We start from the raw sequence: 72,089 nt of genomic DNA, 5'->3' as shown, positions 1-72,089 counted from the left end.
CTGATCTCAGAACTGTTTGATCGTATACGTGGTGCCAAGATTTTTTCTAAACTAGACCTGGGTGGGGTTGATAACCTAATACGGATTCGCCGGGGTGACGAATGGAAGACTGCATTTAACACCCGTGCTGGACACTATGAGTACCTAGTAATGCCCTTCGGCCTGTGTAATGCTCCCGCAGTCTTCCAGGAATTTATTAATGACATCTTCCGTGACCTCCTCTATGTTTGTGTTGTGGCCTATCTTGATGACATCTTGATTTTTTCTCCAGATCCTATGACTCATCAGAGACATGTCCGTCAAGTTTTGCTGCGGTTAAGGGAGAATCGTCTGTACGCCAAGTTGGAGAAGTGCGTGTTTGAGAAAGATGCTCTACCCTTTCTGTGCTACATTGTGTCGAATCGAGGCCTCGAGATGGATCCTGAAAAGTTAAAGTCCGTCCTGGAATGGCCACGCCCTCAAGGCTTGAGGGCTATACAGCGCTTTCTGGGATTCGCAAATTTTTACAGACAGTTTATCCCAAACTTCTCCTCACTGACTTCTCCCATCTCTAACCTCACCAGGAAGGGCATGAACGCCAAGGTGTGGACACCTGAGGCAGAGTCCGCATTCAATAGCCTGAAGAATGCCTTCACGGCAGCCTCTATCCTCCATCATCCAGATGTTTCCCTACAGTTCTCGTTGGAGGTGGACGCATCCTCTGTCGGTCCTGTTCCAGAGAGGTTCCAAGGGCAAGTCAATGGTATGTGGATATTTCTCTAAGCTCTTCTCTTCCGCAGAACGCAACTACTCGATTGGGGATCGGGAGTTACTGGCCATCAAATTGGTTCTGAAGGAATGAAGAGATCTACTAGAGGGCGCAGCTCTTCCTATCCTAATTTTTACGGACCACAAGAACCTCACTTATCTCCAGACGGCCCAACGACTGAATCCTCGTCAGGCCAGGTGGTCGCTGTTTTTTACCAGGTTCCAGTTTGAGCTCCTTTATCGCCCGGCCGACAAGAATGTGAGGTGCCTTGTCCAGGTCTTTCGAGACAGAAGATACTATGGAAATTCCACAGAACATTATTGATCCGTCTTGCATTGTCTCTGTCAACCCCCTGCAAGTTGGGGACATTCCTCCAGGGAAGACTTTTGTGCGCCTGGCTGATAGAGGGAGAATCCTCCGCTGAGGACACTCCTCTAGACTGGCAGGTCACGCGGGTACCCGTAAGACCCAAGACCTGATCGCCCGTCATTTCTGGTGGCCCACGCTGCCCAAGGACATTATGGACTTTGTATCTTCCTGTTCAGTGAGTGCAGCTAACAAGGTCGCTCACTCCAGTCCTGCTGGCCTGCTCCAGCCATTGCATGTGCCCGATGCTCCCTGGCAGCATATAGCTATGGACTTCATCACTGACCTGCCTCTCTCTGCGGGATGCAGTACTGTCTGGGTGGTGGTGGTGGACCGATTTTTTGAAGATGGCCCACTTCGTTCCTCTGACCGCTCTTCCTTCTGCTCCTCAACTGGCCAAGCTTTCATCCAACACATCTTCCGCCTGCACGGCTTGCCGCAGCATATTGTGTCTGATCGGGGGGTTCAGTTCACCTTGAAGTTCTGGAGAGGCCTCTGCGGACTCCTAGGTGTAAAGTTGGACTTTTCTTCAGCTTACCATCCTCAGTCCAATGGTCAGGTCGAGAGGATCAATCAGATCTTGGAGAACTACCTACACCATTTCATCTCCAAGCAGCATGATGACTGGGTGCAGTTGCTCCCGTGGGCTGAATTTTCTTACAATAATCATGCCAGCGAGTCCACAAGGAAGACACCGTTCTTTATTGTCTATGGCCAACACCCACAAATTCCTCTCCTGGTGCCTGATACGTCCGAGGTACCAGCTGCTGACACTTCTTTTAAGGACTTTTTGCAGATCTGGCAGCAGACTCGATCCTCCATCCTGCTGGTGGTCGACCGCATGAAACGAAAGTCGGACACAAGGAGAAGCGAACTGCCTCAGTTTCTCCCTGGCATGAAGTTCTGGCTGTCCTCCAGGAATATCCGACTGAGGGTGCCATCTTACAAGTTTGCTCCCAGGTTCCTCGGACCCTTTGAGATCCTGCAGCAGATCAACCCTGTCCCCTACAAGCTTTGGCCGCCTCCTATTCTCAAGATTCCCAACTCCTTCCATGTCTCCCTCCTGAAACTGGTGGTTCTGAAATGCTTTACCAAGACTCCTAGCCCTGCGGTTGCCTCCAGCGGCCTTTCAGACACCTTCGAAGTTAAGGAGATCTTGGACACCAAGAAAGTAAGAGGAAAGACTTTTTATTTGGTGGATTGGAGGGGGTTTGGTCCTGAAGAGAGGTCCCAGGAGCCAGAGGAGAACCTCAATCCTCCTACCCTTCTGAAGAAGTTTCTCTCTCGCTCTGGTCGCACGAAGAGGGGGCGTAAGATGGGGGATACCGTCATGCCCATGGCAGCGGGCCGTCAGGCTCACTTACCTCCTAATGGCCGCAGCCATGGATCTGCGAGCGCTGGCCCCAGTCTCCTCCTCAGGAGACGCCAGCGCTCACTTCCGCTCAGTTCGGCCAGGTTCCGTAGGACTTTCATGATTAATTAGCCCATAGCACACTGGACTATAAGAAGGGTTCAGCCCCTTCCTCCCACGCCTGAGCGTTGTTGTCGTACCCTAAGTTTGTCTATGCAAATGGTCTCCTAGTGTTTCCCAGTGTTCCCTGCTCCTGTATCCTGTATCCCGTGCTATCCTGGTCTAGTGCCGTGCTGAGCTGAAGTCGTGCTGTGCTGTATATCACGCCTGTCCTGCTTCACCACGCCTGACGTCTACCTGCTGCCTAGTCCCAGCCGAACCTGCCTTGCTACTGTCCGAGCTGCCACAGGTACAATATACGAACTAAAGACTGTAACCTGCGCCCTGTAGGCCAGCTGCCATACCGCCAAGGCGGTACGGCCCAGTGGGTCCACAAACCCAATGTGACACTGAGCTTGGTTCTAGAGCTATATATATGTACTGAGCTTGGTTCTGGTGCTGTATATATATATGAGCTTGGTTCTGGTACTGTATACATGTACTTGGTTTGGTTCTGGTGTTGTATATATGTGCTGAGCTTTGTTCTAGTGCTGTATATATGTATGAGCTTTGTTCTGGTGTTGTATTTATGTACTTGGTTTTGTTCTGGTGATGTATATATGTACTGAGCTTGCTCCTGGCACCGTATCTGTGCATTAGCCGGGAGAGTTGTCGCGGCTTACTGCGCACGTCGCACTGTCCTCCTCCCTTCTCACAGTCCACAGCCTAACTAAATGGGCTGAGCATGCTTAGGATATTAAATGTGTGCATATAGGTCTATACGTAATGGGTGAGTTTAATATAATAAGCGTCGGTAGGTAGGTACATATGTATGCCTATGTAATTATATACATGCGTATGTCTTTGTCCGCAAAACAGGGAACCTGTTGTTAAAAATTGTCTACAGGGGGTGCAAGGCACCATCTATAGGGAGCTGTGTGTGTCACTATGTACAGAGGGTGTGTGGCACTATCTACAGGGGGAACTGTGACATTATCTATAGGAAGCAGTGTGTGGCACTATCTACAGAAAGCAGTGTGTGGCACTATCTACTGGAGGCAGTGTAGCGCACCATTTACAATGAGCACTTAGTATGGCACTATCTACGCTGGTTTTTTATGCTATTAGAAGTGGTCAGCGCATATCGCCTAGCCATTTTTTTTAAATTAAAGCTTGTAATATAAAGGGCTCAGCTGGTGGATACGTGCAGACCAATACTCGTAGCGTAAAAGCCAAAGGGTAGCCGGAGCGTGGCAAAAATAACTTGGTTTGAAAAGTATACGTTAGAAAACCCCCTTTAAATATCCTGCGTTTGCCCCTGGTTGGGGTACAGTTGCTAGGGCAGACTAGAGTGTTGAGTCTTTTGGCATAACAGTAGCTCGGGGGCGGGGCAAAACCTATGTAAAATAAACCACTGCGTTCCCCGTGTACAGTTTGCCGCCTGAAAGGAGACAGCAGTGGACGATATGGAGGTGAGGAAGACCCCCGCGATATACCGACTAGTAAATACAATGATATTAATTTATTTACCGCCCCCATGAGGTGTACTTCTTAGTGTGTGGTAATTGTAAGAAATGCCATGAATTATGTGTCTCCTCACAGATGGGACCTGACGTTCTTAGCATATGTGTCAAAACTAGTAATTCATATTTCTTCCTATTTATTACTCTTTTTATTCTTGGCCACAGTTTCTCAAACCTGTATCTTCATCAAAACGTCTGTTATTCATTATTTAGACGATTTCCTATTTGTCGGCCCGAAGGATTCGCGGGTATGCTCATTTTTGTTAAAAACATTTAAGAAATTGATGGCGGCTTTTGATGTTCCCGTGTCGGCAGAAAAGACTGAAGGTCCAGTCACCAGGTTGTCTGTCCTGGGTATCGAGATTGATACAAGGGAAATGGTCTTCAGATTGCCGGAGGATAAGCTGGTAAAGCTGGTATCTCAAGTTGAGCAAGTTGCTAGATCTAAAAAAGTGACTTTGAAGCAATTGCAGTCGTTGATAGGATCATTGGTTTTTGCGTGTCGCATTATCCCCATGGGAAGAGTGTTTTTACGTCGCCTTTCGTTAGCCACGAGAGGTATCCAACGGCCTGGTTATTTCATCAGAGTTACTAAAAGTATGCGCGAGGATCTCATAGTTTGGCAGTCCTTTTTGTATTCTTTTAACGCCAGGGCGGTCTGTCAGGATAAGGAAATTTCCAGTGTTGATTTTGAGTTGTTCACTGATGCAGCCGGGTGCATCAGTTTTGGAGCAATTCTGGGCAGGCGCTGGTGCCAGGCGTCTTGGCCGGACGCATGGTTTTTCGTTAGGTTTGACTAGAAATGTTATGTGATGTCACAAAGTTTTCCCAGACCCTAGTGCTAAAGTGAGACATAACCTGCCTGTATACATCCAGATAAGCCAGAGAGGACTGTAGGGATAGACCGAAACATTGCCCTTTTACCCATACGCTTATTTATAAGTAAATAACTCCATGACACTTGTTTGTGGTAAAATTGGGGAATGGCCACAGCTTTATTTAAAAACAAAAACATTGGCCAGAAGGCTTCAACTTAAATTTCTCATTTCTCATTTTTTAATTGACCTGATATGCCAACCACCGCTGCCTGCGGCAGGCACATAGGAGTCTTAACCCGCTTTCATAACCATATCTCTGCTAGCCGTGACATCTGCAAGAAAAACCGAAGAAACCATTCTCTGAAACAGCCATAACATCACAAACCACTTAACCATAGGGGCGGGTGTGCTAACCTCTCGCTGCAGCAGAAGGTAAGATAGAGACTCAGCACTTGCACTCAGCCTTACACCCTTTCTAGCCCATCCTCTTTTTCAAAACCACCGATCCTGCTCCTGGGCATTCTTAACCCTTTCTGTGCTCCATAGCATCACCTCCCTACAGTCCCTGCCGCCCTCTCTATATGGTTCAGCGCCATCAAGACTGTAGGGATAGACCGAAACCTTGCCCTTTTACCCTTACGCTTATTTATAAGTAAATAACTCCATGACACTTGTTTGTGGTAAAATTGTGGAATGGCCACAGCTTTATTTAAAACAAAAACATTGGCCAGAAGGCTTCAACTTAAATTTCTCATTTTTTAATTGACCTGATATGCCAACCACGGCTGCCTGCGGCGGGCACGTAAGGGTCTTAACCCGCCTTCATAGCCATATCTCCGCCACGGAGGAGAAATGAGACAGTCTCCTCATTTCAACAACCACCCCCACCCAGCAGCAACAGACCGGAATCGGCCCCATCCTGGAGGTCCAACAAGAAGATGTCCAGCCCGATGTTGTTTTTTTTGTTTTTTTCAAATATATTTTTATTCAAAGCCAGAACAGTTACAAGTATGCAGTGTGTGTCACACATACAATAATACGTACATCAAATAACAATGTGTTCTAGCTTCAAAATTATTTACCATTTTACTTGTCATCATTAAGTTACAAAGCAATTAATAAGGCAAAACAAAGCCAACAATTCCCTTCCCTCCCCCCAACTCTCCTCCATCTCGGTGAACATTTTCTTAACTAGCCATCAGCATGCCTAGCGTGCCCTGGATACTCTGTGAACTATACCATGATGTGTGTCGAAATGTGCGCATGAACACCCCTATCTCTGCTGTGGGATAATGTTGTTCAATGAATGTACGCCAAGTTTTAAAAAATTGTTCTGTAGACCTTTCTTTGTGTCTTTCTAGGTCAGTTTTATCATATCCCAATAAAGTCTTGAGAGTAGTCACGACCTCCGCAATTTCCGGGACCGATGCCTGTAACCAGTGGCGCAAGATGCACTTCTTGATAGCCAATAATGCCATATGTATTCCTTTCCGGGCCACTATAGGTGGTCCCTCCCCACCTGGATCCAAGGGGATATAGTGAAACAAAACTGCCTGTGGGTTTGCGTGCACCTCTTCCCTCCAGGTGTCTTTAATAAATTGTAAAGCCAGATCCCAAAACGTCCGAATTTGTGGGCACAACCACATCCCGTGAAGTAAATTAGCTTTGTGTAAGTCGCATTTAGGACAACTACGCAGATAGTGTGCTGGAGCGTCCCTATAGGATAAATTAAAGGCGTATGTCGCTCTGTGCATAAGCCGGAAGTGCATCTCACGCCACTGTTCATTTACCATGACCTTCCTCACCCTCTCCCATCCATTTCGAATTTTGCTGGAGATTTCTGGATCGTCCAGCTCCACCTCCCACGTTCTAAACCAGGAGGTACTAAAGGAATCAAGATGAGCATTCCGAAGTTTACCATATAAACTTGCAAGACTTCTTCCCGTACCACCCTGCGGCACCATCCCATCAAATGCTCCCCGCATCTCCACTACATCAATACTGCAGACTTTGGTTTTACATAGCTCTGTTACTTGAGCATATTGCAGATACTGATTTCCCCTCAAATTATATCTGCTAGAGACCTCCTGCCACGTAAGCCATCTTCCCTCCTCAACATTCATGAGTTGGCCCAGGACATTGATCCCTTCATCTCTCCACTGCGAAAACAATTTATTCTGACTCCCCTGTGGGAACATGGGGTTATCCCACAACGGCCAGAATTTAGAAAGACCATACGGAAGACCAAAAAGCTTCCGCACCGCCTTCCAGGCACCGATTGTATCTTTCAGCAACAGACTTGACTTAACATTATTAGGCAGTTGAGCATATGGCAGATGTAACAGAGCCTGCAGCGGAACCGATCCCGCCAAATCCTGCACCAGCTGAACATTAGAGTACAAATTAGTGTTATGTATCCAATCCCCTATATGCCTGCAGATGGCCGCTAAATTGTAATAACGTATAAGTGGTAGCTGAATGCCTCCATCCACTTTGGGCAGTGCCAATTTTTTATATGCAATCCTAGGTCTCTTCTTTTGCCACAAGAATTGTAGAAATGCTGTCTGTAATTTCTGGTTATCTAGATGCTTGATCAATATGGGTATGGTTTGCATTGGATATAGCAGACGAGCAAAGCTTATCATTTTTAAAAGAGCAGCTCTCCCAAACAATGACAACGGCAGTGACGCCCATCGATTTAGATCCTTATGAATTATTTCAAACAAGGGTGAATAATTTAGCTTATAGAGGGAAGAGGGAAATTTGCCTATTTTAATCCCCAGGTATGTAATATAAGATCTGGCTATTTCCACCGTACCCTGCAAGGGTGGTCTTGCCCCTGCTTCCTTCAAGTAAAGTAATTGACTCTTTTGCGCATTGACTTTATAGCCTGAGAATGACCCAAAGTATCTTAGCTTCTCCAGCACCCCCCCCCCACCCTAGCTAGAGGTTCTGAATATAACGCTTCCAGGTAATTCCTAAACAATCCTTGTATCCCAAATCTATCTAGAACTAACCTCAGCCAATCCCAGTGGACATTATCGAAGGCCTTCTCGGTATCTAGCGTTAAAAGTGCTGGCGAATCATGTCCCTCCATATTAGAAGTCCTCATTGCGTCTTGTACCGCCAAAACCGTGCGTATGTTTTTGACCGCCGACCTCCCCTTAACAAAACCCACCTGGTGTGGCCCAATCAAAGTCGGGAGAAACATGGCCAACCTGTCGGCCAGTATCTTCGACAATATTTTAACATCCTGATTTATCAAAGAGATTGGGCGATAAGACCCCGGGTTAGCTGGGTCTTTCCCTTCCTTGTACAATACTTTGATATAAGCTACATTGCCCGATTTCAAGAATTCCTTGTTTAACAGCATATGATTATACACCGGCAATAAAATGGGCATGACTTCCTCCCTCATAAGTTTGTAAAAATCGCTAGAAAATACATCTGGCCCTGGCGCTTTGTTATTCGTCAATGATTTAATGGTCGATATGATCTCTTGTTCCGTGATCAATGCATTTAGTGCTTCTCTATCAGAGTCCGAAAGAGATGGTAACGTTAAGGAGTCCAGAAACTCCCTCCCCTCAGTCCTCTCCGAAGTGTCCTGTGCATATAGCGCAGTGTAATAATCTCCCAGTATATCATTGACGATCTTTGGATCTTTCTGTACTTCCCCGTTCCCATCTCTCAACCCCCCTATGTGAGTCGGGCGAAATTGTCCTTTCGCCATTTTGGCCAGCAGAGAGCCTGATTTGTTCCCATATCTAAAAAAATGCGCAGTTGTTTGCTCTCTCTGGAACCTTTCTTTTTTATCCATCCACATTTCAAACTCTGCCTTAGCCGTGAGCCAGTCCCCCCTAAGCGCTAGTGTAGAGTTTGCCAAGTACGCTGTGTATTTCATGCGAAGATTTCTACTAGACTCGTTATAATGCTTGTTGGTTTTTCGTTTAAGCGACGCCACATAAGAAATGATCCTCCCCCTCAGCACTGTCTTGGCTGTGTCCCAAAACAAGTGGCTGTCCTCTCTATGAGCTTGATTTTCCTGACTATATTCCCATAACCACCCCTTCAAGCATGATTGAAAGGATTCATCAGTTGCCAAAAACTACGGAAATTTCCATAATATATCCGACCCCCTTTTAAATGTATCTGCCAAGATCAGAGAAACCGGTGAATGGTCTGAAATCACCAAGTCCTCTATTCGAGCACTAAGGATCCTAGGGAGGAGCACCGGAGAACCCATAAAGTAGTCAATACGCGACCATGTGGTATGCGCATGAGAAAAATGAGTGAATTCTCTACCTAATGGAAATTGTGTTCTCCATACATCTACCATGCCCGTGGAAGATAGTAATGGGGCCAAGATTTTATCGTGTGTTCTTTCAACCAATGCCCTACCATCTCCCCTTCGCCTGTCCTCTGTTGTGCATAAGACTGAGTTAAGGTCCCCTCCCAGCAGAATCTGAGGTTCTTTATCCGCTAAAAGTTTTCCTTCCAGAAATTAAAAAAAGACCCGATTGTTGTCATTCGGTGCATATATACAGTACAAACTCACTCTCCCCATGGCGCCCTCTAAGATCACATGCAAATATCTGCCCCCCTCATCCCGCTCAGAAGTAATCACAGAACATTCAATTCTTTTGTGTATGAGGAGTAAGACGCCCGCCTTGCCATTAACTGCTGGAGAACCCATTACTGTGCCCACCCATAATTTGCGCATTCTCTGGAAATCACGTTCCAATAGATGGGTTTCCTGCAAAATAGCTATATCCGCTTTCAGCTTTTTCAGGTGGCGAAGAACCATCATGCGTTTATGTGGGGACTACAATCCCTTCACATTCCATGTTATTACTTTAGGAATCTCACAGTAATGGCAAAGCAAACCTCATCCACCGAGACCGTTTCCCCCCTCCTTCCCCCTCCCTACACATAAAACAGAATTGAAACCCCAACAACAGATCGTTACTAGTTTCAGACTTCTCTTTTTTCGCACATTTTAGCGTGAAATCTCTGTACATTCCACCACTAAAAACACCTTGGTATACCATGAACTCCCTGTATACCTGGAAAGTATCAACAGCACCTTACACTCCCACCCGACTCCTTGCAAAAATTTCCTCAAGCCTCACTTCAGCTGCGCCCCCCCCCCCTACCATTAACATCAGTAAATCTCAACCTCCGATGCACCGATAGGTATAACAATTATGTCTCAGACAATGTGAAACTTAAAATAACATGAGTCTCCTTCCATCACCGCCTGGGCATCTCCCTTCAATCCGGAGAAGAAGAGGTGATGCCCCTCCTGATACTCCTGTTTCTGGAACGTCCCCTGCGAGGCAGTCCGTCCCTGTGTGTCTGGCTATCACCATTGTTGTCTTTGGACAAGCTTTCCACAAATTTAGCCGCCTCCCCTGGAGAAGAAAACGATTCCACCCCACCACCGGGCTCGAAGATCCTGAGAATGGCGGGAAACATCAAAGAGAACCGAATGCGTTTCTGGACTAGTAGAGAGCACACCGTGCTAAAAGCCCGCCGCTTACGTGTAACCTCAGCTGAGTAATCTCCAAACATTAAGATTCTGTTGCCTCGCACTCTCACTTGTGCCGATGACCTTCGGTAGGCCTGTAACACATTCGTTTTATCCACATAGTCCAGGTACTTCACGACTGGTCGCGGCCGTGCTGGGGCGCCATCTTGGGTCACACTTCGCATCGGTCCCACTCTATGAGCTCTCTCCGCTCTCAGCGGGCCTGGCAATCCCAGCACCTGAGGCAACTCCACCGCACACAACTTTAGCAGCTGGCCTTCTGGTATAGACTCTGGTAGCCCAATAATACGTAAATTGCTCCTCCTCGAGCGATTCTCCAGGTCATCCACTTTATCAACCAGCTGTAGATTGCAAGCTATCACCTTCTTCACCTCCTCCTGTGTTCCCGCTAGCTCATCCTCCAATAAACTGAACCGTTGTTCCAAATCGTTAATTCGTTCCGCCTGAGCTGAAACATCCGACTGAATTTGGTGCAATAATTTCGACACAATCGCCTCCAGAGAAGCTGTGATATCTGGAGCTATAAGTTTCGCTACTTCCCTGGCCAAGACTCGACATGAAATGTCCATATTGTGAAACATAGTCTCAGGCTCACCTTCTTCCACTTCTGGCTGTACCAGAGGAGGTTGTGATGCCGAGCGCGAGCTCTTACTCCTCGTGTTCCTGGCCGGCTCAGGCGCCATTTTCCCCAGCGGCAGCATCTCGTCAGTCTGCAGGGCCTGTGATTTTAATCCTGGGGTCCCGGTTTTCACCAGGTATCTCTCCATACGCCGGAGAGAAGCCTGTACGTAGGGTTGTCGACCAGCAGCCTCAGGTCAGATATCAAAGCATCGGGACCCCGGTTTTTGAGTCGTGTTAACGGAGCTCTCCTTACTCGCGTCTACTCATGTGCGCGCCGGAACCGGAAGTCTGCCCGATGTTGTTTAAATGCACACCGTAAGGGGCCAACAAGTCCGCATTATCGCCCTCCAAAATCCGATGCCTGAGGGCACACCACCTAGCGACCGGACAAAGCGAGAAATCCGGACATTAAGCAGTTTACGAGACCGCTTTACAGCTGCTACATTCCTGGCGTTCCTCCAAGTTGAACGTGCCACAACTTCCGACCATACTACCACGCAATGCTGGAATACTCCACGAAACCGCTCTAAGTCGGATTTTATCAACGCCATCAATTCTGCCAGCCGTATCTCACCTAAATCGTTTCTGCCTGCGTGGATAACAAGGACTACAGGGGAAGTAACCCCACGACCAATGGCAATTATTTCCATAAATAATTGAACCCACGGTAGTCCCCTGATTCCTTTCCAATGAACATCACAATTGGCCCCATTGTATAAACAATGCCCGACTATCCAGATCTGAGGCCTGGAAACACCTAACAAGAACAAAAAAGAGGGGGGGGGTTAGAATGTAATCAGCAGACTAAATCTGGTCTAACGTAAGATTTAAAACAATCAGATTTCCACCTGCCCAAACGCCTAACCTCGTTTTCTCCTAAAACGAGTGCGTCCCAAATTCCCCAACTGGTAGGCCCAACCGTCTCAAGCAGGATTTAAAAACAGCCATAAACTGAAACGAGTTAGGGGGAGACCATTGGCATGAAGCAAAAATTGCATCCCAGCAGGACGGCGCAACTCAAAATCCCGAACTCCCTGCACAGGACAATGGTTACCTCCCAAACGCCCAATAGACAGCCAGGATCCTCTCCCCACTTTATCAGTCTTTGACCTACGTACACATATCTTCACCTATTCACCCGATAAAACCACATCAGACGTAAACAGGCCTCCGACCTTGGACGCACGGGGAGAAACCAATTCACCAATACGTAACGCACCAAAGAAAGCTAATAAAAAGGCTGCGTGAAATAAACATGACTCAAATTCGTCCACACAAACGGCCGACAACTCGCCCAAAATCTTACCAATAAGCTCAAACGACACTGGTCGACGCATGTCACGTCTGACACATTCTCTTTTCCACCCCTCAAGCACCTGTCTTACAACAAACGCTTTTGTCACATCCTGAACGCCCCACAATTTCAACATGAAAGCCACCCCTGCTAAATTCTTGTTAATGACAGCGGCACTGCTGCCCGCTTCGCGTAAGTGCATCAAGAATTCTAGGGTTATTTTAAAATGCTTATCTGTGCCACTCGGAAATTCCCTACCTGCTATACCTAACCACTTAGACCAAGCACTCATGTGGCCTTTCCAGGTAGATGGTAACAACAAACCTTTCAGAAGACTCATAAGTTGTCCTCGACCAAGGCCCACAAATAAGGGGGGGAAGATATCACCTCGCGACAAGCTTCCGGATGTAGATCCCAGAAGACTGACATCTGCGAACGAGACAAAGCGTCCGCTATCTTATTATCCACCCCAGGTACATGCTGAGCACGGAACCACACATTCAAACATAAACATCGTAACACCAAATGTCGCAATAATGCCAACAGAGGTAAGGAGGAAGAAGACAGACTATTAATTGCCTGAACAACGGCCATGTTGTCAGACCAAAAACAAATCTTCTTGTTTGCCATAAGATCACCCCACAACTCCAACGCTTCAACTATAGGGAAGAATTCCTAAAGAGTAACATTTCTAGTCATACCCAACGACAACCATGCGTCCGGCCAAGACGCCTGGCACTAGCGCCTGCCCAGAATTGCTCCAAAACCGATGCTCCCGGCTACATCAGTGAACAACTGAAAATCAACACTGGAAATTTCCTTATCCTGACAGACCGCCCTGCCGTTAAAAGAATACAAAAAGGACTGCCAAACTATGAGATCCTCGGGCATACTTTTACTAACTCTGATGAAATGACCAGGCCGTTGGATACCTCTTGTGGCTAACGAAAGGCGACGTAAAAACACTCTTCCCATGGGGATAATGCGACACGCAAAAACTAATGATCCTATCAACGACTGCAATTGCTTCAAAGTCACTTTTTTAGTTCTAGCAACTAGCTCAACTTGAGATACCAGCTTTACCAGCTTATCCTCCGGCAATCTGCAGACCATTTTCCTTGTATCAATCTCGATACCCAGGACAGACAACCTGGTGACTGGACCTTCAGCCTTTTCTGCCGACACGGGAACGCCAAAAGCCGCCATCAATTTCTTAAAAATTTTTTTTTTTAAATCAAACAAGTTTTTATTGAGAATACAGCATACGTTATACATCTCATGTAAACCAGAAAAAAACAAAAACAAATAAATTTTCGGTTTTGTACAGAATATTCAGTTACATTTAAAGTAACTCACCATCCCTTCCCCTCCAACCGAACTTCCCCCCCCCTCTCCCCGCAGTACCTCCTCCTTTCCCTGGCTCGTCCAACCAGTCTACCTCTCCCATCATATTGATATAGCAAAAAGAAAACCAGCTAACAAAAAAGACATATGTAATATCCCCTGGCCAAATCACCTCAAGATGCCTCCTACCGCCCTGCAGTGCCATAGTTGTGTATCCATTTTCCCCATTGTTTATCATGTTTGTGTATTGCCCCGCGTTTCAAATATATCCGATGTTCCAACGATACTGTGTGATTAACATATCCTACCAGTTCAGACACCTCCGGGGGATCCGCTTGCAGCCAATATTTTGCTATCATTTTCCTTGCGTGGTATAAAACCTTTTTAATAGACAGTAATTCAGCCCCATCTCCTCCCTCCTCCCCCATACAACCCAATAAAAAGATCTTAGGGTCTAACGGGAAATCCCTCCCATATACTCCCGTTACCATGCCTCTAACCTCCTTCCAATATTAATTTAGCATCGGACAGCTCCAGAACATATGCTTTAAGTCTGCCCCATCAAACGAACACCTGGGACACTCCTTTGCCATAACACCTTAGGCGTCCTATACACCCTATGTAAGAGAAAAAGTTGTGACCTCCTGTGCGCTACACTAATGGAGAGCATTTTGGACAATTCAAGTATCTCCTCCCACTCGTCATCTGTTATAGTCCCCACATCCTCTTCCCATTTGCGTCTGATCTCCGCCAGCGGATCTCCAAGGAATTTGGAAAGTAACGTACCATATAGCACAGAGATAATCCCTTTTGTGTCCTTTGCCCCCAATACCTGTTCCTCCACTCTCATAGTGGAGCAGCTCAAGTCCACCGACCTACCCTGGGCCTGTGCTGCATGACGTAATTGGAGGTATTGGTAGAACATCCGATGTGGGAGTCCAAACTCCTCCTGCAATTCTGAGAACAGTTTGAGATTTCCTCCCTCATATAACTGGTATACGTATCTGACCCCTGCTTGTTCCCATTCCTGAAAACCGTCTAAGATATTGAATTCCCATAGGTATGGATTGTCCCATAGAGGCATATAGTTGGAGCACCCTGTAATGCCCAATATTTTCTTACATTCCCACCAGACCCTATGTATCAATAGCAAAGTCGGTTTCCCTCTCGCCTCGCTCCGCAATTTATGAGACTCCACGGCCTCCAGTATATCTGTTCGCTGACTCAAATAAAACAGCAATTTCCCACTAGAGTCCCACTCTTCCCTATTCTTCCAACCTTTAAAGTGTTGCAATTGGGCTGCTAGATAATATATCCACGCATTTGGGATAGCTAAACCTCCCTGGTCCGTTGGTAATTGTAATTTTTCCAATTTGATCCTGGGGATCCCCCTTTTCCACACTAAGTCCCTAAACAAATTATGTATTCTCCTGAACCAGTACTTAGGCAACCACACTGGGGCATTATGCACAACATAAAGAACCTGAGGCATCAGAATCATTTTAATTAGGTTTGCTCGACCTAGCGCTGAAAGTGATAGCACAAGCCATATTTTGGTCTTATCTTTTAGTTTGTCCAATAATGGTTTCACATTCAGCGCGATAAAATCCTGCACCCTCGCTGAGACCGTAATCCCCAGATATTTAAACTCCTTGACACAAGGTACATCAATTCCCCCCACCACCAATGGCGTATCTAATGGCGTAAGTGGCAACAGTGCCGACTTGTTCCAATTAATTTGCAGCCCCGAAAATCTACCAAACCGTTCCAATACAGTCATTATCACCGGCAGTGATCGGTCTATCTCTCCCAGGAACAGTAAAATATCATCTGCATATAGTGCTATGCGCTCCTCCAAATCCCCACAGCGAAGCCCTTCTATACCCGGATGCTGCCTTACTACATTTGCCAGGGGTTCGATCGCCAGAGCGAATAGTAGCGGGGAAAGTGGACATCCCTGACGCGTCCCCCTCCCCAGCCCAAAAAGAGTCCGACATCCTTTCATTGGCTCTGAATCTAGCTACCGGTTCCTTATACAGCAATTTAACCCATGTTATCAAATTCCTCCCAAAACCGAACCGCTCCAAAACAGCCCACAAGTACCCCCACTCCACACTGTCAAACGCCTTAGCGGCGTCTAAAGACAGCACTGCTCTACACCGTGCATCTTCAGCATCTGTCTGCAAATTCAAGAATAATCTTCGTAGATTAACCGCTGTAGATCTTGATGGCATGAATCCCGACTGATCCGGGCCCACTACTTTAGTCACCACTCTTGTCAACCTGTTAGCCAGGACCTTTGCCAAAATGTTAACGTCCGAGGGCAGCAGGGATATTGGTCTGTAAGAATCAAGTTGTGTCCGGTCTTTCCCGTCTTTGGGAATAACTACTATTGCGGCTTCATACATAGTCTGCGGCAGACGCCCCCTGGTAAAACTATCTTGGAACACCTCTAGTAACTCTGGCAGAAGCTCCCCCCCATATGTTTTGTACAATTCGGTAGGTATACCATCCATCCCTGGAGCCTTTTCATTTGCCATAGAACTCACCGCTTCCTGCAGTTCCTCCAAAGTAATTGACTCCTCCAGCCACTCCCTCTCCTCCTCCCCCAGAGTAACCCACGTCATTTCTGCTAGATAATCTGTCAGAAGATACTCCGGATAATCTACCCTAGTGTGATACAGCTCAGTGTAATATGATTTCAACACACCCAGTATATCCCCCGTTTCTCCAACCAGTGTCCCTTCTTTATCCTGCAATTGGTGGATGAACGCCCTTCCCGCGGAGGCCTAGCAAAATTTGCCAACAATCTGCCCGTCATTTCTCCCTCCTCATAGTATTTTTGTTGTAAAAACAATCTTTTATTAGCTGCTTGTTCCAGCTGATGTTCCCTTAGTAGTTTTTGGGCTACCTTCCACTGGGGCAACGTTTCTGCTGTATTATTGGTGATATGGCTCTCTTCTTAAATGTTTTTAACAAAAATGCGCATACCCGCGAATCCTTCGGGCCGACAAATAGGAAATCGTCTAAATAATGAATAACAGACGGCACTCCTGTCTCAAAGCGCACCGTCCACTCCAAAAAAGAAGCAAAAATCTAGAAATAATAGCAGGATATCGAACAACCCATTGGGAGACACATATCAACATAAAAACTACCATCCAAACCACATCCTAACAAATGAACACACTCCGGGTGAACCGGCAATAAACGGAAAGCCGATTCAATATCGGATATTGCTAGCAATGCCCCCAGTCCTAAACTACGAACTAACTGCACAGCCACATCAAATGACGTATAATAAACTGTCGCATCATCCTTTGATATCCCATCATTAACTGAGCTCCCTTTAGAGAAAGATAGATGGTTATTCATCCTAAACTTCCCCACTTCCTTTTTGGGAACTAGGCCAAGCGGGGATAGCCTCAAATTTGAGTAGGGTGGCTCCGCAAAGTGGCCAGCCATCCTACCCAAAGCAACCTCTTTTGTCAATTTTTCCCTGACTATGTCTAAATTTTCCCTAGCCGATGTAACATTTTCTGCATGCGTTGCAATAGCAGACCATTCAAAAGGGATAAAAAGCCGGTACTAAAACCGTCACGGATGACCCCGGCTTCCTGCTTCCTGTGGTACCTGTCTAGCCATGGCCCCATCTTGGAAATGCTCACCGATGTTCTCAGGCGCGCCAGAGGCCGCCAACTTCTGAAGCTGCTTTCCCTTGCGGAAACAGCAAAGTGCCGCATGAGCGCCCCCACAGATGGAGCTGTCACGTTGGGTTCGTGGACCCACTGGTCCGTACCGCCTTGGCAGTATGGCAGCTGGCCAACAGGGTGTAGGTCACAGTTCACAGTTTGTATAAGGTACCTGTGGCAGCTCGGACAGTAGCAAGGCAGGTTCAGCTGGGACTAGGCAGCAGGTAGATGTCAGGCGTGGAGCAGCAGGACAGGCGTAGATACAGCACAGCATGGCTACAGCACAACACGGCACTGGATAGCACGGGATACGGGATACAAGAACAGGGAACACTGGAACTGGAAAACACTAGGAGACCATTTGCAAGACAAACTAGGATACGGCAAACAACGCTCAGGCATGGGAGTATGGGGCTGGGACCTTCTTATAGCCCAGGGTGCTCTGGGAGCAATCAGCTCAATTTCCCACATGCGTGCGCTTTCGCTTCTCAAGTCTGGACTGAGCTCGCGAGCACACCCTGGTGGTCACTGCGGAACAGGACGGCCGCATGTGCAGACATCTCTGGAGTGAAGGGCGTCAACTGGATAGAAGGAGTTCGTGGTCAGCGACCACGGACATTACAGGAGCACTCATGACGGAACTTACAGGTTGCAAAGAACCTGCAATGTCCCTCAACAAGCTCCGGTGGGCCAAACAGCCGCATGTCCAGAAGTTGTTCCCGGACCTGCGGCCGCGGCAGGAAAGGGCCTAGCTGATTTACCGCTCTGTGCTAAGATCAACTGCAACCATACATCGGTTGCCTTTGATGCCCAACTGATCTCAGGTGACAAAGCCAAACGACGATGGAATCCCTCATCGTAGCGCCACCAGGCCGCCCCCTCCCCCTGTGCAGCCTGTGAGCGCTGAAAATGGTGGCAAAGTATACAATCAACTCAGCACCCTTTTCCGGTTGTCGCTGACAAACCACATGCGCTAGGGTAGCAATACCCTGAAGCCAGTTGCCAAAAGTCTTGGCAACTTTCACCTTCTTGTCAGAACCCTTTTAAAAAAGAAACGCTCCTTGTCAACAGTCACCTGCTCCACTGAAATCAAGGACCAGATATCCACAAACTCATTCCTCCAAATCTTCTCCTTGACCTCAGTAGACAGGTGAGTGCCGAGAGGCGAAACACCGCAAAACAAAGAATCTCTAAATGTTAAACATGATAAATTATTTTCCGTCACAGACGAAGGCTTGGCCCACCCTGGCGGAACAGAAGGCGTAACAGCACCTTAATTTTTGTCAAAACTGGCCATCACGGGCTTTAAAACCGAAATCAAGTAATTCCTGAGACATTAGTTTTATCCGACCATGCAGTAACGCATAACAACTTACCAGGTGCAGACGTCCCCGCGACTCCTGAGGGTACCCCTTCAGCGATGAATGACACAGGAACCAAAGACTGTCCATCACCAGGGTGACTGCCCGATACAACAACTTGGGACGACCCGCCCTTCGCTCGTTGGTTGTCCGGATGTCTGCTATGGGATCTCCGAGCACGAACCCGACCAGAAGTCCTCTGTGGTGACGATGAAACCGTGGCGGAGGAGGATCCACTCCCAGAGGAAGACGAAGGAGATCGCTGCACCCGTGAATGCCTCTTTTGGAGTGCAGATTTTGCAGGAATGGTTTTCTGACGCCATGTCAAATTTGCTGAGCCTCTGCGGCCCCAGTGCAGTGAAAACCCCAAAAAATTAACCCCATTTGGGAAACGACACTCATCAAGTAATTCATCAAGGGTTGTAGTGAGCATTTTGATTCCACCGGTGTTTCAGCAAATTTATAAAAATTAGGCTGTAGGTATAAAAAATTTATTTATTATCCAATAATATTGTTAACACTGTAGGTTCTTTTGATTTCCCCTTTTATCCAATTAGATAAAAGACTGAAGTGAGAACATTTCCTGGTTTCTACAATAAAAAAATGTTTAATAAGGCATTACAAACTACACATGAAATGACATAAAAACAGTATTACATAAAATGCATTATTTAACTAAATTGCACATTAGAAAAAACCTTGTAGCTAATTATTCCTTCGTAACCATCCCCCAAAAGCATGCTAAAAACAGCAAAGAAAAAATGTGTTTATATCCAGGTCTCATCCCGCCAAGAGAGACCCTCCAGTTGAGGTTTGACCGTTATAAAGGAACTGGTCACTTTTACTTCACATCCGTTTAATTTCAAGACCCTCTACACGTCATGGAAGAAAATGTAACAGGAAACTCACTGGACACATATAGCTACCTTTGTATTAGAGATTACCAGCTAAACCTTTTTGTGGCAGTAAGTGAAACTATTCAACTCTTCCAGTGCCAGGGATCCATGCGCCCACTAGGGGAGATTTATAAAAACTGGTGCAAAGGACAAGTGGAATAGTTACTCATAGCAACGAATCATATTCCACCTTGCAGAGTGAAAATTGCAATTTTTTCACAGATATGCCATTTCAGTGCCCATTATGTTGTGCCTAGCTTCTGCCACAGATACATACCCTATAAATTTTTATTCTGCTGGGTATGGAAGAACCCCACATGTGGCTGTTATCTGCTGCCTTGACACTCTGCGGGACTCAGAAGGAAGGGACTGGCATGCGACATTTAAGGCCTACTTTGGTGATATTTACTGCATTATGCCATGATTACAGAGGCTCAGAGGTGTCAAAATATTAGAAATTCCTAAGAATTTAACCCATTTTGTAAACTACACCACTTAAGTCATTCATCTAGGGGTGTAGTGAGCAGTTTGACCCCAACGTGTTGCCCCAAAGTTAATGAACAGCAGATGGTGTTGAGTGACAGTTGAAGGTTTTTTTACAGGTATGCCATTTCAGTACCCAATATGTTTGCTTGTGCCACTGGAAATACATACCTCATAAATTATGTGGGTTTTCTTTGGTATGGCAATACCCCACATGTGGCTGTTATCTGCTGCCTAGACACATGGCAGGACTCAATAGGGAAGGACCGTCATGCGAAAATTTGTGGCCTACTTTGGTGATATAAGCTGTGCGTACATCAAGGTAAATAAAAAGCAGGTTCAAGTAAATTAATATCCGATAAATAATGTCCTTTCTTATCCCCCTCTTGGAACACACTCTGCATCATTTTTTTTTGCTCTTTCTCCTCTTTCCAGTTAGCAGACATCACTGAGAAAATGTTGCCCTGGTACAATGCATGTGGCCTCACATCCAGAAGTACTGCCCACCCTCCTTCTTGGTCCCCAAGTATTAGTGTCTTAAAACACCTTTTGATATTCCAGGAAGGTTGACCTCTGATCTGCACGTCAATGTAGCCTGTAATCAGACACTTCACTGCAACTGGCCAGATCGTAGATATCTACGCTCCCGCTTGTTTAAACCCGTTTAGATGCCACGGCCACTAGCGACTGTGGCATCTAAACCATTTCAAAGTGGAGGCAGCTCCCTCTAACAGCCGGGGAACCTTAATAGGAGCCTGTAAGAAACAATATAATACAATATATAAGTATTGCAGCATGGTTCAAGTCCACCAGGGGTACGAATAAAAAAAAAAGTAAAAAACAGTGAAAGAGTATATATATATAAAAATATTAAAAGTGAAAGGAAAAACCCTTTCTCATTTTCTCCCAAAATCTATGTAAAAAAATAAAAACACATGATTGGTATTACCTCATCCATAAAAGTCTGAACTATTAGGCCCTGTTCACACAGAGTTTTATTGCCGCGGTTTTTGCCACGGAAACCGCGGCAAAAAACTGCCAAAATTGACTGCCATTGATTTCAATGGGAGGTGGAGGTGTTTTTTTTACCGTGTTTTTTCTACTCGCAGTAAAAAGCGACATGCCACATCTTGAGGCGTTTTCCGCCTCAAAAACCCCATTTAAATAAATGGGAGACGGAAATAAACGTGTTTTTTGCTTGCGGTTATTCCATCTTTCTGTTGAAGTGATAGCTAAAAAAAAAAGCCTAAAAAACGCGGCAAAAGACGCGTCTGGCGCAAAACCACAAAAAAAACTGAACTGATTTTTCTGCCTGCAAAAAAACTCAGTGTGAACAGGGCCTTACAATATATTATTAATTAACCTGCACGGTGAACACCATAAAAAAGAATTATAATAATGCCAGAACTGCTGTTTTTTGCTCACCTCGTCCCCCACAAAAAATGGAATGAAAAGTGATTAAAAAGTCCCAAAATGGAACAAATAAAAACTACAAACTATAAATTTCTCACGAAATCCAAAAAAAACAATGACGGAGTCGCTGTTTTTTTCCCCACAAATATTTTTATTTAGTTTCCCAGCACATTATATGGTACTTTAAATGGTGTTGTGAAAAACTAGCCCTCATACCGTTCAAATGGAGGAAAAAGAAAAAAAACTATCACATTATGGTGACACAAAACAAATTTTTTTAAACAATTAGTTTTTTCTTTTTAAAAGCAGTAAAACATAAAAAAAAACTATATAAATGTAAAATTGCCATAATCGGACTGACCCACAGAAAAAACGTAACATGTCATCTTTATGGCACGATGGACGCCATAAAAACATAACCTAAAAAACATTGGCGGAATCGTTGTTTTTTCCCATTTCACCCCACTAAGAATTTATTTTCAGTTTCCCTGTATATTATATGGTACAATAAATGCTGTGAAAAACTACAACTTGTCCCGCAAAAAAAAGCCCTCATACGGCTGGTTGGCGGGACAAGTCCCGGGACAGTAATTTGCCGAGATTGTCTCTCTAAGGCCTCATGCACACTACCGTAGCCATGTGCACGGCATGTGATTTTATGGGCCGGCCGGGGGCGGAGTGTCACCTGTGAGCCGCCCGCAAATCGCGGGCTGTGCACATGGCTGCGTCCATTATGTCCTATGAGCCTGCCGGTTCTTTCTGCGGTCCGGGCTCCCGGGACATGCATGGACCGTGAAAACCACGGTCGTGTGCATGGCCCCATAGGAATGAATGGGGCCGTAATTGTCCCGTGGATTTTCGGGGGAATTGCGGCCGCAAAAGCACATTTATGTGCATGGGGCCTAAATTCGGGACAGTTCCAGCAAATCCGGGACAGTTGGCAAATATGCTATATTAATGGAAAAATAAAATAGTTATGGCTTTTAGAAAGTGGGGAGGAAAAAACAAAAATGGAAAAACAAATATAGGCTGCAGAGGGAAAAGGTTCAAGGGGTATTTCCAATCTCCAGCGTCACATTCTTCATACAATTCATCAAAGTTTTTAGGAGTTACGGAAAGAGCCGAAGCAGCGCCTGGAATGTTGAAAAACGGCCGATATTAGGCCGTGTGAACATACCCTAAAAGGTGAAGTAGGAACCGCACCTCCTTTTGCAAATGCTATAAATTTTAAACCGGGAATACCTAGTTCCACATAACCATTAAAAACACAACTACAAGAGGTTATGAGCAAACCAGTCACATTTTCAGAAACGTGACTGGAGATTATGAGCACCACGGTGATCCATAGTTTGTTTATATTACTAACAAAAACAAAACAGTGAAGAATGCGCTGTTCTGTATATGCGTTGTTAATAAAGTTTTTGTACAAAGCGGAAGTAGTCATCTCCAGCGGCACTACTCTGATTGGCTAGAGACGCGCGTTAATTCCCTGATGATTCGCGGGGCTCCGCCTACGTTATTGATTGCCAGGAATTGAGTGAGAGGTTTCCGGGATCAATAATAATCTCGCGAGAAGATAATCGGTGTTAGTAATTTGTGGGCCGGTAATCCCGGGTATGGAGCTGTATGATGAGCTTCCCGAACCGCCGCGGGTTCCTGGTGAGCACATAGCAGCCGCAATACTGTGTCCTGTAGACGGCTCTGCCCCCACACATGCTGCAGCCAGCACAGGACCAGACCTTGTTTTCTACACCCTGTAGTTCATGCTTGAGTTATGTCGTTGCTGTATAATCTGCTGTTCCAAATTACCCATGAAATAATGTAACGGTGGAAATAGAAAGTGATAATCTGGATGATGCAGCGGATAGTGAGGGGCACATTTACTAATACTTGTCTATTGTGCACCATATGCCCCAACATGCCTGGAAAACGTCAATAAAATGCATGTAGGAAGACTTAAAGGGGGTGTCCAGAGAAATAAAACTGATGCCTATCCCGAACGGGTGATGGGTGGGGGGTCAGCATTTCAGCACCCCGCTGATCAGCTGATTGTGGTGGGCACTGCTTTCCCTTCATTTCTACACCGCTCCGCGCTATACAACGCCATCACGTTCTTACCGGTGGAGCGCAGTATAGAGCAGGAAAGGCCCCATGCACACGACCATAGACTATCCGTAAACACGGACACATTCATTTCTATGGCCGACGGACATCTTTCTGTATATTTACGGGAAGGTGTCCTGGCCGTACAAAGCTTCCGTAAAATTAGAACATGTCCTATTTTTATATATTTTTTTTTTTACGGACTGTGCTTCCATACTTTATAATGGGGGCACGGCCTGCAAATGCAGACGACTGTCCGCCCGTAGCTGTAATCACGGACCGGGATTATGGCTGCGGCAATGTGCTGGGGGCCTAGGAAATGAACTGGTATCCGCGCTCGCCGAAGAGCCCTGCCCCTTAAAACAGCTGACGGACAGACCCTTCAATTTTATGTCACCAGGCAATTCCTACGACCACATTTTTTGATTCAAGCGAAAAAAAAGTTGTTGCATAAATCGGCGGGGTAAATATGATGATAAATACGACGTTCGTGCCAAATGCCTTTTGTCAGTGCAATTATACCAGAAAACGGCATCAATTGCATTGATAAATCTCACTTAGGGCTTATTCACACAAACGTGGGGAAACCCGGACGTGAAAAACAGCCGTTTTTCACTTCCACGTTGCCCCCGTGCGGGTCCTGTTTTCACGGATCCCCATAGACTTGTCTATGGAAGGATCCGTGAAAATGCAAGAAAATAGGACATGTTCTATTTTTCAACGGACCCTGTGAAGGGTCCGTTGAAACCACGGCTGTGTGATCAGCCCCATTGAAACACATGCGTTCGTGTGACGGCCGTTGTTTGAACGGCCGTCACATGGACGTATTCAACGTTCGTCTGAATAAGCTCTTGGGCCATATTCACACGCAGCGGATTAGTTGCAGAGATTTTTGCCACTGCCCTATTGATCTGAATGAGGCTGCAGAAATCCATGTGTCTGATGCTGAAACAAACTCAGATGAAATGAACTGATTCCTGTGACTCCTAATCTGTTCCATACATGTGAGTGCGGTTATTTCTGTAGCATGTGCATGGATTTTTGCAGGCCCCATCAGATGAATATACTTCCCCTTCCTTTTGGATCCACTTCTGGCTTTGGCTCCAAAAACTGCATAAACAACGGCAAGTGTAATTCCTGCCTAAGGGTAAGGGTATGTTCGCACGGTTTTAAGTTGAGGTAAAAAAAAAAAATAAGATGCTGAATCTGCCTCCAAAATCAGCACGTTTTTCACTCTAATTTTGGATGCCGTTTTTCTGCACGTTTTTTAAAAAATATCCCAAAGAAGGTTTTGACTTTTGAACATTAAAATAAGCACACTGTTTTTGGTGCTTTTCGCCACTGGTGTTTCAGCTTCCCTTTGATTTCAATGGGAATTTTCTGGCAGATTCAGATCCGCTGATTTAAGGCCGTATTACACCTGCCGATCAAAGAGAGAGCTATGTCACAAGGAGCTGTGTATGGAGACGAGCATTCGTTATTCTGATCGCTCGTCCCCATACATTATTATCATGTCGGCAGCGCGTCTCCCTGTTTACACAGGGTGACGCGCTGCCGACAACGATAATATTTCACTTTTTTAAAACGCTACTATCAGCAGATGATTGAGCGTTTGCTTGTTCATCGGCTGATCGCTGCCCTGTTTACACAGGACAATTAGCGGCAACGAGTGTTATATGAATGCTCATCTGCACGATAATCGTCCTGCGTAAAAGGGCCTTTAGACTCATAGATTTGAAAAAGCTGTCTGAACAAGGCCTAAGGCCACATGGAGCTGCCGAAAACCGCGCCAACATGCTGTTCTGTGTGGCTTTCAAATTGATTGGTAAAACTGCTGTTTACCTGCAAAATTGTAATCCCATCAAGGCTCTATTGCAAGTGAACAGCAGTTTCACCTGCACCACTCAGTCCATTTTCTACATGATTTCAATTCTCTACCTACAAATCTCAGCCCTGTGTTTGCTTTTCTTCCTCGTCTGTACCTTTGTCTGTCTTCTATGGGTGTTTTTATTCTGAGATGGTTCATAACTAATATAACCAATGCTCTTGCAGTCCCAGCAGGATCTCCGCCTGATTCTGGACCTCCAAACGGTAAATCTAGTGGGAAGCGAAGAGCAGAAGCGAGTGACTTGGACGGCTGTGAGGGCGCGCACCAGGAAAAGAAAGTTTGTAAAGGTTTTCACACAACTTAACACTGCACATGGAGTGTGTGTCTGTAAACCGTGTATCTATCAATGACATGACTGCCAGAGCAGATTTCATTATTATATGCTTTGCTAAATACACCGCGGAAAATATCAGTTCAGTTTCACCTTATATGTCATTGGTTAACAGTCTTAAAGAGGCTCTGTCACCACATTATAAGTGCCCTATCTCCTACATAAGGAGATCTGCGCTATAATGTAGGTGACAGCAGTGCTTTTTATTTAGAAAAACGATCTATTTTTACCACCTTATGAGCAATTTTTAGCTTTATGCTAATGAGTTTCTTAATGACCAAGTGGGCGTTGTACAGAGGAGTGTATGACGCTGACCAATCAGTGACCAATCAGCGTCATACACTTCTCTCCATTCATTTACACAGCACATAGTGATATAGCTATATCGTTATCTGCAGCCTCATACACACACTATAACATTACTACAGTGTCCTGACAATGAATATACAGGACGTGATGTGTATTCAGAATCCTGACACGTCTGAATCTTTTCTGTGAGATTACAGCAAGGCAAATGTAATCTCGCGAGATTACGATGTAACCTGTCATTTAAAACGAGATTACGCTTGCCTTGCTGGAATCTCACAGAAAAGATTCAGAAGTGTCAGGATTCTGAATACACATCACGTCCTGGCTGGAGGTAATGTATATTCATTATCAGGACACTGCAGTAACGTCATAGTTTGTTTATGGGGCTGCACATAGCGATATAGCTATATCGCTATGTGCTGTGTAAATGAATGGAGAGAAGTGTATGATGCTGATTGGTCACTGATTGGTCAACGTCATACACTCCTCTGTACAACACCCACTTGGTCTAAAGTAAAAACACGCCCAGTTGGGCATTAAGAAACTAATTAGCATAAAGCTAAAAATCGCTCATAAAGTGGTAAAAATAGATTATTTTTCTAAATAAAAAGCATTTCTGTCACCTACATTATAGCGCCAATCTCCTTATATAGGAGATAGGCCACTTATAATGTGGTGACAGAGCCTCTTTAATGATATAATAATCATACATAAGAAGCAGACGACGGAATGAATTATACTTACACTCTGAAGAACATTCTGCATCATTGCATACAAAGGGATTATTTTACTGACATAGAATTATATACTATAGGGGATTTCCAGCAAATAACTTTTATAAGATGCCATTTGGGCACAAAGTGAATGGGATTAAGTCCCAGCGATCACACTTGATTATTAATTATTTACTGGCGTATCTAACAGTCCTAAAACAATCCAAAAATGTATTACCCTTTATGTAGCTTCATCATATACGACGCTGCTGTACACAGAATGTATCCCCATGATCGGTCCTTGTTGCCAGTCTGCAGCCAGATGTTTGCTGGAAGTTAATGGGGAAATATAGAACGCACAACAAACATTGCTTTTTTTTACGTGGTGTTTTTTTCTCTTTTGTCTTGTGTTTTTTGGCTCAAAATCGCAGCTAGGCTGGCTTTGGTGTTTTTCATCCATTAAGTTCTTTCCTTATACACCTTTTTATAGGTTTATTTGGCCTCTTCAAAAAATTGCATGTGTCAATGTGTGTTGCGTTTTCTTATGGCATTTTTTCAGCATTAATCATGTGTTCCAAATAGGGTTGCACAATGCATAGAAACTTCGATACTGTTTCGATACCATGCACCCTCAAACGGTTCAATACTGTTAACTCATGTACTTCAATAATAAGCTGTGTGGCCGCACAGCTAAGTATAGTAACACATGAATGTAGTTAGAGCGGGGCTGCGGTTGTGTGATACAGCCATTACCCCGCTCCTGAGTCCTGACAAGTGTGCGTTCGCAGTCAGGATGATGCGATGCGACCGGCGCCGCACTAATGAGCGCCGGCATTGAAGACAGAACATGGAGGGCGCACTACAAAACACCCCCATGTTCTGTCTTCAGTGCCGTCTCCGCCATTCATTAATGCAGCACCAGCCGCATCACCTCAGGCTGACCGCGCGCACTTATTGTCAGGAGCGGGGCAATGGCTGTATTACACAGCCGCAGCCCCGCTCTAACGGCGGAGATCAGAGAAACCTCTCATCTCCGCCGCTATTCCCCTGAATGCTGCCATCAAAGCTGACCACCCTCGCAGCATTCAAGGGGAAAATGAGAAGGGGGATGTCCTTTGGATCGCGTCACAGGAATCCCTGAAGGACCCCAGGGCTGTCTGACCATATTTCCTGTTGTTAGGGTAGGCATGTTCTAACAACTGCCTGTATACTATCAGTACACAGGCTAATGTACTGGCATATAGATATATGGCAGTACATTAAAGTTTGAAAATAAAAAAGTAAGAAAAAATAGGTAATGTTGAATAAAAAAATATATACACAAATTTTTTACAATAAATATTAAAATAAGTCTCAATACATAAAATATACACGTTCGGTATCGTCGCAACCATAATAACAAATTTATAGCGTCCTTTATGATGTTTATACTGTTATAAAATAAAATAAAAACGGCTTTCTTCTTTCACTTAATGTGAGGCACGAGGTATTATGAATTTTGAACCTCCTTGTGCCTCACATTAATAGTAATTAACCCCATCATGTACCGCACATGATAACCCAATGTTGTCCATTATGACTGTAGAACATGATGGGGTTAATTACTGTTAATGTGAGGCACACGGAGGTTCAAAATTCATAATACCTCGCGCCTCACATCAGAATTATTATTATTTTTTATTATTGTTGGCAAAGTATCATTTTGGTATCGAGTATCGCAATACTACACAAAGTATCGGTATCGAAGTCCAAATTCTGGTATCGTGACAACCCTAGTCCCTGGTTCCAAAGAGGAATCTTTGCATCACATGATCTTTAAATCATAAGATTTGCAATGTGAATAACGCCACCTAAAAAAAAAACACAGGTAGCAAGGCATTATAAGCAACAACAAAAAAACGCACCAAAAACATCTCAAATAGCAATCATATTTTTGCGGGGGAAAAAACGCCACACAAATAGTGTGTGTGTGAAGGAAGCCTTACAGAGGATATACCCAGAATCGACCATTATCACCTATACATAGGATTGGGTATAATTGGCAATTTTGAGAATAGCAGTAATTTTTTTGTCGAACAAACTAAAACATCACATAGATGAAATGAGTTGTCTTGTGAGCTGAGGCTGCACTGCTCATGAACCAGAGGATACAGGTTTATATCAAAATTCTAATGTATGTAAAGCTCTATTCACATCTGCGTTGTGGTTCCCATTTATAACGTAAACCATGACACAGATCCATGTTTTATTGGATACCACTGGCGCCTGACGGACCTCATTTACTTATAATGGTGTCTGTTGTTTTGACGGGAAGAATAGTCTCCAACACAAGTGTGAACACGGCCTTCATGGTTTTGCAAACTATCAGGTATCTGAACATCGGCAACCACAAGGGGGCAGAAGGCATCACATAAATTCACTATTTTTCCCTAATAAGCATTATTTAGAGAGACACATTTAGAAGTATTCAAATGTTCTTATGCAACGCATGAGAATAATATATAGTCTTACCGTGCTATAAAATGAATTCTGTGTTTAGATTGCACTTTATGAATGTATCTTAGGCAGACACGGGCTGAAAAAAATGTACTGTGCAGCTCTGCGTCTGGAATGTACAGGAGGAAAGACCTGCCTATGTTAGGACATTCTGAATAATAATTAATGTTTTCTGTTTTTGTCTTTTGTATCATCCCTGTTACATTTATGTGCATGCGGATTGTAGTCCTATATTAGGTTCACATGCGGCAGATTTGCTGCAAAAATGTCTGTGACTGACAATCGGTTCCAGTCATCTGAATGGAACCTGCAGAAACAACCACATTTAGATATAGAGAATGTGGAAATTTCTACAAAAAATGTGCCGGGTATGAGTTTACTTGGTCACAGATGTCTTAATAAGAATTTACACCTTGATCTTGCAACCTTCTTATTTAAATAGTCTGATCCAATATTTTTTGGGATACAACATAGAAACATTCCTGATGTCAGGGATGACATATTGGATTGTTGAGCCAGCACTGGAAGTAAAATCTTCTCTATTAATTCATATTCATTAAAAGAGAGTGCTTAAAGGGGTCGGCCACTTTCTAGTAATTTTTTTTTTAAAAATCCCTAAACGGCTGTGTTCTGACACAGGCAACTATAACTACCCCGTGATTACCCCTGTGCTGCATTTCAAGGCCCCCCTAGTTTGGCTTTCTAAATAACTCACAGCGTCAATCATAACTGCTGACAGCACTTTATACAGGATGGGGAGGGCAGCATAACTATAGATTATAACCTATATGTATATCCCGAGCATACATCTATAGCATTAGACAAAAGAAATATAGTCCACAAAACCAAAAGTGTCTAATAAGCTCAATCAAAACTCAATTACTCCAAAATTAATTTTATAATAATCTTTATTAGCCAAAGGACAAAATACCCCCCTACAATAATTAGACAAACATTGTACAAGAGAGTTAAAAAACATAAATTAAAAACGATCTCAGGTGAAAACAAGCCACACTAATCCAATGCAGATGATAGAATCACTAATGTTATATCGTATTAATTGTAAATCAGAGGACGAAAAATACCTCGTCCCACTGGATGTACCACAGTCTCAATCAGACTAACGTGACAAAGTGCAAGAAATTCAAATAATAGGACTGATTAAATACCTGTGGTGGACATGATGGCAGATGAAGAAGTACGCACCTGAGAAGACGCCTCGACGCGCGTTTCGCACCCTTCATCAGGAGAGATGAATGCTAGCCCCAAACGGGTTTAAATACTGAGCCAAATAAAGCGACTTTAATCGGCGCATTACACCTCCCGCGCCCATCCAGTCCCATGCTTTCGGCGTCACCCCCGTCCATTGATGCAGACTCCATTGCCCAAATTCAATGCACTATGACAACTTCCGGTATGGCACTCAGATAGATGCGCAACGCGCATGCGCACAGACCGCAGGTAAAAATACGTGTCAAATAGGAAAAATAACCCATTCAAATAAATACCATGTCAGTCAGATGAATGGGGCAAAACATCGCCATCATGTCAAACACTTCAAGTGCAATCAGTTCAACAGTCATTAGACTGTACCATTATAAACAATATTGTCGGAGCATATCCGTAATATCGTATCGCATTATTGATTACCCAAAAATTACCATGTCTTAAATCAAATCAGGTATATCAGAAAATATATATAAATATCCAGTACAAATAGAATACCAAAATATGTATAACACAAGAAGAATGAAGAGCACAAATTACCGGGACCATGAGAGGGAGAGCACTGATCCTTACGAGCAGGACAACTACCATTGTGCATCAGCACGTAAAGAATATATAACAATATAAATTAAATGAAATAAATTAGTGATTTACTGCAATGCACTTCACATATGTAGTATATACAATGAAAGATGAATAGAAGAAAAACATAGTGGCAGGGGCCACGAGAGGAAGAGCACCACCCGCGTACAACCTGGGCGGTGCGAGTCCCTCGCGAGCACCCCGTCACATAAATAAAAAGCTAGAGTAGAAGAAATCCCCAAAATTACAAGTGTATATATAGATATATAGGTGTATATTTAAAACTGCATCCCGGCAATAAAGAAGTAGGGTTGCCGACAGAGCGCATCACTGTGAAATTCCACGGCGATGCAAGTCGGTTCAGTCAGCCCACCTCAAAAAAAAGCTCCACACATATAAAGTGAGGTAAAACGTGAGAAAATATATATGAAAATTCTAAGAGTGTAGCCTACCGTCGTGTGTCAGCGGGGGACAGGGAGGCGCAAATCGCCCATACGTCCACCGCAGAGACCGACGACTCGAGGCTCACAAAAAATGTGAAAAAGATAAGAATGTGATATATTATTCACACTATTTAAAAAAACATTAAAATATTTCATCCCCAGGTATATATGTAGGCTTAGTCCCAGTTCTGGGTGTATGTGCAGCGTAGGTTCCCACCTTACAGAGGTCGCCTTGTCGTGGCAGGTGGGCTAACACTTTTTGATCAAAATGTGCACTAAGAACCTCCCTATTTGTAAGTAGATTTAGCTTTAGTGCATATTTATTTATATTTAGTGGTTTAGGTGGCATTAGTGTCGCAGTGTGCTGTCACCATTCTATGTCTGCTATATATATATATATATATATATATATATATATATATATATATATAAATTATTGTTATAATCCAAGTGATATGTGTATAGAAAGACATCAAGATTGATCCAAGATACCACATATTAAATTCAAACGTTATATTATACAATCTTAGGCTATGTTCACACGGAGTATTTTGGGGGAGGAATATCTGCCTCAAAATTCCGTTTGGAACTTTGAGGCAGATATTCCTCTCCCTGCACGGCGATTTTCGCGGCAATTATCGCGCCGTTTTTCGCCCGCGGCCATTGAGCGCCGCGGGCATAAAACAGCGAGAAATACACTTTCTCTGCCTCCCATTGAAGTCAATGGGAGGTCGGAGGCGGAAGCGCCCGAAGATAGGGCATGTCGCTTCTTTTTCCCGCGAGGCAGTTTTACTGCTCGCGGGAAAAAGACGCCGACGCCTCCCATTGAAATCAATGGGAGGCGTTCTTGGGCCGTTTCTGCCGAGTTTTGCGACGCGGTTTCCGCGTCAAAAAACTCGGCAAAATACCCCGTGTGAACATAGCCTTAGTGTCTATATTTACCACATATTCTTACATCTCCATTACATTTTTAAACACAGTATCTACAAAAAAACTATGTGTGTGTGTTTGTGTGTGTATATATATATATATATATATATATATATATATATATATAATATGAAATTCTACCAATACACCCATAATGATTTGGGTTAATAGTCCCATATTCAAGATATGGTCCTCGGAAATCCCAGAACAGTGGCAGTGCATAGAACAGGTTCAGTTTTCAAAAAGCTAGCAAAAAGAGATAAAAATTACATATATCAGTACCTACATAGAAGACTAACAATTATAGAAAGGATGCAAAGCTCTGTGTTTCATTAAGACCCTTTAGAGATAAAGTGTCAAGTGTCACAATCCACTTCATCTCCCTACCTAAAAGGCTTTTAAAGACATCACCTCCACGGTTATCCTGGTATATACGGTCAATCCCCTTAACTTTAAGGAGCCTCCAATTGCTACCATGGTGATCCCTAAAATGTCTAGCAAGGGGTTTACTTTTATCACCAAAATCCTCCTCATGGTCTCCACTCTTAATGCCTTTTATGTCTCGGATGTGTTCCATCAAACGCACCTTCAATTCTCTCGGGGACAGTGCGCATGATAGATCATATTCCTGACATTACAATTTATGAAATGCACTATTTTGTAGACCCTTGTGTAATTTGAACCCAGAAAGGAGTCAGTCCTCTCCATAACCTGACAGGCTCCACAACATCCACAGGGCACATTGCCCCATGTTGGCCCCCTAGATCCAAAAACGTATTTTTTTTTTGGTAGGGGGAACATAATGACTCTGAACAAGCAAGTCCTGTAAATTCGGACTTCATCGAGGTGTCATTGCCGGTTCAGGAGTAAGCATCTTAGACGCTTATCGGTTTGCAAAATAGACCAATGATTGCGGAATATATTCCGCATTGCGTTCCGTTGTTTGTTACCGATGTAGCCATACCGGAAGTTGTTATAGTGCATTGAATGTGGGCAATAGAGTCTGCATCAATGGACGGAAGCGACGCGGAAGGTATGGGCGCGGGAGGTGTAATGCGCCGATTAAAGCCGCTTTATTTGGCTCCGTATTTAAACCCCTGTTTGGGGCTAGCATTCATCACATCCTGACGAAGGGTGTGAAACGCGCGTCGAGGCGTCTTCTCAGGTGCGTACTTCTTCATCTGCCATCATGTCCACTACAGGTATTTAATCAGTTCAATTATTTGAATTTCTTGCACTTTGTCACGTTAGTCTGATTGAGACTGTGGTACATCCAGTGGGACGATCCTAGGTATTTTTCGTCCTCTGATTTCCATTTAATAAGATATAACATTAGTGATTCTATCATCTGCATTGGATTAGTGTGGCTTGTTTTCACCTGAGATCGTTTTTAATTTATGTTTTTTAACTCTCTTGTACAAGGTTTGTCTAATTATTGTAGGGGGGTATTTTGTCCTTTCATTTGGGACTAATAAAGATTATTATAAAATTTATTTTGGAGTAATTGAGTTTTGATTGGGCTTATTAGACATTTTTGGTTTTGCAGCGTAACTATAGAGCTTGGAGCACTGAACATAAGAGTGGCCTCCTAAAAACCGGAAGAGCAATCTTTTTTTCTTTGTTTTTGAACATTCATCAATGCATTTATCATCTTATGAGTGGCACGACACAGCTGGGCAGTAGCTTTAAAGTGAAGCGCTATTAGGCTGTGTTCACACTGAGTTTTTTGCAGGAGGAAAATCCCTCCTGCAAAAACTGCTCCAGACGGTTTTTGCACAGTGGCTTGACAAAAACTCATCAAAACACTCGTCGAGGCGTTTTTTTCCTCTTTCTGACAGATTGAAATGCGGTTTTGGAGGCGGAAACCGCCTCAAGATGGGTCATGACACTTCTTTTTACCGCGACGCGTTTTTTTTTACTCGCGGTAAAAAAAAATCGTCCAACTCCCATTGAAATCAATGGGAGGCATTTTCGGGCGGTTTTTGAGGAGTTTTGCGGCGCGGTTTTAGTGTGAACAGGGCCTTATAGTTTACAGTGTGCAGGAGTGTGCACTATAATCGTTTTTCTAAATCACTTGCATTATCTATCTTGCTTCTAGCAGCAGCGCGGACCGTGTATATATTGTGCTGCCAACAGCTCATACCTCTGCAGTGAGAGAGAGCGCCCTGCTCGTCTCCATGACTCCGATATCCAGAACAGCCGTTAGGTGTACAGGATTTTATAGCGCTGGCGGCCGTTCTGAATTCGGAACGAGACGAGCAGGGCGCTCTTTCTCTCACTGAAGAGTTATGAGCAGCTGACAGCACAGACTTTACACAGTCCCTGATGCTGCTCCAAATCTGTAATACACGTGATTTAGAAAAACTATTATTGTGCACTGTATCTGCTCTATTATAGTTTTTTCAATGATAATAGATTTGCCATATTGGAATTTCATCGTACAGCCCTTTACCCACCGTTGCATTACTAACCTAATTAGAGGTATTCCGATCATATGATCCAGAGATCCACGGCCGCTGTGTTCCTCACACTGACTGACCTGGCACCTCTTTCCAGCTGCAATTAGGGCAGGCGTGTAATGCGATGCCCCCTCATACTCTGCATTACACCTAATGCTATGAAGTAGAAAGTTAATCGGTACCTACTTATGTGGAGCATTCTTGCATAAATTATGCAGTTTTTCATTCATCCTAAAATTATGGTATGAATTCGAACCCCCTTAGGTTTTCGTTTGCTTTTTTTACTAACATTTTTCTCTTTTTTTATTGTTTTATTTGTTCAGGAATTCTGTCTTTCAAAGCTCATGTAGCAGAAAGGAGGGGAGAAAGGGAAGAGTTACAGGATGCCCATGCGGTTTGTGATCTAAGCCAGGAGTGTCAGCCAATGCCGGCTAACATGTAAGAAAAATCCTGGATAGTGATAGTGACCGCTGCACGTGTCACTGAGCATGCCCACAACACTATCCCATAGGAGTCAATGTGAACTTTTCTGATTTCTTTTTTTCCTGTTTTTCTCCTGTAGATCACGACTTTCATACTTTGCAGTATTTGATGGTCATGGCGGGAGTCGGGCAGCACGATATGCAGCACACAATCTGCACCAGAATTTTCTGAAAAAGTTACCACGAGGTAAGTAAACGTTGTTAGGTTATGTCACGCAGTAATATGAGAGGACCGAGTCTGATGTGGCCTTTTTTACAGGAGATGGAGGCAGTGTGGACAAGGCAATAAAGAAGAGTCTGCTCGATGCTTTCAAGCAGACTGATGAAGAGTTTCTGAAGCAGGCAGCCAGCCAGTGCGTGTCTTACAGATTTCTGCAATGATGGGATTTAATTGGTTTGCATTATTACCTTGTTATTTCTGTTCTACTCTGTAGAAAGCCAGCATGGAAAGACGGCACAACAGCTATTTGTGTACTGGTTGCTGATAACATCCTCTATATTGCCAATCTCGGAGACAGCAGGGTGAGAACTGAACCCCAACATTTTCTACCTATCAGAAAACACAGGCTTCAGTGGAAATTGCCATATACTTGACACTTCCATTACAACACATAAACGGGCAGAATTATTGGGAGACTTATATGTATATATGTTCTCATACCAGTTTATGAAATAATAAATGATGGGCAGGCATATTAAGTACAATACCAGTTTATGGTTGTAACATTTAGGGTATGTTCACACGAGGGCATTACGTCCGTAATTGACGGACGTATTTCGGCCGCAAGTACCGGACCGAACACACTGCAGGGAGCCGGGCTCCTAGCATCATACTTATGTACGACGCTAGGAGTCCCTGCCTCGCTGCAGGACAACTGTCCCGTACTGAAAACATGATTACAGTACGGGACAGTTGTCCGGCAGCGAGGCAGGGACTCCTAGCGTCGTACATAACTATGATGCTAGGAGCCCGGCTCCCTGCAGTGTGTTCGGTCCGGTACTTGCGGCCGAAATACGTCCGTCAATTACGGACGTAATGCCCTCGTGTGAACATACCCTTAAGGTAAACCTTTAACCCAAGTATTTGAAGGGGTTGTTTCATGAAGACAACCCCTTTTTAAACCGAATCCAGTCTGGCGATCAGGTGATTGTTACAGGTCTGATCTCTAGGGTCAGACATTTGGTTTGCGGCGGCTGTAAGGGAAATGTAGTATTACATGGCAGTCATTAAAATGATAACAGTCAAGCAGGGTACCCGGGAGCAGCTCTTATAGAACACCTCGTACAGCTGGAAGGTCTCACATATGGGGCACCCCTCTATGATCTTCACATGCCATTGGAAAGGCCCCATTTAATTCCTGTTTCTTAAGTTTTTATTTGCATTTCTTAATTTGGAATAGGTCTTTACAGGCACCATGCTCTAGGTCTGGAAGTAATTTGGTGTTTGGCTATCTTGGATATGAAATGAGTATTCAATCTAGAAGTCATTATGTTGGATTCGGTGTACAAACCCCATCAAATTGCTAAACTTCTGTGGACTTGCAAAATGTATAAAGTGACCGCATAAATTTAGCATAAAAAGCAACGTTTCGCATTGGTCAAGGCATCGCTTTTTATGTTGGATTTATAAAGAATATTTGAACACCCGGAGAGATTCTGTCACATTATAAAGTTTTCAAGATTTAGGTCCATAAGGGATTCCTGGACATGGTGGTGTTTAATCTGTTGTTCCCTGGTAAGGGATAGGATTAGTTGAGTGTGCTGCGGACATTTGTTTTTTGATCAAACTGATGTTAGCTGTGACATAAATTTTATAGCTGGCGCAAGATGGGTGGTTTCCCGCTGTTGAATAGATATGTAGTAACTTATGTCACGAACTTTAATGTTTTACATCTCCCTATTAATTTGAATACTATTTCACCTATTATGGTCTATTACTATGCCTATTTTTATTGAGATTCTGACGTTTTATTCCATGCCAGATCTCCATTCCAATGCTCCTCTGTAATGTTTTCTTGCGCTAGGCTTTGCTCTGCAGAATGAATGAAGAAACTCACAAACCCACAGTTTTGAGCTTGAGTAAAGAACACAATCCCACCCAATATGAGGAGAGGATGAGAATACAGAGAGCAGGAGGAAATGTGAGGTGAGCATCTCGGCCACGTGTCTCATAAATATACACCCAGATTTTTGTAAGACCTCTAGAACCAAATCCAGTCCTAAAACACTGTCATCTACCTGTACCTACATATTCATAAATCCCATAGGGACTTGTGGGACAAACTGGCAAATGTTACCTGGGATGTTGTTAGGTTTTCGTGTCTACAATTATTTCATCACGTTCTCTCTTAAGGGTGGAGGAGCCCTTAGCATTCGGGTGTGTACAGTTTTCTGCAGAATCAACAAATTCTGTGAAATGCCAGGCAGTTATCTGTATAAGCCACACTGCAGACTCTGCTCTGCCCGAGGGTTAAATTTGCTGAAAAAGTTTCACCAAGATATGGACAGTGCGATGCCTCCCAGCTGAAAATCTCTTACAAAAGACTCCTGGTAAAGATATGCAGTTCTAGTTCTTAGGGCGAGTTTTTTTTCTTGTTGCTTTTGACAGCATGAATGTCCGCCTGCACAAAACACACACTACCTACACAGGGCTGTACACACTGGAGGTAAAACCACGCAAAATCACTATTGGAGATTCATATAGCACTCACATACAAATGTAGGTTTAATTTTGTCCTTGTATAGCAGGAAAATGTATTTACATCAATCCCCGTAAATGATATATAATCTTTTGTCAATTCGGTACTTGAGCAGGGAAGCATTGGGAAATCCCTGACGTCCCTCGCACTTTCCTCAGGCAGTATATAGGCTGTATTCTTATGATGTGCACCAGAGAATTATTTCCTGGCCCAATTATCTGATCGACCCCGCTTTTATACGTAGTGAATTTGATCATAGAAGTGTTTTAGGAATTTTCATGAGAATACTGCGTAGAAAAATAAGTTATCTTTAGATTTGGGACATAGCTACTTTTCCATTTTGAGTACAGCCTTGCTGCTGGTTTTTTAGTATGTTCTCTTTAAGAAGCACATCTACATTTCTATTTGACAGAGATGGGCGAGTCCTTGGAGTGTTGGAGGTATCACGTTCACTAGGCGATGGGCAGTACAAACGTTGTGGTGTCATCAGCATCCCAGATGTGAAACGATGCCCACTTACAGAGGGTGACAAGTAAGTAAGGATATTGTACAATAGTGCCATTTATCTACGCCGCCTTATGCCCATTTAAACGCTCCTACATGGCCAGGATCACATTAGTTGGCTATGATGCCACATAGGAGTATCTCAAGTGTTCTCACAAGTCATATAATGGAAGCTGCAGAATCCAAGAAGACTTCACTGGTGCGTGCAGCCCGCAGATTCAGCCACAGAAAGTGACTCCCTCTAATAACAAAGAAGAAACATTGGAGATGGGGTCTACTAGACCAGTATTTCTTGACGTTCTTAAGCCAAGTACCCCCTATGCAAACAAATTACATCAAAGTACCCCCAAGGCTAATGTCATACCCTATTCTGCTACAGGTAGATTTCCAAGGTAGTGAAAAGGATTGTGAAAATGTCTAGTTTTGATTTATGATGGCTCTAAAAGGCATTTACCACAACATGATTATGGTGTAAAATATCGCAATGATTGGCTAGTGTAAACATGTTCAGTGCTTGCATGATCCTTGAGAAATTGCTCACTTGATTTTGATCAAATCTTTTATGGTGGCCTAAATATTATCATTTGTCACCATTATGTCTCCTTGTGTGAACAGCAATCTGCTAGTCATTAGCAGACGAGACTGGAGGAAAGACAAGCAATCAAAGCCACGAAAAAAACACGCTAATGTTCACATCTAAATGCATGTCTTTTGAATGTATGTCTTTTCGGCGTTCATTTTTACTAATTTATCTTTACGTGTAAAAGGACCCTTGTACCAGCATTTTTATTTTTCCAAATCAGACAATCTTACCTTACAGCTCTACGGACATGTCTGTTTTAGTAAATACTTGTATTGCCTAAGAAATAACAATTCTGGAACATCTTTTCGAAAAAACTTTGCATTGCTTTTATTCCTCCTGGAAATATATGACTAATTGGACATCCGTGTGTTACCATTCTCCTTGTCCCTGCACAGTCTGACACCGTCAGCGCTGATTTAAGTGTCAGTCTTAGGACATGTCTCATTGGCAAGGGGAATGGTAACGCCCAGTTTTCAGTTTTATTTCTACACTTCCAGGAGGAATAGCAGAGGAAGGGCACACCGCAAAGTCCTACGAAATGTGCACTAGACTTTATATTTGGGGAATGCAAGTATTTGCAGAGAGCTGACAGGTCCTTTTTTATTTCTTTTTTGTAAATCAAGTTTTTTTTATTGTGGTTCTAAATGTAGTACAAATCGTGCATGTCTCAGCATGGATTACCCACAAAAAGACACATGAAAAAAAAAAAAAATTATACATGCATGACTACAACGTTATCCAACTGTGCGCACAAATACCTTGACATGTGTCATACAGTGGTGATCCGGTACAATACTGTAAAGTGGTGTTATTGGTTATCTGCATACATCAACCAGGGTAGTGTGGAATTTCAAGTCCTGGTCTGCGAATTCATATATATCAATCCAAAAAGAGTGCACCAAGGGGCACTCCCACCAATTGTGGAGATAAGTACCCCTAAGTGTGTGTTCACATCAGCGTTGGGTTCTGTTGATGTGTTCCCGTTTGCCTTTCCGTTGATGGGTTCCTCCGACGGAAAGGTCTAGTGGAACCGAACGCTGATGTGGACAGGCCCTTAGACCAAATTCTCTCTAACACCGGTCAGAGGAAGTAGGAGACATTTTAGCAAGTCGGACCGGAGTGAGGCCCCATCATAAGGCAATTTTGCAGGACATCTCCTGACAGGTCCTTTTTAACGCTTTTTGCTGCCAGGTGTCTCTGGACTTTTTTTTTTTTTTTTTGCTGGGACAATTGTTTACACTTCACATGTACAAATAAAACCTGAATTATCAAATAAATTAATTTTAAACTCCTATACCCATATATTTTCTGAAAGTAGACACCTGACAAATTGCCACAATTCCAATCAGCACTTTATACGCACACAGACGCCTTCATGCAGGTTTGCGCAGTGTGTATGCATAAATGGACAGTGATGTCAGGTGCTTCGCCAGGGCCGGAGTCAACGAGCTAAACATCTGGAATCGGAGACTCCGGCCATGGGGAAAGTCCTGAAGTCACTGTGGACAGTGACGTCAGGATCTTCCCCAGGCCGGGGTCACGGGGCAGAGCGAATCCTGATGCTTCCTCTTCCCCATGGCAGAGTCCTCAGGTGACGTATCCCACTGTATTCCATATATGGACAGTGACGTCAGGATCTTCCCCAGGCCCGAGTCACCGGGCAGAGCGATTCCTGATGCTTCCTCTTCCCCATGGCAGAGTCCTCAGGTGACGTATCCCATACAGTGAAATATGTTGCATCCTTCCGTCGGAGGTATATGTCAGGCATCCACAAGAGCTTGTGCTTTTAAAGACACTAAAACAGAGACCATGTTACATTTGGCATTCACCTGCAAATAAATGTAAAGAGCAGACCCGAAACCGCTACTATGCAACCAATATCTAATCTTTTTTTAGAAAGCACACCACATGGTGTTTTATAAAATACAACTTAATAATTTAAATGCATAACCACCTTCATGCAACTTTGCATCAAAGTTCATCTGTACAACAAAAACGCTTACTCAAGCAGACCCCTTGTGCAAGCAAAATGTACTCTGCAAATTTATTAATTTGCTGTCCCACTGTACATACTTTAACCCTAAGCCATAATAAAAAGAAATTATTAAATCTAATGTACGAGCGATGCTTCGCTGTCATTTCGGTCACTGCTCAAACTCTGAATCGCCGACACGGGTAGCGGCAGTTCACAGTATTACAACCTTCTCCCATTGAAGTGAATGGGAGAAGGTTGTAATACTGTGAAACACCGCTACAAGTGTGTAGGCGATTCACAGTATGGACAGTGACCGGAATGAAGGGGAAGCATCGCTCATACGAGGAGTCGGCCTCCGACCGTTCAAATATTGATTTCTAGGGACTGGACAACCTTTAAGTAATACCATATCATAGTTATGTCGACAGTCAGTGGGTGAAAGTGTCGTTGTTTCTGGTATTAGATATTCCTCTCTAGCGATACCTGTTATCACTATGACAAGCGTGTAATGAAGATCGCTAGAAAAGCTGGCAAAGGATTTTACACGAAAGATCGGGTATGGACCGAATAGGTACAGCGCAATATGTACAAACTTTATTGACATTTGTGATTTGTGTGTGGTGCTGGTAGTATTTCAGTGCTTGGATGTAGTATGCATTGTAATGTCAGATGATATACAATGCAGAAGGGGATTGTATTCAGCCAACATAAGTCACTTGGAAAGTCTACAGATCATTAAATAAGTATATGTGTGAATTTGACCTACTCATTTAACAAAGGTGTTGACGTTTTTTTTAATACTCAATCTTGTTTGAGTATTAAACAAGTTGTATTTTATAGATTCTTTCTTGTATTTCTTTCAAGGTTTGTTTTATTAGCCTGTGATGGTCTTTTCAAAGCCTTTTCAGCAGAAGAAGCAGTCAATTTCATCCTTAGCCATGTACAAGTAAGTTTACCTAGCAGAAAACCTGTGCAAGTTAAAATGTTGCCTATTAAAGAAACACTCCAGCAGAAACGGATACATTGTCAATCCTAGTGCAGCTCTTAAAGGGGCGTCCATGACATCCGTCTTTGGTGTTCTTTGAAGCCCTCTCAGGTTCTGTACTAGGCATAACATAGTGGATCTGATTTTCCTACAGTGTTCCATTAAATTGGAGCCTGATCTAATACTTAGATCAAATTATTATCATCCACAGGACGAAGGCTCTCCGACAGAAGAGGGTTCTCTTGACATGGAAGCTCGATATGAATCTGCCTGCCACCGGCTTGCAAATGAAGCTGTACGACGAGGTGCTGCCGACAATGTCACTGTGCTCGTAGTACAGATCCTTGGCTGATGTTGAAGTGGGGTGAGGTTATTACAAGACCTCTATTAAGGCCAGGTCCACATGTGATGGTAGTGGTCTCGTAGAGATCCAACATCTAGAGACCATGGCAAAAGGTGCACTTTATTACACCTGGCACAAATGCATTTTTAGTTTTAAACATTTCTCCCAATGAAGTCCGAAGGGAAAAATGTGCAGTTCTATAACATGATGTACATATGTTTGTTTTTGTTGTTGTTTTTTTTTTGTTTTTTTAAATCCTATTTAATTTCAATGCCAAATTTTTGCTGCCCTCTGGGGAAAAAACCTGTAGTAGGAGAACACCCAAACCTGAACATGTGGACCCTGGTGCCGCAACATCTATATCGTTCAACTTGGATTGTAAATAAACCTCTGAATCTCTTCTTCATCCAAGACTTTGTTCAACACTGTGCCATTGTGAGAGCTTTTACTAAAAAACTGGGGACGTGCTTATCTCTGGATTTATGTTAAGTCAAGGACATGCTATTTAAGCCTGGAAGCCTGTGAGGTATACATTATACAGATGGCTGCCATAGAGGAACTTTTGGGGTTAAATTTGTTTGTAACGTTGTTTTATGCGCCTGTATACAACGATCAGCCATAACATTAAAACCACTGACTGTGAATAACATGGACTATCTTGTTACAATGTTACCTGTCAGGGGGTGGGATATATTAGGCAACGAGTGAACAGTCAGTTCTTGAAATTGATGTATTAGAAACAGGAAAAATGGACAAGTGTAAGATACAGAGCGACTTTAACAAAGCCATATTGTGATGACTAGACGACTGGGTCACAGCTTCTCCAAAACAGCAGGTCTTTGGGCGTGATCCTGGTATGCCGTGGTTGGTACCTACCAAAAGTGGTCCAAGAAAGGCATACCGGTGAATCAGCGAAAGCGTCATGAGCGCCCAAGGCTCATTGATGCGCTAGTAGAGCTAATTCTAGTCCGAATGATACAATCTCACAAAGCGCAAATTGCTGAAAAAGTCAATGCTGGCCATGATAGAAATGTCAGAACACGCAGTGTGTCACAGCCTGCTGCATTTTGGTAGCACGAGGGGGAACCTACACAATATTATTCAGGTGGTATTAATGTTTTGACTGATCGGTGTATTTTAATTGATTTGATGACTTGTAGTGTACAAGTTTCTTATGGGAATATCAGAAAAAAAAGATTTTTTTCCCAGAATACTGTCCCCAAGTTCATCTGTATGTAGAGTATGTTCTTTGTGTGATTGTATTATTAGTGTATGTGTGACATGTATTAGTGAAGCCATGCCCTTTTAGTGTTGTAAAAAGTGGCGTGGGGGGGCTTCATAAATATGGTGTGATAGCGTCTAATAAATCTCCCTCACTCAGTGTGTTCATATCATCGGCTCACCTGGTAATCCTTCCCATGATGTAGTGTCTTCTGTTTACAGTATTTTTATTAATCGAATTCTATTCCCACATGTTGCATATTGAAGAATTCTCAAAGACAATTATCGTTTCTTATAGTAGGGAAATGTTAGTTATGTAGTCCCTTAATGGGGTCGTATGAGATTAGAAAAAAAATTCTGTCTATGGACGAAAGTGGCAGCCATTTTTTTCTAATCTCATACACCCCTTTAATATAATCATTAAAAGGGTCCCCAAAGGCAGTCTCGCCGTAAATAATACCCAGCATAAAACTATCGGCAGAATAATCACTTTACTTGTTAATGAATCAGAACATCCAGAGAGAGAACTTTTCATTTGCTCTCTTTATTTTGTAAAGTAGCGCTTTTTGCTTTTACAGTAGAAACATCCACATTAAATATGAACAAATGAAATATTCCAATGGCCATTAATGTCATCGTACTTTAAGTTATAAAATAATGAATACAAGTTATTAAATATATTAGACAATAGAGAGAATTCTGGACATCATATATACTTTGTAATACCATTAAAAAAAAATTATATTAACACCATGAATGACTCCAAAGATTAGTGTCCTAAGAGCACACCGCTGAAGTCTGAGCCCTTCACCAGCACAAGCCAGGAGTCCATCTTGTTCTCCAAGAAAAGTGACACGTATTGGCCTGCCTGTGGGAAGAAAGCGGGGTTAGACATGTTGACCCTGGAAAACGCATAACCATATTGCAAAATCCTGCTAATATTCTTGGACCATTGTCTTGAAATGGTCGCATTGGAGGACATTTATCAAAAATAGTCGAAATGCGAATTGGTGGAGTTGCCCCTAGTAACCAATGAGCCTTCATCTCACGTTTTTTCACAGGACCATCGGGAAATAAAATCTGCAATGGGGTTGCTATGGGCATTGCCACCACTTTACCTTTACACTACTTTTGATGCCATCCATAGTATATTATTCTGTCCAGCCCTGTTTCACTTTTAGCTTATTTTATAAAAAGCGATGGGAGGTCTCACATCAAAAAGTTAGATGACGCAATGCGCGTGATCTTATTAACCCCTTCCCACACTGCTCTGTAATTTTACAGCGCTGACAGGAGATAGTTAAAACACAGCCCAGTGCGGCCTCGTTTACTGCTTACACATTGCTGGAACGGTTGGGATCTGAGCCTAACTCAGGCAGAAATCCACAGCAAAACCTCATCCACATGTAGTGGAAAAAATCTGAATAGAAATCGGAGCATGCTGCAGACATTGAAATTTGCAGCATGCTTATTCTTGTGTGGAAAAGCTGTAAATTTCACTCTGCAATGCATGTAACACAGGCAAGTTTTGCGGCGGATTCGCAACAAAATCTGCAGCGGAAATTATCCGCCATGTCTGGCCTTTTATCCTTAGATGCCACAATCAATAGCTTAAGGGGAGGCTCCCTCTGTAAGCTCATCGGTACGCCATGGCACCCAGGCCTGCCGTAGATGTGAGCCTATTAAGACTTGCCTAAGGCAGGGCCTAATAGACTGCAAGTCAATAGAACACTGGCAGGCATAGTACACTGTATTGCATTGTATTATTGAAAGGATCAAACGATCGCACATTCAAGTCTCCCACTGGGACTAAAGAAATTGTAAACAAAAGAATCAATAAAGTTTATAGAAGAAAAATATCCCACGGATAAAACCAAAACGAAAAAAAAGTTTTTTTTTTCCATAGCAAAATGCTTCATTATTTAAAAAAACAACACCACGTAATTGTTATTGCCCTGTACTACGGAGCTGCAGGAACTTTGTGCGCTGTCGTACAATGCTCCATCAGGAAGCGTATGCGCGGAGCTAAGTATTACTTCTAGGAGACAAATAGCATCCGATGGAGCATGACACAATACATTTTTTACTTCTCTGTTGGAATTGTACAGAATCTGACTGACAAAAACTATATGAAATCATAGGTATATAGAGGTAGTATAAAAGCCTCATGCACCACTTTGGGTCGCCTATTACAACTCCGAGCCATAATTTGGTGTGCATGAGGCCTTGTTGTCACAAAACTGGCATTTTAATTGTGGGTTCAACTCCATCTTTGGCAACAAATGAGGACAGTTGGGGAGGGATAGATTAAGAAGATAGACTATATTCAGTAACTGCTGCTTCTCCTTAGAGACTTCTGCATAAGGCCTCATTCACACATTGCAGATTTGGTCAGTAATTTGCATCAGTATTTTGAAGCCAAAATCAGGAGTAGATCCAAAGGGAAGAAATATAAATCTTTCCGTTATATTTCTCCTATGTTTAGGATCCAGTCCTGGTATTGGATTACAATACTGAAGAAAAACACTGACCAAATCTGCAATGTGTGTATGGGCTTAAGACTGTGATACAACCGTAACGTGACGACACGGCCTAATAAAGTGAATGACTGCCTGCCTGTTTACCTGGATATACAACACTCCATTCAATGTGATTGTAGCTGCAACCTCACTGCTGGTGAAACCACCTATTTGCTGCAGGGACCTAGAATAAAAGAAAGTATTTGTATTTCATGGATGTGTCCGGTACTAGGATGGAATTGGTTAATGAATCCATATTTCCAAATATATGTAAATGATCTGATTCACTGTTAAACTCACAGATTTTCCTGACAATGAGACAGGATACAGAGGTGCACTCGCAGAAAACCCCGGGGACTCTTTTCCTCAGCATGTCCCTTAGAATCTGTAAGTACAGAAGAGCTTAACTAGTCATTCATTCGAGATTTTCCATATCTTCCATTGACTTTAATGGAGAGTTCTTGTACATTTTACTTTACAAAACTTTGGTTATTCGAACTATGATCTTGTCTGGTCACTCACCAATCTGGAGTCTTGCAAAGAAGGCATAGAGTCCAGTGAATGGAGCAGTATATCGACCACTGGTGAGGTTCAGGCCAGCTCCTCTGTAAAATGATCCTTCTAAAAGAGGCTGCGAACAGACATGTTATTGTGTTAAAGGGGTATTCCGGTTTCATCAAATAAAGGGTATTCTTTGTAGTATACAGAGGTATACCGGTTACCAGTTTAAACGGAAAACCAAACGGAAATCAAAGCTTCCGTTTGCATTACCATTGATTTCAATGGTAATACTTCCGTTGCAAATGGTTTCTGTTTGTCTCCGTTCCGTAAGGTTTCCATTTTTTTTGCAGAAACAATAGCGCAGTCGACTACGCTATTGTTTCCGCGAAATAAAATGGAAAACTTACGGAAAGGAGACAAACGGAAACCATTTGCAACGGAAGCATTACCATTGAAATCAATGGTAATGCAAACGAAAGCTATGGTTCTTGTAAAAAACAAGTTTTCATTAAAAAAAGATATGGCTCTGTTCACATCCACAGATTCCGTCGTTTTTGCCAAACAAAATAGCCCAGCATGCTGTGCTATTTTGTTCTGCAAAACAACGGACGTTGTGATGGAAGCCCAACAATAAGATCCGTGGACGGCATTGGTCTCTGTAATGCAACGGATCCGGTGGCCCTGGTTTTTCATTGTTCTGCACCTATGATGAAGCAGAACAACGGAAAGCCCTGACGCAGATGTGAACAGAGCCTAAATTAAAAACTGGACATTTCAACAAGATACAAAAATGTGGTCCTTAGGAAAATACATGAAGGGAGGAGCTGGGCATAGAGGGGCTCGCTAGTAAAATGGTCTATAAATGATCCTCAGACTGTTAGGCTGGATTCACACGAGCATGTTCGGTCCGTAAAGGACGGAACGTATTTCGGCCGCAAGTCCCGGAGCGAACGAACTACAGGGAGCCGGGCTCCTAGCATCATAGTTACCGTATGTACGACGCTAGAAGTCCCTGCCTCGCTGCGGGACAACTGTCCCGTACTGTAATCATGTTTTCAGTACGGGACAGTAGTTCCACGGAGAGGCAGGGACTCCTAGCATCGTACATAACTATGATGCTAGGAGCCCGGCTCCCTGCAGTATGTTCGGTCCGGGACTTGCGGCCGAAATACGTTCCGTCCTTTACGAACCGAACATGCTCGTGTGAATCCAGCCTCACATGGGAGAAAAGATTTTATTCTGCGGTAGGATGCAATGAGAGTTCTCAAGTGACTTCTTATGCAGGATAGATGGTAGACATTGGACAAGAAGCCTCTTTCATCCTCTTCTTTTAATCTACAGTTTATATTTGCAGAAATGTCACATTCGATAAGGTTTAATATGGCTGTGAAGCGGTAATCACTAAGAAACTTCTTCAACCATTGGGTCAAATAGCTAAAAAGGACACCTTTATCTTCCAGCTACTCTTCTCTAACCACTCACCCGTTGGTAGTTCTGAAGTTCCTTCATCTCCCCACGTTCCAGGTGAATATCATTGGAAGTCTTACATGTAAAGGCTGCAAGCACCTTTGAAGGGGGCACAGGTGGAGAACTTTCAGGAGCTAGAAAATGTTCCCCATCCTTCCGTTTCACAAGAACATCTGTCAGGAAATAGAGATTTACGTACATTCGATCTTTCCTGGACATGTGATGATCACACAGGTGCAGGGTTTGTTACAGAATAGTCAACATTGGGCTTCTGGTTTGATATCATACCCTGGCAGCACAGTGTCTAAGTGTTCAGTACTGTTATCTAGCAGAATTGGAGTCCTTGATTTGAATCCAACCATAGACCACTGCATGGAGTTTGCATGTCCTCCCCGTGTTTGCCTGGGTTTCCTACGGTGATTCTTATTTTCTCCCACACTCCAAAAACATTCTGATTAATTGGCGTCCTATGAAATTGGCCTTAGTGTGTGTCTGAGATAGGGAAATTACATTGCGAGCACCATCGGGGACAGGGACGTGATGTAAGTGATGACAATCTCTGTGCAGCGTTGCGGAATATGTTGACTCTATATAAGCAACAGGAAATAAATAATAAAAACCTGTGGTACAAAAAGTATTGTAATGTACATTAGTTATGCCATTGAAATTTCTAGAAGTATTAGTTATGGAAGAAAATTGAGCTTCTTCAGTCTATGAAGGCACTGTATTAGGCCCCATGCACACGACTGTAAAATCGCCAGTCATTTCTATGGCCGACGGACACCTTCCCGTATGTCTATGGGAGGGTGTCTGTGCCGTAGAAACCTACCGAAAAAAATAGGACATGTCCTATTTTTTTTATTTAACGGACAGTGCTCCTATACTTTATAATGGGAGCACAGCTCGTAAAAAGGGACGGCTGTCCGCAGCCATTACGGGTTGTAATTACAGGCACGGTCGTGTGCATGAGGCCTAAGTGTGAGACGTTAGATGTGGTGACGCAGGAATCTTGAGTTAAATGATGGAGTTGTGATATCTGGTAAATGGCAGTTTCTGTTAATATATTATTATTTAGTTGTATGTTTTATAATTAACTTCTCAGCAGCTGTCAAGCAGCCGTCCCTTTCTCTGTATGGGCAAAATAATCGTTTTGTCAACTACTAGATAACATTAGGTATTGAACCTAATAGCAGTTGTACTCACCGCTCAGGAGCTGCAGGAATTGGGATAGTTTCTTGTCCCTGGAAACATGATGATGGTGATTGTGATGTCTTGAAGGGGCCGGAGGGCCAATCGGGCCTGAGTGTTGATTCTGGTAGCACACAAAAATGTAATGGAAAAAAAAAAGTTAACGGAGGTATACAATAATGCAAAAAGTATGATGATCCAGCACTTGTTTCTAGCAAAGAACTGCGATTTAGTCCTCTTTGAGACAAGCGTATTTGTAAACGTCCATAATACAGATCCGTAATACTAATGTCATCAGTATTTCATTAGTATTACAGATCCGTGTTACTGATGGATGGTCTTCTAAGGAGAGAATTGAATTACATAAGACAGCTCCTTACAAAAATAGATGCAATACGGATCACATACTGGCCCAACACTATGCATCAATATTTTAATTACTCTCCATAGACTTCAATAGGCGTTTTCCATCCACAATACAGATTAGACTAGTGCATACTGCGTTTTTAAAATATGCACATATTTTATACTCCCATTGATTAACATTAGCTCGTATTATGCATAAAACAGATGGAATATGGATGTAACATATGCCAGAAGCAGAGAGAACTAATTAGGAAATTCATCTGAAACGGTGGCAAATTTTGTTTTAACATTTTATTTTGGGTTTGCTATCCGGAGGCCCTGTAACCTTATAAAGTAACCTATATATACTTTTTAATGATCATTTAATAATCCATGGGACATGGCATAAATGTCTGATAGATGCAGGTCCCAGCTCAAAGCAACGGCAATAGGAGAATGAATGGAGATGTGGCAGCACATGTGCTTGAGAAAGACTGTGTTTTTACGGCCAGCGGTCAGGGTCCTTAAAACCCGCGCCATAGACTATTTACGGCTCGGGTTTTAACTTGCTACCCGAGCTATCGGGCAGCTGAATGTCGGGTCTCCGGCTGTCAGTGACTGCCAGGGATCTTGAGGAGAAGATAGAAGCAGCTTTCGGTCCCGGTGATCATGTGACTGGTCACATGATTGCTGAGATGCCGTTAGTGGCAGTCTGCTGCTGGGTCTTACTAGACCCAGCACAGCCCTATTAGTGACAATCGTCACTATGAGAGGGCTGATTTCCCCTGTAACTGGGGCTGCTGTGCAGCTCCCGTTACAGTGGAAAAAGATGGTGTAAAAGAAGAAAGAAAAAAAAATAAAGTCGCCTAAAGGTCTTTTCTGACCTTTGAGGGACAGACCATTGTAATAACACAATAAAAGTAATATAAAGTGCAAATTTTTTTTATAATAAATGCACATAAAATACCCACCCCCAAAAAAACTCCCCCCCCCCGACCAGTCATTGTCGTAACGCTATCCCTGATCCAATTACCGTAAAATTGACATGTAATATATTAAAATTTACTCTAGACAATGAGGATAACAAATAAAAGGTCTATTTTAGGGTAAAACTATCTTATTAACAAAAAAAATAGGCAAAAATTAAAAAAGCTTATTTTTTTACAATTATTTTCAAACTTTAAGCCTAAAAATTTTAAAATAGCAAAAAGGTGATGTGTATAAAAATAATAAAAAATAAACCTGCATTGTCTACGCAAAAAAACAACGCAAAAATTACGTCGCTAGCCCAACAAATAAAAAAGTTATAGCCGTTTAACTAACGAGTGCTAAAAAGGGCTAAACGGTGTCTGGTCCTGAAGGATCAAAATAGCGCAGTCCTGAACTGGTTAAAGTGTAGCTGAACGTTTAACAAGCTTCTGACATGTCATAGTGACATGTCAGAAGTTTGTATTGGTGGGGGTCCAAGCACGGAGACCCCCACCAATCGCTTCGTTTCTGTTCGGCTTTTTCCGGAAATAAATGTATCAGTGTACGGACTCAATAGAAAGTCTATGAGCCCGTACTCCGATACATCGGCTTTCCGGAAAAAGCCGAACTGAAACTAAGCAGCTGAGCGCTCACACGAACGCTTCAGCTGCTTCGTTCTAGCGATTGATTGGGGTCTCAGTTCTTGGACCCCCACCAATACAAACTACTTACATGTCACTATGACATGTCAGAAGTTTGTTGAACATTTAGCTACACTTTAAAGAACCTTTCACCTGCCCATATATGTGCAGCTGAGTGCGGCATGTAATAGGCAGGGCTTCACAAACACTGTCTCACTTTACACTTTTTTCCTATCTTCCTCCGTTATTTACGGTGCCCGATATGTAAATAAGCCCCTGAACTGTCAATGGGGCGTTTCTATCTAACTAAATGGCAAGGTGGCGTGATCTCTTTGCTCTGACACTGTCAAATCAGCTACGGACAGTGTCAGGGCGGATTTCGCTGTGTTCCCTCCCGCGAGAGCACACACAGGCTGGGGCTCTCTACAGATCCACCACTGCCATTTAGTTAGATAGAAACGCCCCATTGACAGTTCAGGGGCTTATTTGTATATCGGGCGCCACATATAACGGCACCAATATGTAAATAACGGAGGAAGATGGGAAAAAAATGTAAAGTGAGAAAGTATTTGTGAAGCCCTGCCTATTACATGCTGCACATGGGCAGGTGAAAGGTTCTCTTTAATGTAAGCTGAAACGTCGCACGTTGGATTAAAGAAAGTTTTGCATCACATCTACTTTTGAGACTTAAGTGCTGTCGCTGACCATTCTTGAGATTCTATATACTTATGTGGGGGAGTCATACCAAGCCGTGATGTGAACAAGTTGTACTGTATATCTACTTAGGTGCTGCTTCTACAATATATTTTGTTCATTACTTGTAAGATTGACATTGGGTCACTACATCAAGAATTTCTGAAATCAGGCATTAAAGAGGCTCTGTCACCAGATTCTCAAATCCCTATCTCCTATTGTATGTGATCGGCGCTGCAATGTAGATAACAGTAACGTTTTTTTTTCTTCTAAAAATGTTCATTTTTGGCCAAGTTATGAGCTATTTTATATATATGTAAATGAGCTTTGAAATGGACAACTGGGCGTGTTTTTTTTTTCGTATGTCCAACTGGGCGTGTATTGTGTTTTTAACTGGGCGTGTTTATGTGTATGACGCTGACCAATCAGTGATCAATCAGCATCATACACTCCTCTACATTCATTTACAAGCAGCACTGCGTTCTTACTAGAACGATGTGCAGCCACATACACAAGTGTCCTGATTTTGAATACACATGACCTCCAGCCTGGACGTCATGTGTATTCAGAATCCTGACACTTCTGAATCTTTTCTGTGAGATTCCAGCAAGCCACGCGTAATCTCGCGAGATTACGAGGTAAACGAGATTTAGTTTCCCTTGCTGGAAATCTCACAGAAAAGAGTCAGAAGTGTCAGGATTCTGAGTACACATGACGTCCAGGCTGGAGGTCATGTGTATTCATTATCAGGACACTTGTGTATGTGGCTGCACATCGTTCTAGTAAGAACACTATGTGCTGTGTAAATGAATGGAGAGGAGTGCATGATGCTGATTGGTCACTGATTCGTCAGCATCATACACTTCTATTCACAACGCCCAGTTAGTAAAACAAGTAAACACGCCCAGTTAAAAACACAATACACGCCCAGTTGGGCATACGAAAAAAAACACGCCCAGTTGTCCATTTCAAAGCTCATTTGCATATATATATATAAAATTGCTCATAACTTGGCCAAAAATGAAAGTTTAAAAAAAAACAAAAACACGTTACTGTTATCTACATTGCAGCTCCGATCACATGCAATAGGAGATAGGGATTTGAGAATCTGTTGACAGAGCCTCTTTAAATAGTATGTTTTATCTTTGAAAACATTTTTTTTTTTTTAATAAATATAAAATATATACGTTTTTTTCAAAGGTTTACATAGTTTTTAATTCTCTCCCCACTTAGCTTTACATTGCTAGTTGAAGGATGGAGCACTGACCTTTCAGGCCAGAAACTTTTTTTTTATGGGTTAATGTGAGGAGCAGTGGAGAGAGAATAACAATCTGAGCTCTACCCACACTGTATTGCCTAGTTTCAGAAATCCTTGTGGTAGTGACACTGTCCTAGTGTGATGAGCTTTTGTAATATTGTAGAAAATAGTAGTAAAAGTTAAAGGAGTTGTGTTTTTTTTTTCTCAGAAAAGTGCCACTCTTGTCTATGGGGTGTGAATGGTATTTACTTCAATAGAGCTGAGCTGCAATTCCAGACACAAGCCAAGGACATAAGTGGCGCTGTTTCTGGAAAATCTCATTCAATCCCTTTTATTTTTATGGCAGTTGATTTTCCTGCCAAGTGTAATAAGAATTGTATGATATGAGCACCCATAGAATAGTCATCAATAATTTTAGTAAGTTTTGGATAGGTATATTTTAGAAGTACAGTCCAGTGTCATAACCTTCCCCAATCTATCTCAAGATTAAGAGGTTTAGTGAGTTCTAAGAAAAGAGTTTCTGTATTCCAATAAGGACAGGGACAAAGTCTTCTATTTGAAAATCCAATGAAATAAAGAGTCCTAACCTGTGAAAAATTGGGGCCCATCGCTTCAGCGCTGTTTAGGGTACATTATATCTTTAATATACTGTTGAGTTCAGTTTCTGCTTTTTAGATTAGGTGATTTTTTTAATTGTTGGAAGTAACAGTAGGTTAAGGTTTTATCTTATTTACTATACACAACTTGTGATATGTAATACATATAGTATATCTTACTCGCAGAGAGTCTTCATGTCCCCTTCTTTTGTTTTTTGCTTCACGGTCAGAGTGCTTAAGAAAGTAGAGCCAGGAGTATTTAGGGGACAACTTGGGAGTTTGTGCTCCCGTCCCTTTCCCCAATACCTTCTCCGTGGAGTCAGTCTTTTGTGGAGGTGTAAGCACAGGAATCCCAAGTGAAGGTAGAACTGTGACAGAGGTATCCTATAACATAAAAAATCAAATATATAGCCCACTTTTATTTTATCTTCTATTCTATCTATCTCATATCTATCTCATATCTATCTCATATCTATCTCATATCTATCTATCTATCTCATATCTATCTATCTATCTATCTATCTATCTATCTATCTATCTATCTATCTATCTATCTATCTATCTATCTATCTATCTATCTATCTGTCTATCTGTCTATCTGTCTGTCTGTCTGTCTGTCTGTCTGTCTGTCTGTCTGTCTGTCTGTCTGTCTGTCTGTCTGTCTGTCTATCTATCTATCTATCTGTCTGTCTATCTCATATCTATCTATCTATCTATCTATCTATCTATCTGTCTGTCTGTCTGTCTGTCTATCTCTATATCTATATCTATCTCATATCTATCTGTCTGTCTGTCTGTCTATCTATCTCTATATCTATATCTATCTCATCTATATATAACTCTCATATCTATCTACGGTATATACTGTAGCTATGATATCCATATATACAGCGCTATCTATTTGTTATGTATTGGACACACTAATGTTCTATTTCTTTGATATTCTATAATGTTCTCTTCAGTACGATATAGCCTGTGTTATCCTGGTGTGACGTGGATAGAAGTTCTCAGCTGAGCACTCTGCACCTTCGGCTGTGATCTGTTCTCCTGGTTATGCTAAAGATGGGCTTATAGACGTTCTATGCGATTCCGTCTTCAGCCTAACGAGAAGCGCCGATCACAGATAAAGATACAGAGCGCTCAGCTGGACGCTTCTGCACCTTCCTTTCAGTGACTGGGGGTCTCAGGACCTGGACCTCCACCCATTATATGTCCCTATGACATAGCAAAACTTTTGCGAAAGTGCAGTTAGGGTCCTTTTACACCGTAAAAGACGAGCTCGTTTGCTCCTTTCACAAGGAGCTATGATTAGTAATGTATCGGGACGATCGATTGTTACTACGATCGCTTGTCCGCATACATTTCCATAATGTCGGCAGCGCATCTCCCTGTTTACAGGGAGATGTGCTGCCGACAACGATAATAATTTGCACTGCATAAACAATATGATCAGGCTGATCGGTGCCCTGTTAATGAACGCTTGTTTACACTTTAAGCTATTTTGGATTATGGTCAATAAAAAACTTTCTAGCATCCTTCAAGATAAGATTACATTGTTTAAGAAGATCTGATCCCCCTGAATTCAATATTCCATGGACATAAGAATATCATCTGCTCCCGGTCAATTGTTAGCTGGAAATTAATTTTATCTGTGCTCCCCCTGAATTAAGACATCAAGAGGGATAGGATGAATACCCTCCCCCCTTTTTTTTCTTGCTTTCTCTTTTTCTCCCCTTCCTTCCATTTTTGTATATGTTTATTATGTCTTGTTCTTTTCGAGACCATTCAAACGTCTTTACACGTTCTTTGTTACGTGGATACATTTTTCACTATGTTGATATATTTGTTTTAATTTGCTTCAACTTACTTGGTATAATTAGTAACCTATAGTATTATTATTGATAGTAGAAGTAGTATCTCTATGATGAGAGATTATTGCACTGTAATTGGAGCCTGTACCCTAATATGTATCTGAGTTGTAGTTAGTGAGTGTGAGCCCAACCCCAGGCTTGTTACTTAAAGCCGGATATTTCTGAGCATCTGTGTGAAGAGATTGCGGACATCAGACCTTCTCTCTCACCATAAGATCCTCACCAAAAAATCTTTATGTGACATTTGACAATTCCGGAAAAGGCAAATCTGAATTTCCCACTTGCGTGTCTAATTTTCATGTATACTCTTTGTAGAAAGAAAGTAAGGATTAAATTAATTGACATTTAAAAATTCATCAGACTATGGTGCTTAATCTCCAAAGCTGGTGATGTTGATGTAAAATAGCAAAAACTATAGTTGGTGCCCACCGAACTTGAAATACGTTCATTTTATTATTTCCTCTTTTATTTTATTTTTTTATCATTTTGTTTTTACTAAATTCTCAGATGTGGACACAAATTTTTTTTATGGCTAGTGGTGTTTGGTAATGGAATATACAGTAATGATGTTAGGGGCACAACTGCTCATTTATGATGCATTTACACATACATCCCCGATTAGTGTTTGATTTATTCAGTTATCAATGTATTATTATTTACACCACTGAAAGAAGCAATTTATAATAGATAAGAACATTTATTTTTTTGTTAAGATGATCTCCTTTGATTTGTTCCGTAGTGTATATCATGTGTATCTCCAACAAATTAGATTGACCTTCTACGTGTAGAAGTCTTTATGAAAGCTTTAAGCAAATTATATCATATTGAGATGTGATGCTGTATAAATGTATGTAAAAAGACGTACCTCAAATTTAGATCCTTTGTTCTTATGAGTACATGCAGGACAGGCGCTGAGAAGAACCAGAAGGACGCCCATACTAATAGTCATTAGCACGCAGCGTAGGGGGACAGGCTTACCGTCTGCATTCATTGTACTTAATGGCCTACTTGCAACTAAACTATACTCGCTCAATGAAACAGTAATTTTAAGAAGCAGCAGTACGTGATTTCCACATACGAGTGCCTTCAGTAATGTTCTAGACAAGATCTCACCTCGATGCTCCCTACATACAGTATCTAGGAAACAATGTTAAATACACTGTCCTATAAAAGTAAGGAAGAAATAGAAAAATGATCCTAATACTCAATAAAAGAGTTAAATAACTATGTCTCCACACTCTTCTGCTTTCTGAGGTCCCCGTGCCGTTGTCTCCACTCTGGCAGTATCTCCTTCTTGTGACTGTCTTGTCCTCTGAGTTTAGATAACAGTACACTGTACCCAACGCCCCACACGCACACATATTGAGAAGCCCAGAAAATGAGTGTTTTGTGTGTTTATTCCAAGAAATTGAGTTAGAAGAAATTTGAGTGAGTGCAATACACATTTTGGCTTCTGGTGGTCTTAAACTTTATGCAGGTCAGGTTCTGTCAGTATTTACTTCTGACCAATGTTACCTCTACGTTGTGTACTTTCAAGGGGAAACAGTTGTAATATGACTCTGTACTGGACGATCTTATTGGTGGCAGCATCTCTTTAATATTACCCTCTAATACGTATTTATTGGGATATTTTTCTTTCACCTTAGTGTATGAATTAAAGTGCACACAGGCGTTGCTATGCACATGTTCCCATCCCTCTTCGTTTTGACTTTTGGAAAATACGGTTTTGACTTTGACAATGTCTCCCCTGTGAACAAGCGTATTTACTGTAGAAAGGCCAAAGTATCTACTGTGTGTACATAAAAACTAATGAGCTTTCAAATAAAGAACCTTTAATGTAAGAAAATCTGGGACAAATGGTAGGATTACCTCCATGCATGGAGACTAGTCTATTTATGCCAGGCCAGCTTGTGCTAGATAATATACTAACTCATAAACTCTACAGTCCTCTAGTAAGGAAGGAAACCAGAGAAGGATGAAAAAGTTGTCTATGTTATTGAAGGCTGTTAAAGAGAAAATAGGAGGTGTTGTTTGCTTAATTGTAACTGTATGGATGGAAACCTTGTGATAATATTCACACCCCCCCCCCCCACACCCCTTGGTGTTTTTCCTGTTTTGTTGCTTTAGAACCACGAATTAAAATGGGGGTTTTATACCATTTGAGTTAAACAACATGTCTGCTACTTTGAAGTTGAAAAATATTTTCTACTTTGAAACAGAATTAAGAAAAAAAACAGGAGACCTTTTGTAATGCCCGCAGTCACTGTCCGCCGTAATTCCCCTCTTACCTGCAGCCGCGACCACAGGTCTGTGAATCTCTGCTGGCGTCTCCCTTCTCAGGGACGCCAGCGCGCTCTGCTCTCTGTTGTCACGATCTAGGGGTATGTGGACCTACTAGGCCACTCCGCCGTAGCGGAGAGGCAGCTGGCCAAGTCACAGTCTATGAAAGTCTATACAAAAGTTCGTAGCTCAAGGTCACCTGAGATATTCCAGTCAGTGGCAGAGGCTCTGGCACGGATGGGACTAGACGTGGCAGGTAGTGCCAGACGTGGCGGTTGATGCCAGGAGTGGCAGATTACACCAGACGTGTATAACAGCAGGTGTGGCAGGTAGCGCCAGATGTGATGGATGATACCAGGAGTGGCAGATGACACTAGACGTGGTGTATAACAGCAGGCGGCACAATACAACTCCAACACTAGAAAGGTTCAGGAACGAAACACAGCACAGGATACATGTAGCAGGGCACGGGAACACTGGGAGCAGGATAACACTAAGGGACTATTTGCAATACGAACATGGGTATACAACAACAACGCTCAGGCAAGGAGTGAAAGGGCAGGGCCCTTTTTATAGTCCAGTGTGATCTGGGAAATAATTACATATGCAAACGCTGGCCCTTTAAGGACAGAGCGGCCGGATGCGCTAACATCTCTGGGGAAGGAGACATCGGCCAGAGGAGGAAGGTAAGGGGAGGCAACGGTTTGCGACCCCGGCCATTACAGTACCCCCCCTTACGCCCCCTCTACTTGGATCTAAAGGGAGAGAGGAATATTTTAACGCGGGTAGGGGCATTAAGGTTCTCTTCGGTTCTCAGGACCTCTCCTCAGGACCAAACCCTCTCCAGTCCACCAAATAGAAAATCCTTCCACCTACCCTCTTGCAGTCCAGGATCTCCTTTACCTCAAACACATCATATGAACCGCTGGGAGTAACTGCAGGATTAGGAGTTTTACTGTAGCGGTTCAGGACCACAGGTTTCAGGAGGGACATATGAAAGGAGTTGGGGATTCTGAGGGTAGTGGGCAGCCGAAGCTTATAGGAGACAGGGTTAATCTGTTGTAGGATGTCAACGGGTCCGAGGAACCTGGGAGCAAATTTGTATGAGAGCACCTTCAAACGAATGTTCCTTGAGGATAGCCAGACCTTGACTCCAGGAGAGAATTGAGAAGGAACTTTTCTTCTATTATTGGCATGCTGTTTCATGCGGTCCACTGCCTGGAGGATTGCATACTTAGTTTTTGCCAGATATGAATAAAAGTCCCAAATGAGGAATTTGCTGCTGGTACTTGAGTCATAGCTGGCACAGGAAGAGGCAGTAGATTCACTTGTGTGATTTTTGTACGAGAATTCCACCCAAGGCAGAAGTTGTACCCGATTGTCATGTTGGGCGGAAAACGAAACGACGTAGATAATTCTCCAAAATTTGATAGGTGCTCTCCACTTGACCATTGGACTGCAGGTGATCGGCAGTAGAGAAGTCCATCTTAACATCTAGCAGTTTGCACAGGGCTCTCCAGAACTTGGATGTAAACTGTACAATCCGAGACAATATGCAGAGGAAGTCTGTGCAGACGAAAGATGTGTAGAACAAACATCTTTTGCCGGGCGAGTAGTAGACGGAAGACCAGTCAACGGAGTAAAATGTGCCATTTTAGAGAAACGATCCATTACTACTCAGACCGTAGTACATCCAACTGAGGGGGGAAGGTCTGTAATAAAGTCCATAGCGATATGCTGCCAAGGAGCATCAGGGACAGGCAGGGGTAGGAACAGACCAGTAGGTTTGGAGCGGGTAGACTTGTTCGAAGCACAGTTCGTGCATGAAGAGACATAGTCCGCAACATCTCTAGTCAGCGTGGGCCACCAGTACTGACGGACTATGAAATCCTGATTCTTTCGAACACCTGACACTGCTCCAAACTGACAGTTTGGAGCAGTGTCCTCAGCAAAGAATTCTCTTCCTGTCTGCCGGCAAGGAAGATTTCCGGATGAACCCTCTCTCTCGAGGTTCTCCTTTACATAGGCGGACATGGCTAGGGTCTCTGGCAGGGAGAGAGGATAAACTCGCCCTCGAAGTGGTGAAGCGTCAGGGAGTAAATCAAGAGGGCAGTCGTAGATGCGATGAAGGGGAAGAGTCTCTGCTTCCTTCTTACTGAAGACATCCGCAAAATTAGCATAATGAGACGGTAGATCGGAAAGGGACTGAGGCAGTGGGGGCAAAACAGGACGAACCTGTGGCAGGTAAGGCATCTGGGCCCCCATTGGAGGACTTCTCCAGAATTCCAGTCGAGAACCGGAGCATGTAGATAAAGCCAAGGCAGGCCCAGCAGAACAAAGTTGATAGCTTTAGGCAGCACGAGGAAGGTGATCTGTTCCGAGTGAAGAACTCCAATTTGTAATGTCAGTGGTTTAGTGACGGACACAAAAGGGTCGGGCAATGGTAGTCCATTCACAGAGGCAACAACCAGGGGTCTCTCCAGAAGAACTATGGGTAGATGTAGACGATCCACTAGATCCTGCTGGATAAAATTTGCAGCTGCTCCAGAATCCAGATAGGCAGAGGAGTAGTGTGATATCTCTCCAGAGATGATGGTCACAGGAATAGATAACTTGGGAGAGGCTTTGACATTTGGTGTCGTCCCACCTAGGGTTGTCTCCCCAACCAACCCTAGGTGCTGGAGTTTCCCGGCTTTTGTGGACATAGGCGCACAGAATGGCCTTTAAGGCCGCAATACAGACACAGACCTGAAGAGCATCTGCACTGTTTCTCCTGCTCGGACAGTTTGATTCTGTCTACCTGCATAGGTTCTTCAGGTAGAGCAACAGGAGGAGGCAATAGTGGTCTCTGGAACGAGGGTGCCAGTCTGTGGAAACGTCTCTCCCGCCTGTGATCATGTTGACCCGGGTAGCCAACAGGATAAGAGCATGCAGGGTAGAGGGAAGATCGCAGGCTGCTAGCTCGTCTTTGATGTGCGAGGACAGTCCTTGCCTTGCACATCAAGGTCACCAACGCCTCATTGTTCCATGCCAACTCTGCCAGCGTACGGAAGGAGATAGCGTACTCTCCTACTGTGGACCCTTCTTGCTTGAGGTTTAGCAGTAGATGTTCGACCCGGCTCCTCGAACACAGTGCGAAAAGTCTGTAAGAATAAGGCTAGGTCCGAGAATTCATGTCTCTCTCGTTCCAAGATGGGGTTCGCCCATGCTAGGGCCTTGCCAGCGAGAAAGGAAATAATGAACGCTACCTTGGCCTCATCAGAGGGGAAGAGATGAGCTCGTAGTCTAAAATGAATAATTCATTGATTGATGACCCCTCTACAGGCTCTAGGATCACCATCATAGCGAGGAAGAAGAGGCAGCGAAACTGTGGATCCGTAACAGAAAGGGGGAGTAACGGGCAGTGGGACGGCAGCAGCACCTGGAAGAGGAGCAGGAGGTTGATCCAGTCCGGTGATGATGGAGTTTACAGCCACGAGGAGTTGATCCTGACGTGCACGTAGGTCACGCATATCCGTTTGTATCACCTGAAATGTAGTCTTAGATTGACCAACGGGCTCCATGGCTTGAGCGTACTGTCACGAGCTAGGGGTATGTGGCCACACTAGGCCGCTCTGCCGGAGAGGCAGCTGGCCAAGTCACAGTCTATGCAAAGTTTAGACAAATGTTTGTGGCACAGGGGTACCTGAGATAGTCCAGTCAGTGGAATAGGCATTGGCACGGATGGGGCTAGACATAGCAGGTAGTGCCAGACGTGGCAGATTATACCAGGAGTGGCAGATGACACCAGACGTGGTGTATAACAACAAACAGAGAGTAGAGAGATGCCTCCAACTCACCTTTTGACTGGACTTATATTTTGTAGTCCTAGCGCACGGGTCCTCGTGACGACACACGACTGGCTGATTGTTTGTAGAGGAAAAGTGGATGGATCCAGCGCTGTGGTAATTAAAAAGAAACTTTTTCTAAGTTTTAATTTTCTTCGTTAAAATTGGATCGGTAGCATGTTGATGATGATGTCCTGCAATGCTGGGAATGTGGAATGGAGGTAGATAGGTGTATAACAGCAGGCAGCACAACACGACTCCAACACTAGAAAGGCTCAGGAACGAAACAGCATGGGATACAGGTAGCAGGGCACAGGAACACTGGGAGCAGGATAATAATAAGAGACCATTTGCAATACGAACATGGGTGGACAACAACAATGCTGAGGCAAAGAGTGAAAGGTCAGAGCCCTTTTCATATTCCAGGATGATCTGGGAAATAATTACTTAATTACATATGCTCGCACTGGCCCTTTAAGGCCAGGAACCAGCGCGTGCCCCCTCACGGACATTGCAGGATAGAGCGGCTGGATGCGCTGACGTCTCTGGAGAAGGAGACGTCTGCCAGAGGAGGAAGGTCTGCGGTCGCGGCCGTCAGCAGTTAAGGGGAGGGATGGTCTGTGGCCATTACATCTGCCTCATCCTCCCCTGGACTGTGTCCATAGGGTGCGCACACTGGTGTATGTTCTTAAAAGGTCAGCGGGCACCAGTCAAAGTGTCCCCAGCCTATCCCTGGACACCCTGGACCTTTTAAGAAACCCTGTCCATTAGCCCAGTGCCTGAGCAATGGTGTTGCTAACCTTGTGTTAGTCTGCAAAGGTTCCATAGCCTATCCCTGTATCCAGTGTCCGTGGCGATTTCAGTTTCCGTGTCAAGTCCTGTATCCGTGACGACTTCTGTGTCCGTGTCCTGCGTCCGCGTCCTGTGTCCACGAGTCCGTTAATCCAGCACAAAACAGCTTCCGATAATCCAGCACAAAACAGTTTCCGATAATCCAGCACAAACCAGCTTCCGATAATCCAGCACAAAACAGTTTCTAATAATCCAGCAAAAACCAGTTTCCCATAATCCGGCTCAAACCAGTTTCTGATAATCGGACACAAGCCAGCTTCCACCTATCCGGCACTAGCCTGCCGTCCAGGTACCCTTGGCCAAGTGACTGTTATATATATTTGTTTGGCCAGCTGCTACTCCATTACGGTGAAGTGGCCAAGTGGGTCCACATTCCACACAGACGTTACAGTTTGCTCAGGTAATAAATTCCGCTGGTTAACCCTAGATGGAAGTTCAAGCCATGCAAGCGGACACGCAAGATCTCCGATCACGCCAGGATCAGCTTCTGCAAGCGGTCAATTCCATTGCCACACGCCTGGACTTTGCTTTTGTTGCTCCCCTGACAACCTCTAAAGTTGCTGCTCTATCTACTCCTCAACCCGTCATAACTCCAGTCAGTTCTGGGGCCGGAATTTCTTTGTCACTTCCTTTGCTTTCTCAAACAGTGCAAAATCCATTTCAAGCTGCATGTACATCTGTTTCCACCTGATCAGACCAAAGTAGCCTTCATTGTTTCCATACTGTCGGCAAAGATCTGGCATGGGCGAATCCTATCTGGGAACTTGAGGGGCCGGAGTCTTCTAATCTGCAGCTGTTCATTGATACCTTTCGCACAGTGTTTGAGAAACCGGGTCGAACGTCATAAACCGCTGCTTCGCGTCTGACACTCCGCCAAGGGAAATTGAAGGTAGGAGAGTACACCTTACAGTTCCATAATTTGGCAGCAGAGCTCGCTTGGAACAACGAGGCCTTGGTGGCAACCTTCTGGCAGGGATTAGCCAGTAAAATCAAGGATGAACTAGCGGGTCGTGATCTCCCTCCTACCCTGGATGCCCTGATTCTTCTAGCGACATGCATTGACATGAGGTTCCGAGAGTGTTCCAAAGAGGTCCTCCGAGAGAGAAGGTCCTACAGACTGGCATCTAATTTTCAAAGACCCCTGCTACCTTCTTCTGCTGTCGTACCTGAAGAATCTATGCAAGTGGACAGAGTTAGACTTCCAGACCAGGAGCGGCAGCGCACACGTTCTGTTAGCTTATGTATGTACTGTGGCTGCAAGGGTCATTTTGTGCGCCAATGTCCCCAGAAGCTGGGAGACTCCAGCACCTAGGGTTGATAGGAGAGACTACCCTAGGTGGACCGATGCCTTCTGCAAAATTCTCTCCTAAACTCTCAATTCCAGTAACAATCACCCCAGGTGAAGAATCGCACTTCATTCATCAGGCCTTAGTAGACTGTCTCCACTTGCCCACGACTCCTCTGGAGAAACCTCTAGCGGTAGCTTCCATCAATGGTCAATGATTACCAGATCCAATTCTCTCTATCACAGAACCTTTGGGGTTACAAGTTAGTGTTCTTCACTTGGAACAAATAGCCTTCTATGTTCTACCGAAGTCTATTAATCCAATCATGCTGGGACTACTATGGATTCGCCAACATGCTCCTGTCCTCGACTGGAATTCCAGAGAAATTCTCTAGTTGGGAACCCGATGTCTACACCGCCGTCTGCTTCAGGTTCAGCCTCAGGTTCATCCTGTTCAATCTCAGGCACCTCAGTCATTTCCTGGTCTGCCTCAACAGTATGCCTGTTACGCGGATGGTTTCAGCAAGAAGGAGGCTGAGATTCTGCCTCCTCATCGTCCTTACGACTGTCTGATTGAGTTGCTTCTTGAGACTTCACCTCCTCGTGGGTGGTTATATCCTCCCTCTCTGCCTGAAACCCAAGCCATGTCGCTGTATCTGAAGGAGTACCTCAAGAGGGGGTTTATCACTAAATGTGCTTCTCCAGCCGGAGCCAGATTTTTCCAGTCTTTGCTAATTTCTACCGCCAGTTCATCCCAAACTTTTCTTCGCTTACCGCCCCTATCTCTGCTCTCACCAAGAAGGGCGTGAACGCTAAAGCCTGGACCCTTGAAGCAGAGTCGGCATTCTCTAATCTCAACAGAGACTTCACATCTGCCTCCGTTCTTCACCATCCTGATGTTTTTCGGCAGTTCTCATGGGAGTTCGACGCTTCCTCCATTGGTGCTGGAGCACTTCTCTTTCAAAGAAACTCCAAGGGTAAGGCGGTCTCCTTTGGCTCCTTCTCTAAACTCTTCTCTGCAGCAGAAAGAAACTACTCCATTGGGGACCGTGTGCTACTTGCCATCATGTTAGCCTTAGAAGAGTGGAGGCATTTGCTAGAGGGGGCTGCTCATCCAATTATCATCTACACTCATCACAAAAATCTCACTTACTTAGAGTCTGCACAACGCCTGAAACTTTGTTAAGCCAGATGGTCACTTTTCTTCGCCAGATTCAAATTCCTACTCTATTTCCGTCCTGCTGATAAAAATGTCAAGGTTGATGCACTGTCTCGTTCGTTTGAGACAGATGACGCTGAGGGGATATTCAGCAAATTATTGACCCTTCCAGTATTATTCCTGTTAATTCTCTGCAGATTAAAGACATTCCTCCTGGGAACATTTTTGTTCATCCTATTGACAGGAAGAAAATTATCATCTGGGTTCATAATTCTAAGCTGGCTTGTCATTCAGGTATTTGTAGGACTCTATCTCTCGCCACTACTGGTGGCCCATGTTGCCAAAAGATCTTGTGGACTATGTCTCTTCATGTACCAACTGTGCCCAAAACAAAGCTACTCATTCCAAGCCTGTGGGTTGACTCCAACCTCTGCCGTTTCCTTTTAGTCCCTGGCAGCATATTGCCATGGATTTTATTGCAGATCTTCCTCCCTCTGCTAGATGCACCACTGTCTGGGTCATGGTGGATCGTTTCTACAAGATGGCACATTTCGTTCCTCTGTCTGGTCTTCCCTCGGCTCCTCGTCTGGCAAGTCTATTTGTTCAGCATTTTTTTCGTTTGCACGGATTGCCCCTTCATATTGTGTCTGATTGTGGAGTGCAATTCACATCCAAGTTCTGGAGAGCCCTGTGTAAGCTTCTGGATGTGAAATTGGACTTTTCATCTGCATGCCACCCGCAATCCAACAGCCAAGTTAAAAGAATTAACCAAGTGCTTTAGATTTATGTTCTCCATTTTGTATCTGCTCTACACGACAACTGGGTACATCTCTTTCCATGGGCCGAATTATCTTACACTAATCACATGAGTAAATCTACTGCTACATCTCCATTTTTCATTGTCTACAGCCAACATCCACGTGTCCCTCTTCCTGTAGCTGCTACATCTCAAGTGCCTGCAGCTAATGTTTCTTTTGGGAGTTTTCTTCAGCTCTGGCAACAAGCAGTTAATCGCAGAAAGAAGTATGCCGATAAGAAGAGAAGGCCTCCTCCCCAGTTCTTTTCTGGAGTTAAGGTGTGGTTATCTTCTAAAAAAAAATTCCCTGAAAATGCCCTCCTACAAATTCGCTCCTAGATTTCTTGGTCCCTTTGAAGTCTTGCAACAGATCAATCCTGTGTCATACAAGCTACTTCTACCTCCTACTCTTAAAGTTCCCAATTCCTTCCATGTGTCCCTCCTGAAGCCTGTGGTCCTCAATCGGTAAAGTAAGTCTCCTGGTTCTTCTACTGCTCCCAGAGGTTCCGCTGACGTGTTTGAAGTCAAGGAGATCCTGGATTTCAAGAAGCTTGGAGGAAGGACCTTTTATCTTGTGGACTAGAAGGGTTTTGGTCCTGAAGAGAGGTCCTGCGAACCAGGGGAGAACATTAATGCTCCCGATTTCATCAGAAGATTCCTTCTACGCTCGGGACCTAAGAAGAGGGGGCGTAAGGGGGGGTACTGTAATGCCCGCAGTCGCTGACCACCAGCATTCCCCTCTTACCGGCATCCGCGACCGCAGGACTGTGAATCTCCGCCGGCGTCTCCCTACCCAGGGACGCCGGCACGCTCTGCTCTCTGCCTCCTCCTCCCCCGGACTGTGCCTGTAGGGCGCGCGCTGGTTCATGTTCTTAAAGGGCCAGTGGCGCACCAGAAAAAGTGTCCCAGCCTATCCCTGGACACCCTCGACTATTTAACAAGCCCTGCCCATAAACCCAGTACCTGAGCAATGTTGTTGCTAACCTTGTGTTGGTCTGCAAAGGTTCCATAGCATGTTTCTGTATCCAGTGTCCGTGACAACTTCAGTATCCGTGTCCGGTGTCTGTGTTCAAGTCCTGTATCTATGAGGACTTCTGTATCCGTGTCCTGCGTTTGTGACGAGTACGATAATCCAGCACAAGGCAGCTTCCCTGATAATCCAGCAAAAGACAGCTTCCGACAATCCTGCACAAGGCAGCTTGCAATAATCCAGCACAAGCCAGTTTCTGATAATCCAGCGCAAGACAGTTTCTGATAATCCAGCACAAGCCGGTTTCCGATAATCCGGCCCAAAACAGCTTCTGATAATCCGGCACAAGCCAGCTACCAGCTATCCAGCACCAGCCTGCCATCCAGGTACTCTTGACCAAGTGATTGTTATATATATTTTGTTGGCCAGCTGCTACTCCGTTATGGTGGAGTCCACATTCCCCACAGATGTGCCCCCTTTATTTTGCATAAGTATTCACTACCTTTGTGGAGCCACTATTTGCTGCAAGTACAGATTCATGTCTCTTGGGGTATGTCTGTGTTAGTTTAGCACACTAGACACTGTGATTTTTGACCATCCTTCCAGGCACAACTTCTCCAACTCCTACATGTTAGATGGTTGTGTTGGTGTACAGCAGTCTTCAAGTCATGGCACAAATCCTCAATTGGATTAAGGTCTGGACTTTGACTAGGCCATTCCAAGTCATGTAAAGGTTTCCACTTAAACCCCTCCAGTGTAGCTATAGCAGTGTTTTTAGGGTCATTGTCCTGCTGGAAGGTGAACCTCCGTTCAGTCTCAAATCTCTGCAGAATGAAACAGGTTTTCCTCAAGAATTTCCCTGTATTTACGGCATCCATCTTTCCTTCAACCCTGACCAGTTTTCCAGTCCCTGCAAATGAAAACCATCCCCACAGTATAAAGCTGCCCCCACTATGCCTCAATGTGGAAAAAGTGTTCTTGGGGTGATTGGGAAGTATTGGATTTGCGCCCCACATAGCGTTTCTCATGAAGGCCAAAAAGTAAAATTTCAGTCCCATCTGACCAGAGAACCTTTCATGAGTTTGGGGAGTCTGCCACTTGCTGTTTGGAGAACTCACAACGTGTTTTCTTATGGGTTGTTTTTTTTAAGCAATGGATTTTATCTGGCCACTCTTCCATAAAGCCACAATCTGTGGTCTGTACGGCTTATAGTGGTCCTAAGGACGGATACTTCCATCTGCGCTGTGGATCTTTGGAGCTCCTACACTGTTATCGTTGGTGTCTATGTTGAATCTCTGATTAATGCCTTCCATGCCTGGTCTCAGAGTATATTGTTGGATGGCCTTCTCTTGTCAGGTCTGTAGTTGCGCCATATTCGAGATATTTTTTTATTACCCAACCCTGATCTATACTTCTCCACAACTTTGTCTCTGACCTGTGTGGAAAGCTCCTTGGACTTCATGTTGCTTGGTGGTGTTGCAGACTCCGGGGTCTTCAGATCAGGTGTATTCATACTGACGTCATGTGACAGACCATGTGACACTTTGATTGCACACAGGAAGATCTTATTCAACGAATTATCTGACTTTTGTAGTTAATTGGTTTGACCAGAGCTTATTTAGGGGTTTTCATAGCAATGGGAGGGGGGTGAATATATATGCAATCACAACTTTTAAGTTTTTAGTTATTTATTTATTTGTTTATTTTGAACATGTTTATGTTTTTTCCATTCCGCTGTAACAATTTGGAATATTTTCTCAGGTCCATTATATAAAATCAAATTTAAAATCTATTTTAATTCCAGCTTGTTATGCAACAAAACAGGAACAACACCAAAGAGGGTGAATACTTTCAAAAGACACTGTATCTGTTGTCCATGTGGTAAGCTAAAAAAGATGTATGACCCATATGTAAACTTACCTTTGAGTAATCACAATTATTAATGATAGGATAATGCTCTACAATGGAAGAAAGCTTGTTGGCATTAGAAATATCATCACTACATTTCCCTTTCATACATAGGCAATAACTGGGAAGATAAAAACTGTAAGGAGCTGCATAGGCAATTACCTCACATGTTCATCTTGATGTTTACCTGGACACCTTAGACCAATCTTACACAGTCGAGTAGTATCTAAGTTTTCACCCGGGGAAAACATTCAATTTACTGGTCAATGCAGAGTGGCTTGTTGGCACCCCCTTTGCATCCCAGCACCTGGGGCACATGCCCCTCCAGCCCAGAATGGAGAATGGGCATGCTTGATCTTACCCCATTGATATGAATGAGAGGTATGCAAATCATTTTCTGTAACATCCAGTAACTATTGTGGAGACCAACCTTGCATGGATGGCCAACCCTGCATTGAAAGGAAGCCCCTTGTCGCGAAGATTGTCCAGGTTCTTGAAGTTTTTTGTGTGACATATTTTAAAGGTCTCAAGCATAATAAGCATCAGTGTAAATAAGTAAAAGTGAGATCGCAGACTACATCTGTATACAAAAGGACCTTAAAGGGAATGTGTTGCTAGCAAAAAATGTATTTATTTTTTTAGTTAAACAATTAGTGTGTAGGTGATTAAACATTGTTCTAATTTTTTTTATTTTTTCACGAGTCAGGAAATATTATAAATTAGATTTTAATTTATAATATTTCCCAGCACTGGTCACTAGATGGAGCAATTCCCAAAATTGCAGCATTGCATGTGGTAAAGCAACCACATTGCTTTATGCTGCAAAATTGGAAAAAAATCCCTCGCTCTAGTGAGCTCTCAGAATCCCCCCCTCCTTTATCCTGGCTAGTGCCGGGAGAAACGAAGGGATTGAACGGTCAAACCTCCTACACTGTGTGTCGCCATTTTTTGAGCTAACACACAGTGTAGAAGGTTTACATACAGTAGTAAACACACACTGAAACACGAACATACATAGAAATCACTTACCTGCTCCTGCCGCCGCCTGTCCGTCCGCTCCGTCTGCTGCCGCTGCTCCAAGTGCACAAGTCCGGAAGCCGCGACCGGAAGTAGTAGTCTTACTGTCCGGCCGCGACTTCCGGTCTACAGGAAAATGCCGCCGGACGGCGCTCAGTTCAACTTGGACTGTGTGGGAGCGGCGCATGCGCCGTTCCCACACAGACGGCGTACATGATAGTGGATGGAATGGGCCCCGTTCGCATTCACTATGGGACTGTAGCTGCCGTATTCCATGTCTGTATGTGTCGTTAATCGACACATACAGAAATAGAAAAAAAAATGGCAGCCCCCATAGGGAAGAAAAAGTAAAAAAATAAAAAAAAGTAACACACAAACACACAAATAAATACAAAAGTTTTTTATAAAACACTAACATGAAACTGCTCTAAAAAAATTTTTGGGGGCGACACTATTCCTTTAAAAAGGGCTTGGTTGTAGCCTGAAACCTCGCTATTTCTTATGTATGCTGGTGCACATATGGCTTAAATAAAATGAACTTATAAGAGTAGACAGATGTGTCCTCCCTTACTTTCTCTCTAAGGGTATGTTCACACGAGGGCGTCCGTACCGGCATGTGCAGGCGCTTGAACGCCGCGTCAATTACGGACGTAATTGGCGCTGCTATTCATTGGAGTCAATGAATAACGGCTCCAATTACGGCCAAAGAAGTGACAGGTCACTTCTTTGACGCGGGCGTCTATTTACGCGCCGTCATTTGACAGCGGCGCGTATATTACCCCTCGTGCTTTCAATGGGCAGATGTTTGTCAGCGCTATTGAGGCGCTATTTTCGGACGTAATTCGGGGCAAAAACGCCCGAATTACGTCCGTAAATAGGCCGTGTGAACATTACTTCAATCCGACATAACCCGAGATGTATGGCACGAGATGTAAAAAAAACAAACTATACTACCTCCAACAGATATTATCTGTCAGCCATCTGTCGCCAAGAAGACTCCAATGTTAAAACAACATATACGTCACAGCCATGCAGTAAAAAAAATAAATAAATGATGTGTTAAACGTGTAAGGTTTTTCTAACATGAGAGTCTATGGGCAACAGATGGTTGACGGATGGCCACCAACTGGCAGGACTGGGCTACTGGAGATGTGCACCCACATATACATAAAGAAGAAGGTTTGTGCTTTTGTCAACCTGCACGAAGATGTTATATAGGTCTATCATCAACCATTTTAACATATTAGAATTATGACCCTAATGATATTTAGATCACCATAACTTTCTCTATCGACTAGCTAGCATACTAGCCTCTTAATCTGGGCCAGCTTTAATGCGAAACCATGAAAATATCTATCACTTGTATTTCAGATCTTCATGAATGAAAAGTTGCCTTTTTTCATTTTAACATGTTTAGTATTTTTTTCTTCCAGGCATTGTTAGCTATCTCATCATCAGAAGTATTAGATAAAGGGCAATGAAAAAAAGTATACATAAGAATCGGAAACGGCATTTTAGAGCCCAATGACTTTACACAAAGACCAATACATTTTTGACAGTAGAATTTCTTGATTACTCATAAAAAGTAATTCAGCCTTGTAAAGTCCACGGTTGCTGACCTGCGGCGTTCCCCACTCACTGGCAGCCGCGACCGCAGGATTCTGAAGCCTTGCCGGCGTTTCCTTCCCATGAGACGCCGGCACACAATGCTCTCTCCTCCGGCCGATGCCCGTAGGATGTGCGTGCCCGTCCCCGGTCTTAAAGGGCTAGCGTGCGCACCAGGAGATTCATCCCAAACAAATTGCCTGAGCATTGTTGTGTCTTACCAAGTGTTTGTCTGCAATCGTTCCCTAGCTCTATCCTGTGTTCCCGTATCTAGTATCTGTGTCCGGTGTCCGAGTCAAGTCCAGTGTCCGTCATGACTGCACTATCAGTGTCCGGTGTCCGAGCCAAATCCAGTGTTCGAGACGACTGCACTATACGCGTCAGGTGTCTGTGTCAAGTCAGTGTCCGAGACGACTGCACTATCTGTGTCCGGTGTCCGAGCCAAATCCAGTGTTCGAGACGACTGCACTATACGTGTCAGGTGTCTGTGTCAAGTCAGTGTCCGAGACGAC

At 43.6% G+C, this 72,089-nt stretch overlaps 2 protein-coding genes across 2 annotated transcripts; one reads left to right on the top strand and one right to left on the bottom strand.

Moving 5' to 3' along the window:
* The first annotated feature begins 23,017 nt into the window (after positions 1-23,017).
* ILKAP (ILK associated serine/threonine phosphatase) lies at positions 23,018-44,000 on the top strand. The gene is made up of 10 exons (XM_075861336.1): positions 23,018-23,216; positions 25,713-25,835; positions 35,362-35,476; positions 35,601-35,707; positions 35,780-35,873; positions 35,955-36,042; positions 37,545-37,666; positions 38,632-38,751; positions 42,146-42,227; positions 42,478-44,000. The coding sequence occupies exons 1-10, from the start codon at positions 23,174-23,176 to the stop codon at positions 42,616-42,618; spliced, it is 1,035 nt and encodes a 344-aa protein (XP_075717451.1). The 5' UTR covers positions 23,018-23,173; the 3' UTR covers positions 42,619-44,000.
* Positions 44,001-44,467: 467 nt separating this feature from the next.
* On the bottom strand, positions 44,468-57,085 carry ERFE (erythroferrone). Its single transcript, XM_075861338.1, has 8 exons — positions 56,744-57,085; positions 54,188-54,391; positions 49,521-49,629; positions 48,333-48,490; positions 46,872-46,980; positions 46,650-46,734; positions 46,455-46,533; positions 44,468-44,698 (listed from the first exon to the last, which is right to left on the bottom strand). Exons 1-8 carry the CDS (start codon positions 56,867-56,869, stop codon positions 44,600-44,602), a joined length of 969 nt encoding a protein of 322 aa, XP_075717453.1. The 5' UTR covers positions 56,870-57,085; the 3' UTR covers positions 44,468-44,599.
* Positions 57,086-72,089: the final 15,004 nt, after the last annotated feature.

This window comes from Rhinoderma darwinii, chromosome 4 (genome assembly GCF_050947455.1).
Source record: "Rhinoderma darwinii isolate aRhiDar2 chromosome 4, aRhiDar2.hap1, whole genome shotgun sequence".
In the NCBI taxonomy this organism is placed as follows: Eukaryota; Metazoa; Chordata; class Amphibia; order Anura; family Rhinodermatidae; genus Rhinoderma; species Rhinoderma darwinii.
Note: the sequence above shows the minus strand (reverse complement) of the source record. Positions and strands in the feature narration are given on the sequence as shown.

What these genes read in the sequence shown, in the direction of transcription:
- ILKAP (XM_075861336.1), top strand. Translation starts at nt 23,174, where the DNA reads ATGGAGCTGTATGATGAGCTTCCCGAACCGCCGCGGGTTCCTG. An exon ending in TCTGAAAAAGTTACCACGAG is followed by an intron (nt 35,708 to 35,779) that starts GTAAGTAAACGT and finishes CCTTTTTTACAG; the next exon opens with GAGATGGAGGCAGTGTGGAC. An exon ending in TCATCCTTAGCCATGTACAA is followed by an intron (nt 42,228 to 42,477) that starts GTAAGTTTACCT and finishes TATCATCCACAG; the next exon opens with GACGAAGGCTCTCCGACAGA.
- ERFE (XM_075861338.1), bottom strand. Translation starts at nt 56,869, where the DNA reads ATGAATGCAGACGGTAAGCCTGTCCCCCTACGCTGCGTGCTAATGACT. An exon ending in CTTTGCAAGACTCCAGATTG is followed by an intron (nt 46,735 to 46,871) that starts GTGAGTGACCAG and finishes CTGTACTTACAG; the next exon opens with ATTCTAAGGGACATGCTGAG. An exon ending in ATGGAGTGTTGTATATCCAG is followed by an intron (nt 44,699 to 46,454) that starts GTAAACAGGCAG and finishes TTCTTCCCACAG; the next exon opens with GCAGGCCAATACGTGTCACT.